This window comes from Pipistrellus kuhlii, unplaced genomic scaffold (genome assembly GCF_014108245.1).
Source record: "Pipistrellus kuhlii isolate mPipKuh1 unplaced genomic scaffold, mPipKuh1.p scaffold_m20_p_1, whole genome shotgun sequence".
Taxonomy (NCBI): domain Eukaryota; kingdom Metazoa; phylum Chordata; class Mammalia; order Chiroptera; family Vespertilionidae; genus Pipistrellus; species Pipistrellus kuhlii.
The window spans coordinates 67,130,847-67,202,935 of NW_023425404.1; the positions used below are offsets into that span (position 1 = coordinate 67,130,847).

The following is a 72,089-nucleotide window of genomic DNA, read 5'->3' on the forward strand; positions in this document are numbered from 1 at the left end:
TAACAATAAAATGTTGATGCCTATCTGAAGACATTTTCTTTCAGAATCTTCATTTAAGATATCAGAAACTCCTTGTGTTTTACAATCATGAGGTTTATAAAAATTTATTCTGTCATCACAATGAAAGAATGAAACATACAAAAAGATCTTTGAAAAATTTTGTTGCATGGATGTAGAAATAGTCTAATCTGAAATATTCCCTCAATTTCTAAATAGTGTTTCCTAAAATTTTAAAATATTCTTTATTTTTTCCCATAGAGTGACCCTATTAAAAGAGACCAGCTGCAGTAGCCACAGGCAGTTTGGTTTGCCTGACTTGGTTGTTATTCATGACATTTGTAGGCTATTTTCTATAACCTAACAAGACCCTGCAGGAGTCAATATCAGACCCGAGTCCATCTGAAAGTTTCTTTAACTCCTGGTTTGAAAAACAAAATGACACATTGAGCTCTTACTTTTTATCCACTTCAACTTCAAACTCAGACCCATAAGATCTGGGTTGATTGAGTCTCATTAGTCCTACTGTTTTTTCTAGGTCATTTGTTTTGCCTACTCTATCTGATAAGACAAGGAGTTTAGATGGAGGGGGATTAATAAACCAAGATGAGGAAAACAAAATCTTGCTTTGCAGCATATGTGTTACACATAACAATCCCTGAGGTAGACTGTCTCCTATGAAATTGGCATAGTTATTAAACTTTTTACCATTGGGTTACTTATAATCTGAGGCAGAATTAAAGATTAGTTATGGGCATTTGGTCATTAAATGTCACAACACACCTCAAGCATACTTGTGTATAATTGACAAACAATTGGATAACTGTCTTAATTCCCAAAAGAAACCTTACTTAAAACTTAAAGATTACCTGTTGTGAAAGAAAGCTTGCATATAATTTTGAATGGACTTTTATATTATTAATATTTTAAATTTATGATGTAATACTACTTCAATTATTTCCTAATCATTTTCACAATTTGAGAAAAGACACAGAAAAAGGTAAACTACATTTCATAAAAATAGATACTATTGAAAAGTTTAGTAAAATGACTACTTAATCTTTAGATTATTGAAGGATACAAACTACTTTTATCTTAGACATGAATCTCAGTGGGGAAATGATCAACAAGAAGAAATAAAATTTTTGTTGTTTATAGTTAAACATATGGGTTATTGTATCATTCAAATAATCTGCATGTAATCTTTGGTGGTTAGTTTTTAATGAAGTGATTAAGTTTGTCTATCTAGACATGTTCAATAATTTTGTCACATTGATAATTAAGATCTCTGTATCAAATAGGAAATATAATATTTGCTTATAGTTATCAGAAATATTGGAAATGAGATTTAAGGGTAAAAAAATTATGTGCAAAAAGTTTACAATATCTATTCAAGCTTCTATACAAACTTATTATTTTCAAGTTCACTGAATTGAGAAAATTAGTTTAAAAACAGAGTTGAAGCTGATATTTATGTAGGATTAAAAAGACTTTTGTTGAAGGTAAACTTTTAAAAGTATTTTTGGTGGGGTAAACCAACTGTAATCATAATTAACATCAACAAAAAATTTGCTGACTGGAAGAACTGTGTAAAATTATATTTATCGCCGAAACTGGTTTGGCTCAGTGGCTAGAGCATTGGCCTGTATACTGAAAGGTCCCAGGTTCAATTCTGGTCAAGGGCAAGTACCTTACTTGCAGGCACATCCCTAGTTGGAAGTGTGCAAGAAGCATCTGATTGATGTTTCTCTCTCATCGATATTTCTGACTCTCTATCCCTCTCCTTTCCTTTCTGTAAAAAATCAATAAAATATTTTAAAAAATAAAATTATATTTGTCTATCAGAACAGTAAAACTGGCTAAACAGTGGTTTTAAGAAGATGGGTAGAGGTCAGAATAGAAGGAGCCTATAGAGAAGGATGTCAATCAGGAGGGAGACTTGTGGAGTGTTTCACCTTGCTTGATGTGGGTGGTGGATACATAGGATTATGCATCTGTAAAAAAAGACACTAAGCTAAACACTGAAGACTTGTAGAACCTGATATGTTTTTAACTTATGCCTCATTAATTAAAAGGAAAGAATTTTTTTAAAAAAGGACAAAATGATGGAGCAACACTTCCATCATTAACACAGGATACTGTGCTCTCTGGGATTGTCTTATTTGCATTATGCTTGCTGTCCTTCAGCTGGCATGTCTGCGTTCCAGGCAGAAAGAAGGAAGAAGTAACAAACTGGGTGGGTATATGAATGTGTTGGTGAGTATCTTAGGGAAGAAAATCTTTTCCAGAATCCCCCAGCATGCTCCTGTTGAGGTTTCTTTAGCTGATCCTAGTCACATTGGCAAATCTTGCTGCAAGGATAAGTGGCAATCATATTTTTCATGAGATTCATTTCTCCCTGGATAGGGGAATGACCTTTGTTAGTAAGAAAGAACAGAATGCATATAATGCAGACAGGCAGTATACCTGCCAAACCAGAACTGTGTGATTTCATTAAAACTATGATAAGAACATATTGTCTGAGACAGTAATGGATTAATTGTATGGAATGATATATGCCATCTCATAATGAATTTGGATTAATTGTGCATTGAATATCTTGTTTTTACTCCTCACCCAAGGAAAGAAGATGTTTTTCCATTAAATTGATCGGGGTGACATTGGTCAACATGAACAAATAGGTTTCAGGTGTGAGTTTCTATGTTACAAGATCTGTATATTGCACCAGGTGCCCACTGCCCAAAGTCAAATCTTTTGTCACCAAATATTTGGACCATCCTCTTCCCCCAACCCTCTTTCTTTTCCTTTTTTTTTTAGAAGGAGTGGAAGGAAGGGAGGAAGCTGGAGAAAGGGGGAGAGAGGAGAGAGAAACATCTATGTGGCAGAGATACATTGATTGGTTGCCTCCCACATGCGCCCCAAGCTGGGGCAGGAATCGGACCTACAATCCAGGTAGATGATCCTGACTGGGAATCGAACCAATCAATAGCTTCTAGTGCTTAGACTGACGCTCTAACCATTGAACAATGCTGGCCAGGGCACATTTGAATGTCTTGAAATATCATTTTCTTGAAACTTGTTTATGATTCAATTTTTAATCCTACCAATTGGTTGTTCCTCTGCTAGTTTGACAAATGACATGTCTGTGTTTGTGACAGTTTTTTATTTATTTATTTTATAGTCTTTTGAGGGATAACCAGGCAATGGCAAAAGCTAAGGTGATACATGTATGGGTATTTAAGTACCAAATCATTTTTTCATGAAAAACTTTTCTAACATGTACAGTGATCCTATAAATTCATATGGTTGAAGTACTTTACTTCATTTTAAAAATGCTTGAATTTTATTATTTGAATTAATGTACAGATATATAGACAGCATTCAAGGTTAAAATGGCAATGAAAGTGTCTCAAAACAGATGACATATAAGAATAGGTTCCAGATTTATTCTTCCATATCATCTGCCAGTCTGGCAGCATAATTCCCAATCCTCTCGACAGAGAATTTTTCATTTGAAGCCAGCTTCTGTTATGTGATCTTTTCCCACTGGCAGCCGATGTGTTAAAAATGTGCTCTCTGGGAGATGGACCAGAGGCAGGTGCACAGGTTTTGATGTGGAAGGTTGGGCAGGTGTTACCAGAATGGCATGTATTCTCCTCAGAGGGGCCCATGGAAATTAGATGTTGATCAGAAAGACAATGATCAAATTATTCTAACATGCATATAATTATTTCTTATTGTGACCTTGCTGTGATTTGCATACCAGAAAATACATTTAAGCCATGCTGACCATCTGAACTATGATGTTTCTGAATCTGTAGAAACATGAAATTATTTTTCTAATCATTTGCTGTACTTAAGCAGTTAGTGAGAGAATAAATTAGCTGTATCATTTTAAAGGAAAACACAATAGTAGCTAAAGTCACTTGTAATTTTCTGCCAAATAAAATACCATTGTCTAGGCATTTTGCAACATGGGTTCAGCTCTCCCTTTCATCATTTTCACAGTCTATGTGATTTCCTCTTCCAAGCACATGTCCTCTGTGCAGAACTTACTCAGCTTATCCCAATTTCATATTTCATCTTTCTTAAGGTGATAAAGTTTTTCAGCTTTTATGATTCATTTGGATATCTACTAAGTCTGCTGCTTGCATGTTGCATAGATTATGTGGTACACATTTTAAACTCAATAAAGGAATTTGCCTTACTATTAGGTAAATTAGCCATTTTTTGGTTTGCTTTCCTTCTTATATTCTTCAGAATATATCAGGCTTTGTTTAGAATTCAAACTGGGATAAACCCTTTTATCAAAAATTATTATGATTTTACATGTGTTTTCATTAACATTTGCAAAAATAATTATAACAAGCCCCATATTATTTGGTATGTCATAATTAAAATTATAGTCAAATCATTGACAACAAGTTTCAGTAACTCTTCATGAACAAGTTATTGACAAAAGTCCTGGTTAGAATGCAAAGCACTTTGTTATTTCGATTTGTATCTTCTATAATTGAAACTGTGTAGCCTTGAGTGAAAGCCTAGGCAGGCCAGGTTATGGTAAGCTTGGCTTCCTCCATTGCCTGAAGCAACCCTAGCCTGTTCTCTTTAGCTCTGTGGCTGCTGCCATTTTTCTTGGGATTTATCTTCTATAATTGAAACTTTGTATCCTTGAGTGGAAGCCTAGGCCAGCCAGAGTGTGTGGAAAGCTTGGCTTCCATTGCCAGGGAAACCCAAGCTTCTCTCAACTGCTCTCTCTGGCTGCAGCCATCTTGGCTGGGTTAATTTACATACTCTCTCTGATTGATTGGTGGGCATGGCTTTAGCAGAGTGATGGTTAATTTGCATATTACTCTTTTATAAAGTAGAATGAGGAAAATATGACTTTTTTTCATTGTGTATTCTGATTGGTCAACAAAATGAGAATACTTAAAACTCTTTCAAACAGAATGTTTTAAGAGCCAGTAGTGAGCATTTCTATGAATTGAAATTCATGATATTACTAATTTACAAATAGATGATCTATTACTTCATAGACCCCCCCATAGTTTTACTTTCTGAGATTTTATTTACCTGTGATTAACTGTTGTCCAAAAATATTAATTGGAAATGGCTGCATTAAACAATTCTTAAGTTTTAAATTGCATGCTGTTGTGAGTTGCATAATGAAATTGTACGCCATCTGCTCCATCCCACTGGGGACATGAATCATCCCTTTGTCCAAGGTATCCACGTTGTATATGCTACCCACTTGTTAGTTACTTAATAGTCAACTTGGTTAGCAGATTGACTGTTGTGATATCACGGTATTTTGTTCAAGTAAACTTTATTTTATTTATTGATGGCCCAAAACCATTTACATAACTTTTATTGCAGTATATTGCTATAATTTTCCTATTGTATTATTAGTCACTAGAGGCCCGGTGCATGGAATTCTGCACTGGGGGGGAGGGCAGGGTCCCTCAGCCTGGCCTGTTACCTTCGCAGTCCAAGATACCTCCAGGGATGTAGCAGTGTGCCAAGTGTCAGGTGGCCAGGGAGGAGCTTGAGTCAAGGCTGAGCGCTGCTTGCACTCATTCTGGGCCACTGCGCCTGCTGCCGCGGTGTCCAGAGAGGCTCCAGCCATGGCAATTGCACTTGCCAGTTGTGAATCCAGCTTCTGGCTGAGCTGTGTCCCCCTGTGGGAGCACGCTGACCAGTAGGGGGCAGCTCCTGCATTGAGCATCTTCCTCCTGGTGGTCAGTGCACATCATAGTGACTGGTTCTCCCAGTAATTCTGCTGTAATAGTCGCTTAGGCTTTTATTATATAGGTTAGAGTCCTGGTGCATGAATTTTTGCACCAATGGGTCCCTTGGGCTGGCCTACAGGATCAGGACAAAATAGGATCTCCAACATCTCCTGAGGAGTCCCAGATTGTGAGGGTACAGGGACCCCACCAGTGCACGATCGAGGCTGGGGAGGGACATGGGAGGGGAGGTTGGCCAGCCAAGGAATGACCACAGGAGGGCTCCAGGGTGTGTCAGGTTCATCTTACTCAATCCCGATCGGCCAGACCCCAGCAGCATGCTAACCTAGTGGTCAGAGCATCTGCCCCCTGGTAGTCAGTGCATGTAATAGAGACTGGTTGACTGGTTGACTGTCTGCCCCCTGGTCATCAGTACATCTCATGGCAAGTGGTTAAGTAGCCTAAGCATATCATTAGTATATTACGCTTTGATTGGTTGAACGGCTGACCGGTCGACCAGACACTTAGCATATTAAGTTTTTATTATATAGGATTTTTGTTAATCTACTGTACCTAACTTAAACATTAATCTTTATAATTGGCATCTATATAAGCATAGAATCAACTATTGTATGAATGTAAGTTATTGTAGTATCCATGGTTTCAGGCACCCACTGGGGATCTTTGAATGTATCCCCAGTGAATAAGAAGTACTACTATATAAGAAGTCAAATAATAATTGTATCAAAAAGAATTAAAACAGGAAGGGAATTGTAGTATTCAGCTTCTATTATAACAGCTCCCAAATATCCCCATCTCTCGGACTCATGCTTTTATGTCATTTCCCCTTGAGTGTGTACTAGACCTAATGATTTGCTTCTGGTAAAAAGTATGTGATAAAAGTGATTGGGATATCATTTCTAAGATTAGATTATTAAGATTGTTTTCTCTCCTGCTTCCTCCCATCTCTTGCTCTCTTGCTCTCTCTGATGATAGGTAGTTACCATGTTGTGAGTGTTCCCATGGAGAGGTCCAAATGGCAGGTACCAAATGGTCCTCATGCTAATGGCAATGAGGAATGAAAGCTCTCAGCAAGAGAAACTAAAACAGGCACATAGGACCCAATTCCGTTGTTTGTAGATAAGGAAATAGTTTATTTGGGATTTTTACTTATTTTGTTTAATTGCCTCAGTCAAGGTTTGCAATTAACTTGTGTTAATTTCAAGTTTATATCAGTCTTTTGATATATTGGAGTACTTTAATAGATTTTAAAATTATTCTATATTTGACAACTTTTTCTTATTTTTGACTAATAAACAACTATAATACTAATAGCAGCATCAAAAGAATACTTTTTTAGCCTCTAGATTTTTTAAGAATACTTTTTTAGCCTCTAGGTTTTATTGTGCAGACTATCCTTTGTTGTGTTTTATTTTATCTATCAGACTGAGTCCTTTGTCTAGAGTCTGGGGAGTTTTGATTGACATAAGACTGGGCCCATGGGGACCTGCAATCTGGAGCAAGATTTGAGAGATGAGATAGTGAATTGCTGGTAAAACACAGTAATTCCAGGGAATTCACTCAAAAGCTTTATAATTTATGGGTCCTCATGCCTTTACATATTTAATGCATGTGCCTTTAGCAGTCTTGTGAAGATCTGAAATATATTCCCAGTAGATGTAATGAGCAGAGGAGAAAATGTTGCCAAACCAACATGAGATTCCTGGGTGGACACTGGACTGGGTACCGACACCCCCCCAAGGAAACTGAGGATGCAGATGAAAGACAACCAACTGCTTTGATGGAGGAGCCAGCAGAGTGCTGCTCCACAACATCCAGAGTTGGGGGGAAAGGGGTATATGATGGCTTAAAGTGGAGTATATACGAGTCCTGTGGGAGAGAGAGCCAGTGTGAAATTGCCTTGAGTCATTTCTAATAGAGTTACCAGATGGCCAAAGACCTTGGCAGAAAGTAGTAGGATTTGAGATTCCTGAACTAAAGGAATTGCTAGATGAGTTCACTAGGGACCTATTCAAAGGAGGAAACATTTCCACAAGAATAAGAAGGCTGCCTGGCTCAGTGGTCCAGCACTGACCTATGAACCAGGAGGTTATAGTTCAATTCCTGGTCAGGGCACATGCCCAGGTTGCAGGCTTGATCCCCCATGTGGGGTGTGCAGGAAGCAGCTAATCAATAATTCTCTATCATCATTGATGTTTCTATTTCCCTTTCCCTCTCTGAAATCATTAAAACATATATATATATATATATGTGTGTGTGTGTGTGTGTGTGTATATGTATATGTGTGTGTGTGTATATGTGTATATATATATATATATATATATATATATATATATATATATATATATATATATATTTTTTTTTTTTAAAGAAGGCTGTCTTTAAATACCTACTGAAAGATATGGTTTCTTCTGAGAAGAATGCAAAGGTGATTTATTTCCCAGGTTCTTCTCCAGATGGATTAGAAGAATGAAGCCACGGACAAAAGGTAGTATATGAAGAGGACATTTATTGTAACAAGTATAGACTCCCATGCAGGGAGGGGGTCCAAAAGGGGGTAGCCCACTAAACTAATTTTTTCTAAGGTTTGTAAAGGCTGCAGTTCTTTGTCACTTGATGCTCCCTTGTTACTGTAGCAACTTCAAAGCTCAAACCTCACTTGGGGTCCCCACCCTTTCTTCACCTTCAGTTTTGGAATTCTCTATCTCTCATGGAAACCTGTTTTCCTCTTTGTCCCTTTGATAGCATTTCTCTATCCCCTGTGGCTCTTTTCTCTGTCTCCCGTGAATAGGTGTCTTCCTCTCCCCTTACCCTGTGGCACCTTTGTTCTCTCCGAATGTATGCCTTTTGGCAGCTCCATAGCCCTCACCTTTGTACCCCCTCCCCACCATGGAGCCTCTTTATTTCTAAGACTCCTTAAACCTGATTATTTTGTGCCTAAAAACTCCTTTCAGTACTACCATATGGAACCAGCTTAGAAAATTTTGGCACAAGTGAGACTTTAATATCCCCTTTTCCTTTCCCTGCCCCCAAATGCCAGCACTGGAAAGAGTTACAAGCTGGGAGAAACAAACAAGAAATAGGAAAAGCAAATTATATACCCCTTTTTTTCACAACAGGCTTTCAGCCTGAACCAGGACCAAGCAGAGGAAAAGAAACAGTATAATATTTGGTCACGTTTTGTGTTTTAATTATTTCATGAGGCTAAACATTCTAATTTTTAACAGATTATTTCTGACTTAATGTGATAATAGAATTCTCTGTTACCTAAAAGTGAACAGAAAATTTGTGGGCTTGACAGAATTGAAATCTAGTGGCAGCGTAAGAATATTGCCACTGAATAAAATGTAATAAGATGGCAGAAGAAAATCAAATTGTATTTTGATGACAATCCATCTATCAGGTTTATTAAACATACAACATACATGCTCTCCTACTGTCTTTCTATACTACACAGTAGAAAAATTCATCACAACTCTTATTACTGATTAACTTGTCTGCCAAACTTAGAAAACAAATGATAAGATAAAAAATAAACAACAACAAAAATCCCAAAACATTCTAAAGAAAAGCCAGTAATAAGGAAATAGATAGTTTTCTATAAGGAATCAAGCTTGCTTGAAAACAGGAAGGAAACTATAATCTTCAGACATTTGTAGGTGGGGGGAAAAAAATTTCTTCTATTTGCAAGAATGCAACACAAAAGGAATTTTGAAACCATTGGCTAAAATATTTTTGTTTGTTGTGTAAACACTTCCTAAAACACAGCCTTAGCCTTAAGCATTCCTCTAGCAATTGTTCTATACCCTTCTTTATGATGCTCAATTCAGCATGCATTCATCATTTGATATAGCATTTAAGTTGTAGGGATAGATATATCAGAGTGATTTTCTTGGAAAGTTTTATGATCCATATCAAACTTACTTTGAGTTTCAATACTACTACAACAACAAATAAGAAAATGGAAAAAATCAATGATGCAAAATCTTCAACATTGTAAGTATATTATTACATGATTAAATCATTCTGAATACTTGGAAATAGCACAATGCGTTACAAACAAAAAGGACTCTTCAGTGCTTTTAACCTACCATTTTGAGATAAATTACTCCATGCATTTATTTGTTGATATACTTACGATAATGTTCTATTAAAGGAAATGATGACCTTGAGAGAAGAATAATCTGTTGAAGGTTGAATTCTTCAGAATTAGACAGGCTGAGATGGGCTGGGGGAAGGTAGGGTGAGAATTAATGTAAGAACGTCCAAACCTGTAGAGAGTTTTTATGAGTTCATTTGAGCCAAACTGATGACAATTCCTGGGAAGCAAGATTTCAAATACTCTGGAAAATTACAGTTTTGCAGTTTCTTTTATGCATTTGAAATCAAGGAGGGAATATAAGGAAGATCATATGGAGGTGGGAAAAGCAAGTTAGGAATTGTATTAGGAGATGACTAACAAGATTATATGTGCTCTCTAGGTGACCACTATGTCTATTTTAAAGGCAAAGATAAACCTTTTACCACAAATGATAAATCCCTGGATTGTTACTACCCACCATGACCTGCTCAGTTAGGAATGTATGACTAGATTAACCTGTAAGGTTACTTTCCATAGAACCCCTTTATTTATCCACAAAAGGGAAGGGAAGAAGCAGCGTTAGGCAGAGGTAGAAATCAAATTGCAACACTGTCCTTACAGAGTCAACTCTGGAGGGAACTCTGGAGCATGTATTGACCATCAGATTGACTCCAATTAGGCCAACTGGCAAATGGCTTATCTCCTTTTTGCTTATTCAGCAAATATGGGCTGCTTCAGGAAGGGTGTGACCTTTGTAGGCAGTTCTCTGCAGTCCTAACTGACTGACCCTAAAATCACCAACAGCTAACAGGTTATATGCTGACCACCATCTTTGCAGCTGGTCAGCAAGTCCTTTCTTGATGAGGAGTGGGCAGTGCACCTACTGTATTATCTGCTATAAATTTGGTATGCAGGAAACTTCACTGGCATAGACATGTGTTTATTGAACATATTTCTGTGCATTTAGCACTCAATAATTAGCATGTTCCATGAAAATAAAGTCTTATTACTTAAAATTAGTAGTTCTGCACGTAAATCTGTGCACCAGTAGCTCTCTGCAGGGCCTAGCCACTCCAGGTCCCCAGTGGCTCTCCATGGCCTAGAGGCCCATCCATGGCCAGGTGCTGATTGCTTGCCTCGTTGCCATGGTGACGAAGCAAGCATTATGCTAGGCTGCTCATGCTGCCTGTTCTCAGCAGGTGTGCTCCTGTGTCTTGGGGACTAGAGCAGGGCTGAGAGACTTAATTTGCATATTACCCTTTTATTAGATAGGATTCCATTTCAGTATTATTTTAAAAATGTGTGGTTTAATTAATCTCCTCTAACTCCCGAAGCTTAAGGTGTTCATAATTTCATGATATATTTGCTCAACGAAAAACTATTGTAAAGGTAAGAACATTTTGAAAAATATTTAATATTTAAAATATGGATGGTCACTACAGGCCATCATTATCATAGAACATAACATGTACATTCTAAAAATTATTATTTTATGCAAAATAGCACAATAAAAACTACATGTGTCATGGAAAAAATGGAGTTAGGGACACAACATTCAAAAAAACTTCATCAGTGACATATTAATATGGTCTTGAGTGTTTGTGTTCCTCCAAAGTTCATGTGTTATAATCCCCACCCAAAATGATGGTATGGGAGGGATTAGTGCCATTGAAAAGAGTTCTGGGAAAGCTGCCTCATCCTGAATCTTCCTCAGTGCAGTCTGCACCTGGAAGAAGACCTTCACAAGAACCTGACCATGCTGGCCCTGGGCCTTAGTCTGCCAGCCTCCAGAACTGTGAGCAATTTCTGCTTGTAATAAGCTGTCCAGTCCATGGCATTTTGTTATAGCAGCCTGAATAAACTAAGACAGATACATACACACATGAAGGTGAACCATAGTAAAAACATTAGTGTTACATATGTTGCATGATTAGGAAATGCAAAAATATACTACAATGAATATGGCACTTTACCTCAAATGAGACCTGGTTTGCTGTGAATGTGGTCATATAAAGAGTGGCAGTTTGTGAGTTACAGATCAGTAGTGGAAGAGGTGATCAGAGATCAGATAGAAAGTCATAATACATACACACACGCGCACACACACACACACACACGGTGTGTTTGGGATGGAAGATGTTATTCCTGTGTGACTAGGTTCAGCTTATTTCACTTTTATCCATTCACCTACTATTTCTCCTGAACTAAATTATGTATAAGCAATTCAAACTGTGTTTTATGCTCAAATTTTTCCCAAGTATTGGAATACATTTGCATTTCTAAAGCATGCATTATAGCAGAACAGACTGTACTTTTAAGGCATGTAATTTCCTCTGTTCTGTAATGGAAAAACATAGCAAATAATGTGCTAGGTGTCTTCATTTAACACTCATTTAATCATCTCATTCTATTTTCTGGACAGCCTTGAATGGTAAATGTTATTGTCTTCATTTTCATAGATGGAAATAAATGGAGAGAGGTTAAGGGATTTTCTGAAAGCACTACAATCTATCAGTGTTGGTGGGCAGAAATAAACTCACATCTGTCAAATTATAAAACTCAGGTTCATTTGTCCAGGTTATACAAAGTCTCCATTATTTAAACAAAGAGAATTGTAGGGCAAAAGTGGTAAGATTTTTTATTTTCTATTTGTATGGATCTACATTTTAGTGCAATAGGTAACTGTATTTTTATACACTATAAACATTAGCATATTGTTATAATTTTATGTTCTTTATGTTAATTTGACTATTTCCAAAGAGGCTGCTATTTCCCCCAAATAACATTAAATATTTTTCTGCTGAAAATGCTTTTCCTTACATACTCAATTTACATAATTCTTGAAAGCAAATGAAATTATGGGCGATTTTTTGGATTGTAAAAACAAGAAGATTCTTGTATCACATATAGACATTTTGCTCAATTTTGAGACATTATAAATAAGTTTTATGTTATATTGAAAAAACACTGAAAGAGGACACTTTAAAACTCATTAGTACAGTTCAAATGATTTGCAAATTTCTTATTTGTTACTTCTCATAATCTAGTCAATGAAATATATAACACCACTGTTTTATAGCAAGCATCATTTCTTATGTGCCTTATGTGCATGATTTTAAGAAATCCTAAAGCACTACTTTATATTTCATTTGATTCCATAAGTGATTGTTGAGGCCATAGTTGTATGCACTGTTGTGCTGCAGTGCCAGGTCACAACCTCGGAAACATTATTTTCATCCATATGTCAAAGTGCTTTCATATGCTGCTTCCACAGTGCCCTACTCCTTCCCCATAGGGCACGCATATAATTGGACAAAGTTTGGGGTCATTTAGAGTATATAGTACCAAGAGTACAGCTGAGACTTCTTGTTTCAAAAATAATTTAAAATAAGTGACAACTATACTACCCTAATTGATATGTTCATCTTAACAAATAAATGTATGTTTATTTCCTTAAAATAGTCTCTGTATAGGATTAATCTAGTAAGTGGCTATAAGAATTTAATATCTTTATGTGTAAAGTGGAGGCCTGGTGCACGAAATTCATGCATGAAGGGGGAGGGTGTCCCTCAGCCCAGCCTGCACCCTCTCCAATCTAGTATCCCTCAAGGGATTGAGCCTAAAGGGCAGTCAGACATCCCTCTCACAATCCAGGACTGCTGGTTTCCAACTGCTCGCCTGCCTGCCTGATTGCCCCTAACCGCTTCTTCCTGCCAGCCTGATCACCCCCTAACTACACCCCTGTAAGCCTTATTGACATCTAACTGCTCCCCTACCAGCCTAATTGCCCCTAACTGCCCTCCCCTGCTGGCCTGGTCACCCCTAACTGTCCTCCTCTGCCAGCCTGGTGGCCCATAACAGTCCACCCCTGCTGGCCTGTTAACCCCTAATTGCCCTCCCCTGCTGGCCTGATCACCCACAACTGCCCTCCCCTGCAAGCCATCTTGTGGTGGCCATCTTGTGTCCACATGGGGGCAGCCATCTTGTGTGTTGGAGTGGAGTAATGGTTAATTTTCATATTACTCTTTTATTAGATAGGATACTTCAGATATTTCTCTCTTTACCTCTTTTACTGTGTTTGTTTTTTCATTAAAGTACATATGTGTAATACATAACCATTATATATATATATATATATATATATATATATATACACACACACTGTTTTGAAACTGTTTTTCATCTGCAATACATTATGATAATCTTTTATGTCAATATATTTTCATGTTTAACATTGTTTCTATTGTTATTATATTGCTGGATATTATTCTACTACAGTTGTCCCATGAAAAATGAATTTGAACTATGCAGACATGTCCACTTATACCTAGATATTTTCCTATGAATATGTAACAGTATTATATATAAATATACTAGAGGCCCAGTGCAAGAATTCGTGCACAGGTGGGGACCCTCTGGGTGGTTTGCAGGGATCAAGCTGAAACCCGCAGTCCAATGCCACCTGTAGCTCCTACCTGCTGCTCCCACTCATCCCAGCCCCACTGTGCCTGCTGAGGGCTTGCACCCAATCAGTTCCGATCAGGAGAGGCTTGTGTTGCTGCAACAGCACTCGCCAGACATAAGCCCTGCATTTGGCACCCTCCCAAGGGGAGTGGCCTGCATGATGGGGCTGAAATTGGCTTTCTGCCATCCTCCAAGGGGTCCCGGATTGTGAGAGGATGCAGGATAGGCTGAGGGACTACACTGGTGAACAATAAGGCCTGGGAGAGACCACGGGAGGGTTCTAGGGCACATCTGGCCCATCTCTTTCAGTCTTGATTGGCTGGACCCCAGCAGCAAGCTAATCTATCTGTTGGAGCATCTGCCCTCTGGTGGTCAGTGCATGTCATAGCGACTAGTCAGCCAATTGACTGTCTGTCCCCTGGTGGTCAGTGCATGTCATACTGAGTGATTGAGCAGTCTTAGCATATCATTAGCATATTATGCTTTAATTGGTTGTTTGGTTGTTCTACTGTTTGGTCTATTTGTTTGGTTGTTCTACTGTTCGGTCTATATTATCCTTTTATTATATAGGATTTTTTCCACACTTTCTTAATAATATCTTCTTTTCTCTAACTTATGTTATTATAATAATACAGTGTATAATACATATACAGTGGGTGTTCAGTGAATAGTAGGTTATTAGTAATTAAATTTTTAGGGAGTGGAAAGTTGCACGATGATTTTTTACTGCACAATGAAGGTGTTGCTGCCCCTAGGCCCTCATTGTTCAAAGGTCAAGTGTATAAGAAACACGATAATTTTTAAGCAAGTCTGTATTTTGACAGCACCTCTATTACATAATTGTTTTAAATATTTTGGACAATACTATGCAGACAACTATCAGTATAAATATTTGCACAAATGAACTCATACTTTTTTAAAGCTAAATACAAAGAATGGAATTGTTATGTCAAAGTACTTTCCTACTTTCTATCATTTCAGTCACTGGGCTTTTATTAGATAGGATTTTGCCTATTTTACCTTAAAATTTCACCTATTTTTCCTATTGTTCTCTTTCCAAATTGTTTGTTTTTCTAAAGCAGTCTATTTGAATTTGCCTATTATAAACATTTAATGTAAATGGAATAATGTAATCTGTTGTCTTTGAAATTGCCTTTTTTCACTTAGCCTATTCATATGTAATTACAACATATGGATCATAGACCTATTTTTAAAGTTCATCCATGTTGTAAAATGACCACTGATTTATTTCTTTATATTATAAATAATATTCCACTGTTGGCAATTTAATTTCTTCCCCCCTTTTTAGTTATTATGAACAGTGCTGCTATAATCATGATATAACCATTTAGGTAAAGTTTTTGCATGGAAATTATTCCCTCCTCCCCCTTGATATATATCTAAGAGTGGAATTGTTGGATTATATCTATGTGGGTTGTTTTTTTTTTGGGGGGGAGGGAATAATTTCTACTCTGTATCAAGTAGAATCATTTTAATTTTGATTTGTGTATCAAGTAGAATCATTTTAACTTTGATTTGTATTTCCCCACTAACTAATGATATCAGGCATCATCTCATGTGGTTGTGAGGGAACTTGTAAATCTCTTATGAAGCAATGTCTATTAAAATATTTTGCCCATTTTTAAATTGTTTACTTGTCTTTTTACATTGGGTTATGAACATTAGAAATCTCTTATCAAATGTGTTATTTGGAAATATTCTCTGCCCCTCAGTGGGTTGTCTTTTCCCTTTTTATAACAGTGTCCTTTGAAGCACAAAGTTTAGTTCTGGTGAAGTCTTATTTATCTATTTTGTTCTTCTGTTGCTTGGTGTCATATTTAAGACACCTTTACCTAACCAGGTCAGAAACACTTGCCCCTATCTTTTTGTAGAAAATTTGTTTGTTTTTATCATTTGGTTTGTTTATTTATTGACAGTATCATAGATGTCCTGCATTTTCTCCCCCATGGCCTCCTTCTACCTAGTCCCTGCCCCACCCCATAGGTTATGGGTTAAGGCATATATGTTCTTTGGTTTATACTAGTATTTCTAGCTCTTAAGTCTATGATCCATTTTGAGTTAATTTTTTATATGTGAAGTAGGAATCCAACTTTCTTTATTTGACTGTGCATATTCAGGTGTCTCAGCACCAGTTGTTGAAGAGACTTTTCTTTCTTGATTAAATTTTCTGGCAGAAGAAAGAGAGACATGGATGTGAGAGAGCTATGTTAACTGGTTGTCTGCTGTGCACTCCCAACCTGGACAGGAAATCTGCAACCCAGGAATGTGCCCTTGACTGGAATCAAACCTGAGACCCTCTCATTCATGAGCCAGTGCTCTAACCACTGAATCATGATCGCCAGGGATCTTTGTTCTGTTTTATTAAGATTGTTTTGCATATTCTGGGTTCCTTGCATTTACATATGAATTTGAGAATCAACTTGTCAATACCTATAAAAAAAAAAAATCAGTGGCATTTTGAAAGGGGCTGTGCTGAATCTGTGACCCAATTTGAATTTATTGCTATCTTAACAATATTATGTCTTCTCATCCATGACTATGTATTATAAAAGATATAAACAAGAATTTTTTACTATAACATGGTAAGTGCCAGAAAAAAAAGGTTTAATATCATATAAATGTCAAATTTGATAATTTAAATATACTTTGACATACCGTATTTTTTGGACCATAAGACGCACTTTTTTTCCTCCAGAAGTTGGGGGGGGGGGGGAAGTCCCTGCGTCTTATGGTCCAAATATAGCCTATACATATATTAGGTCTAGTAATAATTAATGTCGTTTTCTAATACTTTTTTAAATTGAATTTATTTAAACAGTACAACAAAATTTAATCAACAATATAGTTGCCGTTGTTTTCTACTACTTGTGCCCAACGCTCAGGAAGCATTTTAATCCCTCTGTTGTAAAATTCTTGTGATTTTGATGCAAAAAATTCGGTCAATGCATTTTTGAGGCATTCTTCATTATTAAATTTTTTTCCAAGAAGAAAGTTTGGCAAAGAACGAAACAAATGGTAATCAGAAGGGGCAATATCAGGAGAATATGCAGGTTGAGGGAGAACTTCCCATTCCAACTGGCACAGTTTTTCAGCAGTGATTCTTGCAGTATGTGGTCCTGTGTTATTGTGGTGAAGAATTACGCCCTTCCGATTAATTAGCGCGAGTTCTTTTTCTCTTAAAGCTTGGGCTAACCTTTCCAGTTGGGCACTATACACTGCACTTGTAATGGTTTGGTTAGATGGTAAAAGTTCATAATGAAGAATTCCTTTAAAATTCCACCAAACACACAACATCACTTTTTTCGCATGCAAGTCAGGTTTTGGCGTGGGCTGCGGAGCCTCATTTTTGTCCAACCATTGAGGCCGCCTTTTCAAATTAACATACAGCACCCATTCATCTCCGGTAACAATTTGCTCTAAAAACGGCAAACGGTTTTGACGAGAGAGGAGCGAACTGCAAATTGTGACTCTTTGATTACGGTTGTTGTCTGTCAACTCATGAGGAACCCATTTTCCAAACTTTTGGACTTTGCCAAGTGCACGCAATTGATTGGAAATTGTTTTTTGTGAACAATTTAAAGTTGTCTCAAGCTCTTGTTGGGTAATTTGAGGATTTTGCACCAAAAGAGCTTGAAGAGCTTCTTGATCAAAATTGGACACAAGGCCTCGACCACTCTTGTCATCTAACGAAAAATTTCCCTCGCGAAATTTCTCAAACCAACGCTGGCATTTTCTGGCGCTAACTGCATCTTGACCAAGAGCACTACAGATGTTTTTTGCAGCCTCACTTGCTTTTCTTCCTAATTGGAACTCGTAAAGCATGCAGTGCCGAATATGCTCTTCATCCGCCATCTTCTTAGCCCTAGTTTTGCAACAAAAACCAAACCAAACACAAACTTTTTCAAGCAAAACTTGTTAATTGCAGTTCACACGTTCTGTAGATACCACGTGTTTGAAGGTTATGTCAATACAAGTCAACGCCAAGCAAGATTTTAAACGAATGTTTAAAAACGACATTAATTATTACTAGACCCGATACTTTAAAAAAAAAAGTTTTTTTACTTGCCAGGCTCTGTGTGGTCTCTGTGTGCTTGCCTGGCTCTAAAATGGTTCTAAATGCTGCTGTTTACTTTACAGGGTTGATTACATGTGTTTATGACTGTGATGTTGGGTTTTAATGCACATAAAATATTTTAGGACACTATTTGTTTCAGAATCTTTTTTTCTTCATTTCCCTTCTCTAAAAACTGGTGTGTCTTATGGTCCGGTGCGTCTTATGGTCCGAAAAATACGGTAATTCTACTCAAAATTTTACTTAAATCATTTCAGTAGTTGGAAAATCCTCTTACTAGGCAGTGATTTTAATATTTAATAAAAGTTTGAAAATAATAAAAAATGTAAAACGAGAGACATAAGGGGAGAGTTATCAGTTACCAGAACTGGGTACAAGGTACAGAAAGCAAATTGTATAATGGCTTAGGAATTAGGTATATTAGAAGAATAGTAAGGAGACTGCAGAAAGTATTCCTAAGACTTTAAGACTTGATAAAAGTTTTTTAATATAATTTATCTTTATTGTTGAAAGTATTACTAATGTTCCCCCTTTTCCCCTTATTGACCCTCACATTCCCATTTCTGTTCCCTCCTCAGGCTTTCACTCCACTATTGTCTGTGTCCATGGGTTATGCATATATGCATGTACTATATGTTATTTGGCTGATCTCTCTCCCCCTCCCACTTCCCTCTGAGAACTCTCAGTCTGTTTCATGCCTTAATGTTTCTGGATCTATTTTGTTTGTCAGATTATTTTGTTCATTAGATTCCATATATAAGTAAGATCATGTGATACTTGTTTTTCTCTGACTGGCTTATTTCACTTAGCATAATAATCTTCAGGTCCCTCCATGCTGTTTCAAAGGATAAGAATGCCTTCTTTTTTACGACTGCATAGTATTCCATGGTATAAATGTACCATAGCTCTTTTATCCATTCATCTACTTATGGGCACTTGGGGCTGTTTCCAGATCTTAACTATTGTAAATAATGCTGCTGTGAATATATGGGTTCATATATTCTTTCTGATTGGTGTTTCAGGCTTCTTAGAATATATGCCTAGAAGTAGGATCACTGGATCAAGTAGCAGTTCCATTTTTAAATTTTTGAGGAAACTCTATACTGTTTTCCACGGTGGCTGTACAATTCTGCATTCCCACCAGCATTCTCTCTGATTATTAGTGACTTTGAGCATTTTTTCATTTGTCTCTTGCCCATCTATATGTCTCCTTAGGTCCTGTGCTCAGGTTTTGATTAAATTGTTTGATTTCCTTTTGTTGAGTTGTATGAGTTCCTTATATGACTTGGAAATTAATCCTTTATCAGATGTATCATTGACAATTATGTTCTCCCATACAGTGAGTTCCTTTTTCATTCTGATGATAGTTTCTTTTGCTGAGCAGAAGCTTTTTATTTTGATAAAAGTTATACTTTCAGTTCAGAAAAGAATAAGTTACATAATAAATTCATACAAATAAATTGCTATCCTCCTGCAAAAGAAGAACATAGTCCTTGGAATTTTTTGAAGTGAGTAATAAAGCAAACTCAAAATCCAATAAGAGAACACTGAGGAAGAATAGCCCAGGAATTAAAATTCATTTAAATCATAATAATTTCTTTGAAAAATATTTAGTTACTTGGGTGGTGAGCACACAATGCCACATACAGATGATGGATTATGGAAACTTAATTTGTGTAACTAAAGTAAGATATTTCCCTGTCTGCTCTTTAAGTTCCATTTAAAAAGATAAAAATTCTGTAACTCGTACTTCTTTGTCATACATAATAAAAGAAATAAGTATAGAGAGTATATGGAATTAGATCATCATTCAGTTGCTGTAAGACCGGGATCTGGCCCAGAATAATTTTAGAAAATATTCTCTACATTTATCTATTTAATCATGTATAGGAAAATCAAACAGATTCCAAACAGAAAAGTTAATGTGGAAACATTCTGAACACAATCCTAAAAGCATAATGCAAATTTTCATTTCATATAGTGAAATTAAATGAAAATATTTGTCTCAAATTAGCCCAGGATCTAGTTTTTCAACATAGAATTTCAGGCTTTCTTATTTATTTGTATATCTTTAAATATCTTTTAAGTGTTTGTGCCATCTTTCATAGCCATACCATGTCCGCATCAAGCCCATCCTTTGGGACTGCTGATGTGCATCCTGTTATGCATTTAAACAATGGCCAAAGTGTAGGGAAGCAAAGCATAAACAAGCTTATAAGACTCATCTTATCAGGGCTCCTTCATCAAAACAATTTTTGATTGGAAAGAGTTCTATTTTTTAATCAATGGAAATTTTTTTCATTTACTCTACATTTTATGGGTATGAATTTTTAATCTGACTTTCACATTAAGGCTGCAATATATAGATCACCTGTAAAGATGAACTTCGGTAATTCATTTTCTTTTTTCTTTTTCTTTTTTGGAACAGTCATAAAAACTATCAAACTTGACTGAACTCAAAATAACAGTCACTTGTCTGGTAATCTGTAGTCAAATTTATATGATGTTTAGGTTTTTTTAAAAACCAATTGCCCATTTAATTCAAGAATCTGGTTTTTTATTTCATTACTAATAATGCTAAGAAACTGAATGAAAATAGACTTTCAGATCCAAAGTGGAGTAAGTAGATGTAGTTTTTTCTGTGTCTCCTTAGGCATTTAAATTTAAATTTCATCAATATTTTCTATTATAATAGTTGTTAGTGTATGATTAAGGTCCCTTCATTTTTCCCATTTAGGACAACTAAGCAAAATAAATTCTTTTAAAAGCATAAATAAGTCTTCAATTTTCTTTAAAGTATTTCTGAGTATTTTTAATTAAAGAATCATGATTCATTTAGAACTATTCAGTGATTAAATAATTGGAATTGAAAATTTTAATTTTCAGCAACTAGAAAACTGCTAATTTCAGACATAGAATATGCGAGGCAATGTAATAAACCTTCACCCCACAAGTTAATAATTAATGATAACATCTTTAGTAGTAGCCCGTATCTTTCATGGTCTGGTCAAATTAAGGTCATAACTAAACTATTTTATAGGTCTAAAGACTGTCATGCTACTTCTACATCAGTGTTTTTGCATATTCAGATCTTTCTGTCTTGATTGACCAAGCAATGCCTTTTATTTCAATTTATTATCTTTTTCCTATCTGGATCATATCAATTTTAATGAAAAAGATTATCATTCAACAAATACTTTAAAAATTGTAAGGGTGACCAGATATTCTAGTATGGCTTGTACAATCTCTTCTTGTCCAGTTATTAATTATTAATAATACCTCCTTTTCCTTTCAAAAGTGTTTCATTTATATGACAAGTTACATAGCAACAAAATTATTTATGATTATTGCAGAGCTAACAATATATACATATTGTCGATGTTATATTTAAAGTGTATCTGGAATCCAGGCTCTTCTTGCTATCTCTATTGCCATCATTCTAGATCAGCTACCAGATTCCTGAAACAATTTCTATCTGCACTTTCACCATTCACATTTTTTGTCTACAAAATGGACACAGAATCTTCTCAAAGCAAAGCAAATACTTGTCTGTAGTGTTTCCATTTTTCTTACTATAAAATCTAAACTTCTTGTCTTACTTTAAGTCCCTAACTAATGTGAAAGTTTATTATTGGATTATTATTTATTTGTGTTACAACTGTAAATCTACTTTTGCCCACTCCTGTATTTAAATACTGAACATTATTTATACACTGTAAGGTAGATCTGTTGGCATTACCTTGCTTATAATAAATGTAATAATGGTGATAGTTCATGATAGCCACTGGCTATTATTATCTAAACTTTTCTGTTTTTAAAAATATTGTTATAAAGAGTCCATTAAAATATATTTTTAAATATCTTAATTGACTTTTAGAGAGAGGGGAAATAAGGAGGAAAGAAAAAGAGAAACATTGATGTGAGAGCAGGACATCCATTGGCTGCCTCCTGCATGCTTCCTACCAGGAATCCAACCAGCAACCTTTCAGTGCACAGGACAATACCCAGACAACTGAGCCACACTGACCAGGGAAGTAATTCATTAAAATATTTTAATGTAAAATGTGTGATAACTAGAATATGAAACTGAATATACACATAGCCACCTTTGAAGTTTGTGCTCCTTGTAACTTCAAGTATTTTTTTAATTTACTTTTTAATGAGGTAACATTGAAATTTACATAAGTTTCATATGTACAATTCTGCAGTACATCATATGTACTACACTGAGTAGCCAGATTATGATCTCTCAATACATAATAATCTGGCCACTAAGAGGCCCGGTGCATGAATTCATGCATGGGTAGAGTCTGGCAAGCCTGGCCAGGGGGAAAGTACATAGGCAGTTGTCCGGCCTTACTGCCAGTTGAACTCCTGGTTAAAGGGGCAATTTGCATATTAGCATTTTATTATATAGGATATACACTGAGTGTCCAGATTATTATGCATTCAGAGATCATAATAATCTGGCCACTCAGTGTATATTTTATTGTGTGTTTGTCACTTCGAGTGCTAAGAATAATTCATTGTCACTTATTTATTTGTTGTCACAAATGTGTAGGAATCTAGACATTCAGCACTGAAGTATTATCTTCTGAGAACTGTCATAGACATCCCCCCAATCCCTATCTCAGCTCTAATAAATGCATCCTGTGGAATGATAGACATACCATAACACATTCTTGGTATTGCAGGAGGTATTTTAAAATACAAATATTAAAACAGCACAGAGTTAAGGAGCCATGGGTCAGATTGTTGGACCTCAAAGGGAGGGTGGGGATAAAAAGGAGAGATCAACCAACAGACTTATGTGCACACATATGAGCCTAACCAGTGGTCAAGGACAATAAGGGGGTGGGGGCATGACTGGGAGGGTGGGGGACCGGAATGGGGGGTTGAGGACAAATATGTAATACTTTAATCAATAAAGAAATTAATTTACAAAAACCCACAAAAGTTCATTTTCAATTATAAGAGTGACTAAGGGACCAGTGCACGAATTTGTGCAACTTGAAAGGAATTGTGGGCTGCGAGGCTGCAGTGGGCACAGGGGCAGTTCTCAACCCATCCTCTGCACCCCACCCAGCCACTCCTGCCACAGTCCCTGGTCCCCTGTTTGCTGGCAGCCCTGATCCCACCATGGAAAGTCTCACACAATAATGATGCTGGCCCTGCTTGCACCAGGGATGGCATGGAGCGACTGGGGCCAGTGCCAGTGTGTGAGCAGGGCTGATGTGAGCAGGTGTGAACAGGGCTGGTGCTATTATTAGGTGCAAGTGGTGGCTGCCAGTCCCGATCGCCCCTCAGAAGCAGGGGTAGATGGATAAACCCTGAGGGGTGATCACCGCTTGCACCCACTAACCGTGTCAAGCGATCAAGACCAGCGCTGGGTGCCGACAGTAGGTGCAAGCACCCAGTGGGACCATGGCATGTGGAAGCAAATACTTTTCAGTAACCACCAGAGGCTCGCCCCGATGACAGCAACTGGCACCTGCCTTGGTCTGGTTCCCCTTCTCACCTGTTCCACTATCCCACCGTGGGTGATGTCCTCCATGTTCTGTGCTCTGCCACCTGTTGCTGATGCCCACCATGTTCCGTGCATGGCCCCTCCTGGTTAGTGCATGTTATTGTGACTGGTTGTTTGGTTGTTCAGCCATTTGGTCAATTCACATGTTAGGGTTTTATATATATAGATGAAACAACAAAATGTTGAATTGCCCTAGGTGGTTTGGCTCAGTGGATAGAGCATTGGCCTGTGGACCAAAGGGTTCTGGGTTTGATTCTGGTCAAGGGCACATGCCTTGGTAGCAGGCTTCTCCCCAGGCCAGGTCCTGGTCAGGATGCATGTAGGGGGCAACCAATCAATGTGTTTCTCTCATATCAATATTTCTCTTTGTCTCTCCCTCTCTTCTACTCTCTCTAAAAATCAATAGAAAAATATCCTCAGGTGAAAATTAAAAAATTTTTGAGTTTATATGTGAGCTTTTGTGAATATGGAAGAAAAAAGTCTCTTTCTCACTTGGCCTTCTGCCTCACTCTGGGCACTTGTATTCTTACAGTTTCTTAAATACACCTTGATCTTTTTGGTGTTGGGCCTTAATACCTATGGTTCCTTCTTCCTGTAGAGATCTTCCCCTATGTTTTCATATGCCTGATGTATCATCCTTATGGTTTTTGTTGGTATTGCCACTTGAGAGGTCTCTGATTATTAAAATATAAATAAATAAAATAAAACCAAATGGATGCCTTTATTATTCTCATTATTTTACTATATTCATTTCTTTTGTAATTTTATAATTTCGGGGAGGGGGGGGTGGTGGATTTTTTTTTGCTCATTTTCTTTCCAACTGTCACTTCCATGAGAGCAAATTGATCAATAGAGCATGTTCAGCAGTGAGCAAATGGTTAAGCACATTGTGGTCTTTCAAGCAACCAGCCAGTATATTTTGAAAACCTAATTTTCCTAACACGCTTTCAAATAATGGAGTATGGTAAGGAAGACAGCTTTAATCTTTACCCTCAATGCACATATCCCAGTGTAGTAAAGATAGATGCTACAAGGGACACACAGTTGAGTGCTGTATGAGAGAGAGGCCAGAGGAGAAGATTTGCTTCCACTTCAGTGCTCAGGAAAGCCTCAGTGAGAAAGTGTTTCGATGTGAGACAGACACAGTGAGTAAGAGAGGGAAGAACTTGTGCAAAGCCTCTAAAACCAGAAGTAGCTTAGCATATTAAAAGCAAAAACTAGGTGATTATGACTTCAATGTGATAACCAAGCAAATAATTCATTCAATCTTTCATATAATTCAATAGATGTTTCTAAAACACCTACTGTGTGCCACTGATGACTCTAAGCATTGGAGATACATCAGTGAACACAATCTCTACCTCTGTGAGCTTTAAAGTATTAAAGAAAGAAGAGTAAATTATGATATCTAATAGTAAAATAACTTGCATTTAAGAACATATATTTCTAGTGTCACTTTTGATACTCAAGAGTGAACTAGAAGTTAAATTGTAACACATTGAACAACCATGCCACTTAATACGATAAGCCTAGAATATGGATTGACTTGGCTCACTAGATTATCACCTTATTCTAAAGGAAAGAACAGGTTTTTACTGTATGCATGATAAGCATTTTCTGAATTGTCAAATCTAATTTTATGTTCCCTGGTTTGCTGAATTAAATTCTTTTTCCTAGTCTAGGGATTTGTCATTTAAATAAATTTAATGTAGTATACCATGCTGATTTCTGTTTGATTATTCAAGAGCTAAGAAACTAAAGACAATTCTAAGTTCATCCTTTTACACAGGAGTATAAAAATAATGGTGTTATCCAAAGAACAGATATACTTAAATGGCCTCCAAAAGCAGTGAGAGAATTTACCTTAGACCTCTCCTATGTATAGTTCTGTTTTTCTTTTCACTCGTGCCTTGTATCTTTAACCAAATATTATTTGAACATAACTGAAAACTCTATTTTTCTGTGAGAAAAATAAAACCTATTTTGTTTGTTTTTTGGAATGGGAAAATATCTGTAGCCAGTCCTGCAAAACATTAAAGCAGAAGTTATGACCTGATGGTCATAGCAATTTTTAGCCTGTACAATGTAAGCAATGCTTTGTTTTCTGTTGTTATGCTTTTATGGTAGCCATCTGTATTTTCTATTTCAGTCAAAACAATTATCTTACAGCAGAAAAAGCAGATGTTGTCCTATATTCAAAATGATATCTAAAGTCACATTTTTTTTAATAAAAATCTTATCTGGATTAAAATCAACCAGAAGAGTGAATCCACACACAATCCATAATATTCTGATTTAGCCCTCTCTTTCTAAAACTATGAGAATAAGATTGTGAGTGACATGCTTACCTAATATTTGAAATGTATGGCCCTGAAAAGACATAAGGCAGCCGAAACCGGTTTGGCTCAGTGGTAGAGAGTTGGCCTGCGGACTGAAGGGTCCCGGGTTCAATTCCGGTCAAGGGCATGTACCTTGGTTGCAGGCGCATCCCTGGTGGGGGGTGTGCAAGAGGCAGCTGATCGATGACTCTCTCATCGACATTTCTAGCTCTCTATCCCTCTCCCTCTCTGTGAAAAATCAATAAAATATATTTTTAAAAAATTAAAAAAAAAGACATAATGCAGTATTAATGTGTCTTCCAAAATTATAATTTGGGAGCAACCAAGATGGTGGTACAGGTAAAGACCTGAACTGGCTGCCTCACAAACCACTTTGAAACCACATCTAAAAGGCAAAGCAAATATCATCCAGTACCACAGGAAGGCTTGCTGAGTGGAATTTACACAACTAGAAGGAAAGAGAAAAGCACACTGACACTGGGAAGAGGTGCGGAAGTGAAGTGCAGAAGTACAGATGAAAGCAGAAAAAGGCTTAGCAACTGAGTACACTGTTGTCTTTCTCAATCAGGAGAGAAATACAAGCTCACATCTGCTCTGAACTCCAGTTCTGGGTGAGATTCTGGAGACCCATACTCACAGAGGCAGAAACTGGACTGTCTGGAATCAGGCTGGAACATGAGGGCAGCTTTCTCTCAGAGGTACTTGCAGTGATCATTGTTCCTGCACAGTGCCTCTGAACACAAAGACCCAGGGACTTCTTTGGGGCAGGGCTAATGGTCAGCCATTGCTGTTTGCTTCACCCTGGTGATTCTCTGAGATCCCGCCCCACCCAATTTACAATCCCACCCAAGCTGTGCACAGAGGCTTTTGCATATCAATGGCCTGGCCTTTTGCAATCTAAAACCTAACAAATTGCAGCTAGATCAGAATCCCCAGAGCCTTCAAAAGAAGGCTCAAGGCTGGACAAAGCTTGCATTGCTACACAGCTGGGCCTCATCTGGGCATCTCCAAACCTCCCAAAAAGAGGAGGAATCTGTAGCTCCTGCTGGGTGGCCTCAGGCAATGACTGACTTTGTGCAAAGATCCAAGAGCCAGTATACCTAGTAGTCAGAGTGAGACAATCCAGATTACAACACATCCATAAGGGACACACTCATGGGGAAAATTCAGTGAGCACCAAAGCCCCACTGAAGGAATTTTTGTCCCATAAGGGTGTCTCCAGAACAGAAGTTCTCCCATTGTAGGCACAATAGATCCTCACAGCCAATTGGCCTAGTGGTCAATTCTTCACATTGATACCAACAGCAACCAAGGCTCAAGGACAACAAGACTGTGCACACAGCCCACAAAGGGGTGCACCAAGAGTGTCTACCTCAGGTAACTGAGGAGGCTGAGCCACTGAGCATTATAGAACACCTAATGCACAAAGGCAGTCTCTCAACACAGGGAAGCAGCCAAAATGTGGAGACAAAGAAACATGTCACAAATGAAAGAAATGGAGGAAAGCAAACTACTGGATATAGAGTTCAAAACTATGGTTATAAGGTTACTCAATAATCTTCTAGAAACCTCTGAGAAATTTAATGAGACCCTCAAGGACATGAAAAAGGATGGACTAGAAATTAAGCACACACTGACTGAAAAAAAGAATAATATACAGAGATCCAACAGCAGACTAGAGGATCCTCAGAATAAAGTCAAAGATTTGAAATACAAAGAAGCAAAAAAACACCCAACTGGAAAAGCAAAAAGAAAAAATAATCCAAAACTATGAAGATAGTGTAAGGAGCCTCTAAGACAACTTCAAGCATACCAACATCTTCTAGGAGTTCCAGAAGAAGAGAGAGAGCAAGATAATAAAAACCTATTTGAAGAAATAATGATAGAAAACTTCTCCTACCTGCTGATAGAAATAGACTTACAAGTCCAAGAAGCACAGAGAACCCCAAACAAAAGAAATCTAAAGAACACAACAAGACATATTATAATTAAAATGCCAATGGCAAAAGATAAAGAGAGAATATTAAAAGCAGCAAGAGCAAAACAGTTACCTACAAGGGAGTACCCATATGACTGTCAGCTGATTTCTCAACAGAAACTATGTAGGCCAGAAATGAGTGGCAATAAATATTCAAAATGATGAATAGCAAGAAACTACAACCAAGATTACTTTACCCAGGAAAGCTATTATTTATAATTGAAGGTCAGATAAAAAGCTTCACAGAAAAAGAAATAGATTTCTGGGAGTTCATCACTGCCAATTCTATTGATTTTTTTCTTTTCTTTCTGGAGGACACAAACTAATATACTCTCTAAGAATGTCATTGATAAAGTGTAAGTTATGTATAGGCCATGTTGAAGATGGTTATGGGATATACTTATTATGGGAGTCTAGGCTACAATAACATAAATCTAAATTGTATAATTATTTTAAAACAATATTTTATTGATAGTTCTAATAAGAATTCAACTTGATTATATATATCTTTTGGGTTTAATCCTAATTCATTTAGAGACCCAGTTTGACAGAGGCTGCTGTTCTCACTTTGAGGGATTCTAAAGTTAACCTGGGTATTGCCAGGTCAGGCAGCCAGAGGCATAAAGTATGAAGGTTCAAGCATAGATCCTCATGACCACAGCAGGAGAGACATTTCTCTCCTATGAAATCTGAGCAGTGAGAGATTTCTCTGTTTTGCAGTTGGAATAGTTCTAGGGATGAGATGATGTAGAAGTTAAGCCTGATAATGAAATAAAATTTTTGCTTGATTGAAAAGAGAAAAGTATTCACAAAAAGAGACAGATACAAGGCAGGAAATCTGAACTTTAAAATTTTGAAATTAAATTATGGTCGAATCAAAATAATATTGCTTCCCTTATGAGATCTGCTCAGCACTATTTCATAACATTTAATATATTGTAAAAAAAAACATGTGAATCTTATGGATACTGATTTTCATCTCAAAAATAATCTCTCTCTCATCTCTCTCACTTTTCATTCTCTGATGCATTAGAATGCCAAATCATTGAGCATAGAACTTTTCACATTTTACATTCTGTTAAGTCTTCTGTTGCTAGTGCAATGTCTCTAACATAGATGTTGTGGGGAAAAAAAATTATTGAGGGTGTCCTGATGTCTCATTATCCACCAACACATACACGTAAAATTCTGTTCCAGCTGATGCCTGCTACTTGAAATATATTAATAGATAGGCATTACCTCAAATTCTTCTACTCATAGATGAAACATTTTTAGCATAAATTAATAAAAGTCTAAATGATTTTTATCAACTCTTCCTTTAAGAAGGTTTTGAAAAGGAGTTTATTTGGAGGGTTTTTGTATGCGGAGAAAGATGCAAAAGAATTAAATAATGGAAGTTGGGGCTTAGAAGCTTTTGCCTGCCTCTGTTCAAACTCTAAGTCTTGGCTGAAAGACTTTATGATATTGCATTGAATCAGTTCTTTGCCAGAATATAGAACTTAGCTTCCTCATTACTAAGTATGGAATAGAACTGTCCAGCCATGTGTATGTTATAGTATCATATATCCTGCTAGTCGTATGTCCTGTAGAATGTTATATTTATTAAGGGATGGCACTGGGATATATTATAAGTTCCCAATGAAATTTAGAAATATACAAGGAAACTCAGAGCACAGAGGAAATAGACAGTAGTAGCAAATTTAAAAAGTCCCCTTTATTAGGAAACATGCTACATGAGAGAACATCTTAGTAGATAAGTATCTGATAATAAGTTCAAAAAAATTCCAAAGGCATACTAGGACTATCAAGTTTCTATTTGACTAATTTTTAAAGAAAGGGAAAGTGAGTTGATTCCAATCCACTTTTGAATAATGTTTGTAATACCTTTTTTCTTGGAAATTTTAGAGCTATGTTTTTCCAGAAGAAAACAACAGGTTATTAGTGAATTTTCTTATACTATTGGCCTCAAGTTGTTCTCTGTCGGCTGTCTCAGAGACATGCTGTCCTTCATTTATGCAGATGGCACAGATGACCCACTATCGGTAGGATTTTGCATCAATTAATGGTACATAATTGAGTAATAACAGATTGGGGTTAGGGGTGCAGTCTGTGATAGAGAACAGAGTTTTCTCAGTCAGAAGTATACTGCCCATATGGAAATTAAATTTGTGACCTTGACTTCAAAACCACCAGAATTTATTTGAGTTAACTATCTCTGTCACACAATGTCCTATTAATAACTAATTTCCTGTCGTTATCACCCCATGATATCTGTTAATGTCATAAATCTCTAAGTTTTACTATTCACATAATACTGAGTCTAGGATGACATTTCTGATGATACTTTTTTTTTTTATGTTGTACAGGTTTTGTATTTTCCTGGAATTACTTTAAACTTTTAATGTTATAATTATTAAATGCTAGATGCTGGTGCACAGGTTCATGCACCAGTGGGATCCCTTGGATTGGCCTATGGGGATTGGGCCAAAACCGGTTCTTTGACATCCCCCGAGGGATCCCAGAATGTGAGAGGGCAGTGCTTGGGTGATGCACCACGGAATCACGCTCCCTCTTCTCTGGTTCCACGTGCATCACTCAAGAACCTCAGCTGTCAATTTACCACAGTTTGCCAGCTCCCGCATTGAGTGTCTGCCCCCTGGTGGTCAGTGCGCATCATAGCTACCACCAGTAGGATGGTCGAATGGTCAGACTGTTACTTAGGCTTTTATAGACACTTAGATAGATAGATAATTTTAAATTTATAATTTAAACATATTCTTAAAAGACAATTACAGGAAATATTTCTAAATTCTAATTCATAAGGTGTAATGAAAAATTGTTATGAATAAAATAATAGCTATCACATTGTTGGGTTTTAAGGAGATATAACACACCCTCACTTTCCTCACTGAAGTTCAGGAACCAGTTGAGAGATATGACACAGGAGTCAGTATTAATCTTTCCACAGGGGGTGACTAGGGCAGAATGCCATTTTATTCTATAGGGTAATATTATACAAAAGAGAAAATCTAAGAAAGGCTAAGAAGCTGAGTTTCTTCATTCACCCATACTCAGCAAAGTGAGGGATGAGGAAAGAATTCACATTTTCTCTAACTGGATTCCCTTCACAAAGAAACTCAGAAAATGGAGGGTCTCTGTCTCCAAACACCAGTTACATTCTCTTAGCAGATGTGCAGCGTGTTTAATAATATGCTGAGCAGTTAGCCCCAGGTGCTTCAATTCATCTTCAGGTGAGTCACGAGGCAGGTCTTATCTCCACGAACAGCCCAGGGATCGAAGGCCTGAAGAAGGCAGTTAACTTTCTCAAATAGGTGACACAACATAATTCTGAATTCAATGCTCTCTGATTCCAAACACTATGTTCTTTGTTTCTATCATATTATGTAAATAAGTTATTATTATAAATAATAGCAGCAGCCAAATGTCAGGGTTATAAGGGGAAATCATCCTTCTTGAATGATTGTGTAACTTCAGATGTGCAGAAATATGTTTTAAGCAGCATATAGGTTCTATAAATAAAATCTCCAGTTCCCTTTTCCTACCACCACTTCCTTTCAACCTATCTCATGTAAAAGATCCAGAGTCAGGTCTAGGAAGCTCATGTTAGAGAAAATAGGTCTATTTCTTTCACCACTCAGTACTACTTATTCTACATGCATTGTGCAGTCATGCCCTGATTAACAATGAACACTATAAATGGTGATAGCCCCTTAAAATTATATATAATGAAGCTGAAAAATTCCTATTGCCTAGTATGTGGTAGCTGTCCTAAAGAAATAGTGAAATGCAATATTCACATGTTTGTGCTGATGCTGGTGTAAACAAAACTACTGCACTGTCAGTAATATAAAAGTATAGTATATACAATTATAGTAGTAGGCTTTACTACCTAGGAGTTTATGTAAGTACACTCTATTATATTCATGTAATGACAAAATCTCCTAATGTTGTATTTCTAAGACCATATCCCCTGCCTATCTATCATCTATGTATCTATCATCTATTTATCTATCATCATCATTTTTGTCATTGTTTATTATCTAGATTTAGCATTTAAACACATCTTGACAAGACCTTAACTTTTTGTTGTTGTTGTTGTTATTATTCTTCACCTGAGGATATTTATTCCATTGATTAAATAGAGTTGAAGGAAGATGGGTGTGTGTGTGAGAGAGAGAAAAGCATCGATGTGAGAGAGAGAATGCCACATTGATCGTTTGCCTCCCACATGTGCTCCAAAGGGAACCTGCAACCCAGGTAAATGCTCTTGACCAGGAATCGGACCATGACCTTTTGGTGCACAGGCTAATGCTCTATCCACTGAGAAAACTGGCCAGGGTGAGCTAAGCGTTTTGATCAATTAACTCTAGTCAATACTTGTGATGTTATTGGTACTCATTTTGACTAATCTGAGCAATCTTGAGTTTCTTAGATAACTTTGGTCTAAAAAGTCTATCTTTAGGTAATCCTGACATTGGTTTTTCAATTAAAATTGTGTATTTTTATAAGAAATCCCTTATGGTCACTGATCTAAAGTTTCCTAATGATAAAAATTAACTTGAACATACCATGCAACTCATAAATCCATTCTGAAAATAATGTTTACTTCACATATTCCTGAAATTTCTCAGCTGTTCTCCAGTCGTAAATATTCTTCCCCTTTTGTAGGTTCATAAAACTTCTATTCTTTATTGAAGTCTCAAATAGTAAGCTACTCAGTAAAAATGTCTAACTCCTTTTTCCATTTCATATTATATTTCTTCCATCATCAGTACTTCTATGTACTTTTCACTTCTATTTTTTATTGTGTACTAAAATGAAAAGATTACATCTCAATTATTTCTCTGTTCTCCACACATATTTATTCTGGTATATTGTTTGATATAAAGTAAACATAAGACATATTTATAGAGTTGATACTATAATAAACTTATTCAAGTCTACCATTTGTATAAGCATGATTGCACTATTTAATATTCCAAATATATTATTAAAAATAAAAATGCTACACACAAAGTCATCTGGTTTTGCTGTAATATTTCACAGTAGATGAATATATTTCTTAAATTATAATTGCTTTCTCTTTTTATTCTGTCACAGACACAATAATTATGTGTTTGAAGAAAGCTTTTGATTTTTAATAATTGTGTGTACTCTGGAATTCCACATCAGCTAAGTAATATTTGGTCAAGATTATTCAGTAGATGTGTACTTCACATCTGTACTGTTTTATTGTCATCTTTTTAGTCCCTCGGCATTAATATTTTCTTCCTATGGAAAATGAACTAAGTCATGTAGGTGTCTTTCTATCTCAAGGTTTGTATTAATACTACTCAACAAGCTACCCCATATTTTACTGTTTCCTCAATACTTTATTTTCATGTGCATAGCCATTTATTATTTTTCTCTATGGATTTTAATCCTCTTATAACCTACTTATTTCTAGATTTGGCATTCATTGCCTAAATATAATTTGTGTTCTTTTATCATTATCCCTGTAAATAATATTTCAATACAGTTTATTATGCATTATTTGAATATAGCCTATTAATGTTACATGCTATCGTTATGATATTCTAATGAGGAAAAATGCAGTACAGTGTAGATATAATTAACTCATGTATTGTTATTGACTTCTAGGAAAACCTTGCAAGACATTGATCAGTATTTGAAAGGTGTAGTTTAGAGCAAATTATGGGTTACATTTCATTATTTAGAAAAATTCTTATTGTATCTTGGTAGTTGATTTTACCCCAAAACAAGATGTTATAAATTTCTGTTGTCTACTCAAACACTGGCAATCTAGTCAGAAACCATTCATGTTAAAAGTTATTGTTAATTGAGTTCTTTCTATTCTTCATGTATAACCACAAGGTAATTCTTTATAATCACAAACTCCAGAGGATTAAAATATATATCTAAGTTATTAAGGTGGAATTGTATTTTGAAAGACTCTTCAAAAGGTAATAGACCATTAAATAAGTAACAACTTGAAATATTTATTTGCCACTTCAATATATATTTGCATGCATGTGTGCTTATATGTGTGTATATATGTATATAATTTTACTATATATGACATATATGTGCACAATACTACAATACATCAGCAGTGCATAGTAGCTTTAAGTGGGTTCTCTCATATTAGACCTCTTATATTTCTCTTTGTTCCATCACATATAAAATTTCTAAACTTGAGCAAATGTTTTCATATTTCTCTATGCCATTTTCTTCATCCTTAAAATGCAGAAAATATCTTCCACTTTTATAAATATTATATGAGATAATACTAGTAAAGCAAATCTTCATATACTATTAGATAATGCTATAGGCAAATGGGACATGAAGATTAAAGCATGAAATTTATCTTCCATCACTTAAATTTATATCTTCTTGTATAAACTGAAAAGGAAAAAGTTAGAGATATATGTTGGAGATATATATAATTGGTATATGACAATATTTAAACCTCGTTTCATGTACTAGCTGCTATAATCTTTCTCCCAACTTAATACTTTATTTTTCTCAAAAGTGCATTTTAACAAAGCAATATAAATTATTCAAGTACTCAAAAGTTAAAAGTTTGAAGACTACCAACATCACTGGCTGAAGTGTAAGAAATGTTCACATCAAAGTTTTGTGTTGTTTACATGTTAGGTACTTTGGCTTTTAATATATTATCATGCTTTATGCCAATATGGTACTTAATAAAGAAATTAATTAATGTCGGTGGATTAAGGACCAAATCCCTGGCAAACTCCTCAAAGAGAGAGCTTGATAGAGAAGGAGAGAGCCACAGGAATATGTGTTTTGTTCTATTGACTATCTCATTAAGCCAGATGTGGAAAGAGGAGGGGGAAAAATGAGAACACAATATTGTGCCCAAGCCTGGCCCACCCTGTCAGTGTCAAAATCTAGAAGAAGAAAAAAAATAATGAAATGAGAGTTGTTCTGAAAGAAGAGGATTGGTAATTCCCAGTTCATTTTTCTGACAATTTCAACAAATACTGCTTTCCTCAGTATTTTTCAAATAAATTTTTATTGATTTCAGAGAGGAAGGGAGAGGGGGAAATAGAAAAATCAATGATGAGAGAAAGTAACCGCCTTCTGCATGATCCCTATCCAGTCTGCAAAACAAGCATGTGCCTTGACATGGAATCGAAATTGTGACCTTCTGGTTCATAGGTCTATGCTCAACCACTGAGTATCACCAGACAGGCAAGCTACTCGGTATTGAATGAATCCTTTACTAATAGGATTAGGGAATTTGTATGCAATTACCACTATTTTACTGCTTAAGAAATATAAAGAAAGCATGGCAACTTTCTGCCATTTTAACTCCCTATAAATTTTGTGCTTTTGAGCATGGATTGCTTCTCCTCAGAGGAATATGACATAGGACAGTCTCATAGTATTTCTCATTGGCTTCTGGCCTTTTCTGCATATCCCTTTTATGAAATTCAAAGACCTCTGTGTCAAGGAGGTACTTATTGTTTAGTGGAACTTTGGTTAATTGTAGAAAGTACTTTACCTATGGGTTTGTTTATACCTACCATTCAAGATTTAGGTCTGTGCTTCTAATTATATCGATCAATGATAGATTTATTTGCTACTGACAAATTTAGGGTGAATAAGAAAGTCCAATTTTATTTTATACTAGAGGCCCAGAGCATGAAATTTGTGCACTTTTAAGGGGGTTCCTCAGCCCAGCCTGTGTGCTCTCACAGCCCAGGAACTCTTGCAGTCTGGGACCCTCACTTCTTACTGCTGCCTGCAGTGGAGGCAGAAGAGGCTTCAGTCACCTCTGCTACACTCGCCAGCCTTGAGCCAGGTTTCTCACTGAGCAGTGCTCCCCCTGTGGGAGCACACTGACCACCAGGGGAAACTCCTGCATTGAGCATCTATCCTCCGGTGGTCAGTGTGTGTCATAGCAACCAGCTGTTCCACCAGTCATCAAGCCATTCGGTCGATTTGCATATTAGGGTTTTATTATATAGGATTTTATAATATATCACAGTGGAAAAGAACTCTGAGGAACCTAAAATAGCACACTAGAAGAGATGATTCTTTTCTTCTCAGTCCCATCGCTTGGTGATGTCAGTGAATTCCTTTGAGTTTAGGAATTAAAGCATCCTACCATCTTCTGTTTTCAAGTAGAGTTTTGATTATTTTTTAAATAATTGTCTGATGATGTTAATATATAACTTTATGGTTTCTGAAATATATCTTGAGAATTTAGTAATCTAGAGCCATTGTCAAATGAGCAATGAGAAGTCAGACACAAGAAGATAATTTCCTAGATCATTGGGAGAAAATTTAATCATCAGCTGAAGATGTAGCTGAAGGCATATTTCCAGGAATCTCAATACAGAGTGTCCAAAAGGTATTCCATGTAAGCTTAGTTCAGGACCTTTCCAGTAAAGTGACATCCCTCTATTTAATAATCACAGACTCTCTATGGTCTCATGGTAACAGAAAGAAAATAAATCATGTCTTAAATGCAGGAGTGTTGATTCCCACTGACATTAAAAGAAAAGTTGATGTGACATCTCAAATGTTTAAAAAAATATAATGTCTATGTCCTATAAAAAGGAAGCCAAAAAGTAGATTTTCATTTTAAAGCAAAAGAATTGCAAATATAAAAACTATATCATTATGTGACAAAATGATAGAGTTCTAGTTCTTGTTTTAAAAGACAAATGTAAATGTGTTACTTATGTATCCCTTTTTTTAGGTCAGACTAAGGTGGATGATACTTGGTTTGAGGTACAAATAATGCTGCTGTAAAACATCTCTGTGGAATTATAAGGAGCACTTTAAGTGTATTAGAAGAGGCAGATATGTAGAATATTGTGATGATTGTTCTCTAGTTTGTGCATATGCAATTCATTGATATGGCCCCAATTCTAGGATAATGCTGGAGTAGTGAGCATATTAACAGAATAATAAAAGATGTTGGGGATTAGATAACAGACTTAATGGAAACATTGCCAAAGGCATGAGGACACAAACAGTTGTGACAGAACAGCCTGATCTTATTTTTAATTAGCATAATTTATTCTAAATTTGTGTAGATGCTGAGTAGAAATTGATGAACTTCTTCTGTGTTGGGTGCAGAAATTATTTTTGTAGGTAATTCTAAACTCCTGAGTGGGTTTCCTATTAGATTTGTTTGAGGGAAAATGACAAAATCCTAGATATTTGATTGGAACTAACATAATGAAAAAGTCATTTATGAATAGGTCGTACAAATGTGACAAGTTCCAAATTATAATAAGCATTTCTACCTTTTCTCAGTGCTCACTCATTCAGGATTATCTTTCTATTCATTATATGTTACCTCAGTTACCAAGGGGAAGAGACATTACTAATTGGCCTTGCTCTGCACATAATACAATTTTACATTGTAGAAATTATTGTTGTGCCCTAGTTGAGAACTTTTAACATGAACTAGCTATTAGATGTGGTAGAAGATGAACTCTCTTATGGTTTGCTTACTGGTACAAGTTTTAAGTTGGTTCCTGCTTGTTTATGTCTACTTTTCCACATATTTTTGCAGAATCAAAACACAAAAATCTTTAGGTCAAAATCTCAGTTACAATTCCCTGTTTTCAATAACTTGTTATATAAATTTGACAATTCATTTATTTCTGACTCTCTTTCTCATCTTAGAAGAGGAAATAACTGTGACTCACTCTATTCTTATTGACATTTTAAAGAATTAATGACTATATAAAACACTTCCCAAATATAATGCAATAGATGTTCTTTAGAAGTTTTAAAAAAATTTTTTCATAATACAATTTATAGTGCCTATTTGTATTTGTTAGGAATGTTTCCTTATTTTTAATGTATTTTAAAGAAAATGAAATTGTTTATAGGGCAAAAATAAATATCATTATCAAAGAAATAGTTAAAAGCTTCCAGCTACAGTTTTAATTTTTATCCCTTTGTGTATAGACTGTGTGCAATACTCCATACTTTTATTTATTAATTTTCATAACATTGACACATAAATGAAAGAAGTTAGAACTCATATTGTGTGCATATTTGACAAGGTCTAACAGAATTGTTTGCAAAATTTTATTGAAATCCCTGATTTCATTTATCTTTGTTAGCACAAGCCTCAGAAATCAGTGGTATGGAATTCTTGTATAATTTAACTCAAAGAGAATTAAGTGTGCAGGTGTTCAGAGAATAGCCTATTTTTCTAAGTAAATAAAATCTTTTGGCAGAAAATATGTTATTTTTATTACCTTATGAAAGAATATTCAATTGGGTTGATTTATTTCTAAAAGAAAAAGCAAAAAATATATTGCAAAGAAGGAAATGAAAAGCCAAGGAACAAAAAAATGCAATTATTTGCTAGTAATCTAATGAACTTGAATTAGTAAACAAGCTAAAATTGCTTGAACAGTTACAATAGGCATTTTTCTAGCTGTTCCAAGGTTGCTGTCTTAAACAATGGCATGTGCACCCTGAACTTCATTTCAAAGATTTTAATCTCTGGTCATTCTCCTTGCTGTGCACAGCAAATCCATAACACAATATTCACAATTTGGAGTGTGGAGGGAAACTTAGAAAAGATAGCCCTTGTAAACACTTGAAGTGTTCCTTCCTTTCCACTTGTTAGGCTGGGCCTCATGTAAACTTTCCTAGACAAATGAGTTTCAAGTGCATTTTGAAAGGTCTATACAGAAAGAAATTTAGTACTTTCCATTTTCATGGCTTGCAGTCCTGATGGAATTTTTTTTTTCTTTTCTTTTTGCCAACCTAAATGCCTTATACAACATTTCAAGCTCACTTATTCTTGTTCTGCCCTCTGTGGCATTAGAGTACCGATCAGCACCTTCTATGTAATAATCCTTCATGTAATTGAAAACCAACTTGTTTCCCCAGCCTATTTTCCAACTTAAATAATATTAGTTCCCTTAACCTTTCCTCTGAGATTCTATTTTCCAAGCTATTAATCATGTTTATTGCTTGTCCTTAAACCTTCTTTGAGTTTTCCAAGGTCTTTTTAACTTAGTGAGTCCAGGCCTGTGCACAGCACTGTTATTATGCTAGAATTACTTCTCACATTGTATGTATTGTTCTTCTGCTTTTAAGTCCAGATAATTAAAATTTCTAATTCACTTCTAAAATGAGACTCTTACACTGTTGTAGTCATTATTGTTGTTGCCTTATTTCCCCAAATCCATTCTCTCCCATACAATGATCAAAGAGTTTACTTCTAAATAAACCACATTTGTTTAATCCTGAAACTTCCTGGTTTCTGAAAAACAAAACAAAACAAAAACACCTCACCTAACTTAGTATTTATTTTTCAAATTATAATGTGTTTGAGAGTTTAAAATATACATATGATTTTATATCAAAAGGACACTGGTATCAGATTCCCAAAGTAGGTAGAAGTTGTACTCACCTGCTCCCAGTGCCAAACTGCACTTACAGCTAAATTATAGAGCAATCAATCTAAATAACCAACTGAAGGCTAGCTGAACTGAAATACAACCAAGGACTCACAGAGGAAGCCACATAGAGAATGTTTAAAAGTGAGGAGGTGGGAAAATGGCTGGCACCCACACCTACCTGCAAATAGTTTTCTCATACAGTGGGATTCATTTTCATTTTGATGTTGGTTTCTTTAGCTGTAAAGCTTCTTAGTTTGATATAGTCCCATTTGTTTATTGTTTCCTTTATTTCTCTTGTCCCAGGCCAGTAGTCGGAAAACTAATTAGTCAGGAGAGCTAAATATCAATAGTACAACTATTGAAATTTCTTTTGAGAGCCAAAATTTTTAAATTTAAACATCTTCTAATGCCACTTCTTCAAAATAGACTTGCCCAGGCCTTGGTATTTTGTGGAAGAGCCACACTCAAGGGGCCAAAGAGCCGCATGTGACTTGCAAGCCATGGTTGATGTATCTGCGAAAATTTCTGCTATGTGATATGTCTGATATTTTTCTGTCTACTTTTTACTAGGACTTTTATGGTTTCACAGCTAACATTTAAGTCTTTTATCCACTTCAGTTTATTTTTGTGTATTGAATAATTTGGTGGTCAAGTTTCTTTTTTTTTTTTTGGATGTACCTATCTAATTTTTCCAACACCATTTATTGAAGAAACTATCTTTATTTTATGTTCTTGCCTCCTTTGTAAAATATTAATTGAGCATAATGGTGTGGGTTCATTTCTGGGACAAACTGACAAATCCCAGAGGGAAGGAGGAAAGGGGAAGCAAGAAGAGATGAATCAAAGAGCTCATATGCACATATACATTGCCCATGAATAAAAACCATGGGGTGATGAAGGGTGGACATCTGTAATACTCTCAACAATAAAGGTTAAAAGAAAGTCTGACTTATTTAAGGAGTTTGTGTTTTTTAATGAGCCACAGTGCTCAATGGAAATGCTTAGTTTCATGCAAGGCATGTGATTCACTATCATTTACTTTTGGTTTGTTTCTATAGTTTGAAAAATAAAATTTAATGAAAGTATATAAAATATTTAAAAATCCACTTGTTAACTTATAACAGGGAATTCAACCTTGAACAGGAAATTGGAGGGAAATAGCATTCTTCTTGAGCTCTGTGTTCCCAGACAGAAAGATGTCACTGAGATTAAGCCATAGATGATACCTGAGATCCAGGCTTAATGTTTGTAGGAGGATTGTGGTCTCTTCTAGGCGACTATAGCATCATAAATAAAGCATTTTAGAACTGGGGGGGGGGGGGGGGGCGGGGGCGCGTATATTTATATATTTTGAGAGGCAGCAATTATACAAATGTGACAAAATGCTAATAATTTATAAAACTATGTAAAGATTATATGGAAATGCTGCAACTTTCCTGAAACTTTTACTTTGAAAAACTTTTAAAAAATGTATTAAAAATTAATCAGGGAATAAACAGCAATAAGATCAAAGAAGAAATCAAAAGTTACCTAGAGAGAAATGAAAATGAAAACATAACTATAACCTATTAGACATGGCAAAAGCAATCCTGAGAGGGAAGTTCATGGCAGTATAGGCCTACTTCAAGAAGCAAGAAAAATCTCACACAATCTAACCCTGTACCTAAAAGAACTAGAAAATGGAACAAAAAATAAAGCACAGAGTAAGTAGAATGAAGGAAATAATAAAGATTAGAGAGGAAATAAATAATAGATGAAAAAAAAAAAAAAAAACTACAAAAGATCAGTGAAACCAGGAGCTGGTTCTTTTAAAAGATTGATGAACCTTAAACTAGACTAATAAAAAAACGAGGACCCAAGTAAGTAAAATCAGAAATGAAAGAGGAGAGCAACAACTGGCACCACAGAAATACAAAGGATTTAAAGAAAATACTATGAACAACTATATGCTAACAAATTGGTCAACCTGTGTGAAGTGGATAAATTTCTAAAAACATACAATCTTCTATAACTGAATCAGGAAGAATCAGATAATCTGAATAGTCCAATTATAGCTAATGAAATCAAAGCAGTAATAAACAAACAAACAAACAAACAAACAACAACAAACAAACTCCCAGCACACCAAAGTCCTGGATCAAATGGCTTCACAGGGTATTTTACCAAACTTTCAAAGAACTAACACCTATCCTTCCCAAACTATTCTAAAAAATTCAAGAGTAGGACAGACTCCCAAGTTTTTAAGAGGACAGCATTACCTTAATTCCAAAACCAGATAAAGATACTACAAAGAATATAAATTATCTATATAGGTCAATATCCCTAATAAATATAGATGTGAAAATCCTCAACAAAATATTAGCTAACGGGATCCAGCAATATATTAAAAAGATCATACACCATGATTACATAGAATTTATTCCAGGGATGCAAGGTTAGTACAGTATTCATAATTAATAAGTGGGATACATCAAATAAATAAAATGAAGGATAAAAACTATACAATCATATCAATAAATGCTGAAAAGTATTTGACAAAATCCAGCACCCATTTATAATAAAAACTCTGAGAACATTGGGAATAGAGGAATCATACTTTAACATAATAAAGGTCATATATGACAAACCCATACCCAACATTATATTCAATGGGCAAAAACTAAAAGCATTTCCTTTACTGTCAAGAAGAAGAAAGGGATGTCTGCTTTCACCATTCTTATTCTACATAATAGTGGAAGTACTAGCCACAGAAATCAGACAATTAGAAGAAATAAATGGCATCCAAATTGAAAAAGAGGAAGTAAAACTAGCATTAACAGCAGATGACATGATATTGTACATAGAATATTTAAAGATTCCATCAAAATCTACTAGATCTAATAAACTCAGCAAAATGGCAGAATACAAAATTAATATTCAGAAATCGGTGGCATTTTTATACATCAATAATTAACTGTCAGAAAAGGAAACTAAAAAAATAATCCAATTCACTATTTCAACAACAACAAAAAATAAAGTAGCTAGAAGTAAATTTAACCAAGGAGGTAAAAGTCCTATACTCAGAAAATTGTAAAATACTTTAAAAAACATTGAGGAAGATACAAAAAAGTGGAACCATATACTATGTTTGTGGCTAGGAAAACATAACATCATTAAAATGTTCATAGTACCCAAAGCAATCTACAAATTCAACATAATTGCTACTAAAATACAAATGGCATATCTCACAGATCTAGAAAAAATATTCCAAAATATTTGGAACTGCAAAGACCCTGAATATTTTCAGCCATCTTAAGAAAGAACAAAGTTAGATGCACTGGAAGTGCTAGCTATAGTGATCAGACAAGAAGAAGAAATAAAAGCCATCCAAATTGGAAAAGAAGTAAAACTGTCATTATTTGCATTTGACATGATATTGTACATAGAAAACCCTAAAGACTCCATCAAAAAATAATAGAACTTAATAAATAAAAACCCACTGCATGAGAGCACATATTTGCCAATGTTACATTTGATAAGGGCCTAATCTCCAAAATTTACAGAGAACTCATACAACTTAGCAAAAGGAAGATAAACAATCCAATAAAAAAAAAAAATGGGCAAAAGACGTAAATAGAGTTTTTGAAAGAGGCCATACAGAAGGTTAAGAGACATATGAAAACGTGTTCTAAGTCACTAATTATCCAAGAGATGCAAATCAAAACAACAATGAGGTTCCATCTTGTACCTGTTAGAATGACTCTCATCCACAAATCAACAAACAACAAGTGCTGGAGAGGATGTGGAGAAAAAGGAACACTTATCGTATTTTTCGGACCATAAGACGCACCAGACCATAAGACACACCAGTTTTTAGAGAAGGGAAATGAAGAAAAAAAGATTCTGAAACAAATAGTGTCCTAAAATATTTTATGTGCATTAAAACCCAACATCACGGTCATAAACACATGTAATCAACCCTGTAAAGTAAACAGCAGCATTTAGAACCATTTTAGAGCAGGGCAAGCACACAGAGACCACACAGAGCCGGGCAAGTAAAAAAAAATTTTTTTTTAAAGTATATGTGTAGGCTATATTTGGACCATAAGACGCAGGGACTTTTTCCCCCCACTTCTGGGGGAAAAAAAGTGCGTCTTATGGTCCGAAAAATACGGTATGCACTGCTGGTGGTAGTGCAGTCTGGTGCAGCCACTGTGGAGAACAGTATGGAGATTCCTGAAAAAATAAAAATGGAACTCCCACTTGATCCAGTAATTCCACTTCTGGTAACATATCCCAAGAAACCAGAAATACCAATTAGAAAGGACATATGCACCCCTATGTTCATAGAAGCACAATTTATTACGTAGGTGTACTGGTTAATAATATGTATTTTTTTCAATAGATGTAATTACAAATATGTTGATACATATGTGTTTTGATATTTTGTTGTATTTACAGCAAGCTTCAAAACTTGATGTGTCAAATTTGCTGATGGTGTTAACATCATAGATATTTTATACTTATAAATGTCGAATTTCATGCCAAAAAAAGCAGTTGTGGGAAATTATAATTCATTTATTTTGAAGAAAAGTGCTGTTGAATACTTTGGGTAGCTTATGGTGAAGAGACATATGAAAACATGCTCCATCTCAAAATACTTGTGAATGTTGATTTAAACACTTTAAAAGTGATGAGTTTGATGTAGAAGACAAAGAATGTTCAGGTTAACCGAAAAGTTTGAATACCAACAATTACAAACATTATTGGATGAAAATTCATGTCAAACTTGCACAAAGATTAAACGTGGTTCAGCAAACAATTTCCAATCATTTACAAACAATGGGGAAGATTTGAAAGGAAGAAAAATGGGTGCCCCATCAACTGAACAGAAAACAAATGGAAAACCAAAAAAATCATCAGTAAAATGTTGCTTCAAAGGCAGGAAAGTCTTTTTTGCATTGAATTGGAACTGGCAATGAAAAATGTATTTATTTTGAGATTCCCAAATGTACAAAATCATGGATTAGTCCAAGTCAACCATCAACATCAACTGCAATACCAAATCTCTTTGGAAAGAAGACAACATTCTGCATTTGGTGGGATCAGGACGGTGTTGTGTATTTATGAGCTTCTAAACCCAGGTGGAGAAAGATAAATATTACATGATCTCACTCATATGTGGGATATAATCAATAACATAAACTGATGAACAAATATAGATCTAGAGACTAAGAAACACTGATCAGACCATCTACCTTCAGGCAGAAGGCATGCAGGGGTGGTTCTGGGTGGGGGGATAGGAGGTTAACTAAAGGACTTGTTTGCATGCATATTAGTATAACCAATGGACACAGACACTGGGGTGGTGGGGGCTTATCTTAGGGGGTAAAGTGGCAGGGGTTCAATCGGGAAAAAGGAGACATATCTAATACTTTAATCAATTAAAAAATGGGGGGGGGGGAAGCTGTGGTAAATTGGTACATTAACCCAATGGAATACCACTCAGCCATTAAAAAGTGAAGGATATGTTACCCTTTGCACAAAATCATGGATGAAAATGATTTACAAACAATGGAGAAGATTTGAAAGGAAGAAAAATGGGTTCCTACTTGAACTTAATAAATTCAAGTAGGAAAAAAAAAGGAAGAAAAATAATTTCATATATTTTGCACAAAATCATGGATTTTGTGCAAAGGGTAAGATGTGTAAATAAACCTAGTGATTATTATTCTAAGTGAAATAAGAATATCAGAGAAAGGAAAATATATGATCTCACTTTAATATGGAAACTAATGAAAAAATAAGCTGATGATGAAATAGAAACAGAGGATGGGGAAAATGGGGGCCTGGGTGAATGAAAGTGAAGGGGTTAAGCAAACACACACATTATAACAGGCGCAGACAACCATGTGGTATTATTCATAGGGAAAGGGGATGGGGTAGAGGTGGGCAAAATGGGGGGAATGGGGACAGAAAGAAACTTTGCTTGGGACACTGGGTGCACAATGTGGTGTGCAGATGGTGTTTTGTTGAGTTGTAGACTTGAAGCCTAAATGATTTTGTCAACCAATGTCACCTTAATAAATTCAAGTAGGAAAAAACAAACAAACAAACAAAAAAACCCCCAGAACTTGCCACCTCTAATTATTTTAATGGAAACAAGAGTATACAAAACATACCTACACACACACAAAAACACTCACACAAACTGATTTGCTTGGAGGAAAAATAAATTATCAACTGGTAAAAACAGGTGTTAAAATGATGAGTTATAGCTCCTTCCTTATCTTAGACAAAAAATATACTGAGAATCTGATTCCTTAAGTTAAATCTATTTTCCTAGAAAAGAAATGTAGATTAATCAAAGGCCTGATTAGTGTTCCTCACTTGTTTTACCTATTCTGAATAGTAAAAACATTTGGAATTTTTCTGAGTCTCTTTCCAATTCTGCTGAATCTTCACAATTCTTGCCCTGGCCTTGGATTACAAATTGATCCCATTATTATGTGCCTGTTGTTTAGAATCTTTTGTCTTAAATTCTTTCCAAGAATCTATAAGGTATATGAAATTCTTAAAGCCTACATACAAATTTGTGAAATTGTATGCTAACTAATTCATGGCATAATTCTTATGTTTATTTAATCTTCGCAATATTTTTATATGAACCCCTTAGGTATAAAATATAAACTCATGAATACTCACAATAAGCCACAATTAATTACTGTTATTATCATGTCTGTTTTACTAGGACATGAAGTGGTCTTGACTGTATAAAGGTAATAAACAAGTACTGGATGACAAGTACCATTCCAGGTACTAAGTCATCCAGTAGGACAGAAGTGGTATTTAAAATGCAATTGATGTTAGAAGGAAAACATGACTGATCCAAAATCAGACATTCAATACATTGCTTGTTAATTCTCTTTGGGGGAAAAAAAAATGGAAGTCTTCACCAATGTTTTTCTGCTACAATAATTTGTTCATTTAAAAAAATATATATAGTTTATTAATTTTTTACAGAGAGGAAGGGAGAGGGATAGAGAGTCAAAACATGGATGAGAGAGAGACATCGATCAGCTGCCTCCTGCACACCACCCACTGGGGATGTGTCCACAACCATGCCCTTGACCGGAATCGAACCCTGGACCTTTCAGTGTGCAGGCCGACGCTCTCTCCACTGAGCCAAACCGGTTTCGACAAATTTGTTCATTTTTTAACAATTTATTGTATCATTAGTTCACAAAATGTGGCCACATTGTGTTTACATTCCTTTTTAATTGCTCCAAAAATAATGATGTATTCGATAGGTTTAACCTCTATTTAAAAATAATATGAATTGACACATTACACTACTCAACTACATATCATTTTGCCAAATAAAATTGTAAAATAAATACTCATGATGCATTATAATTTTAGTTGTCAAAAACATTAAAATGAATTTTCTTTAGCTGAATTTTTAATAAAAATTATCTTACGCTGAATTTTAATAAACCATTTTATAATAAAGAACTCCTGAGTATTCTAATACTTAGAGTCCCCAAACTGTCTACCTTGTTTTTATCAAAGATTGCATTTCTCTACTTTCCATTTCAAATCTAAGACCAGGCTAAATCAGTTCTGGCATCAATATTTATGATTGCACTCTTCATGGCCAGATACATTGGAAGTATGTATATAAGGGAAAAGTATAACCTTTTACTTAATCTTTTAATTTAGACTGTTAATGTAGAGATTGCTTCAGGATTTGATGTGCATTGGCAGACCAATAGTGAAGATTTAGTAAATAATGTGGTCACAGCAGCAGCTGGGTTTTAGGTCTGCCAACAATCAACCTAGAGCTTTGTATGCAGCTGGGGCAGGTGTTAGTGATGGAAAGCCTTTTATTATATTACAATAGTTCTAGCAACTAGACCTATGTTCCTGCCATTCCAGTCCTGGTTCCCACTTTGTTTTCTCTAGTTTTCCAGCAAGTTTTTTTAAAAGTTTTATATCACCCCCAACAGCTTTACTACCATCTCTCTCTCCAGGCCAAATGAGAAGTAATGCACAAAACTATAGTAGTACATTTTGTGGTATACATTAGAAGCATAACCATAATTTAAACATCCTGCCAGTAGTTCTTTTAATAACAAAGTGACCCCAGCCATAACTGCAAACTCTACTCTGTTTTGTAATAAAAGGGATATATTCTTTTTTCCAAACACTAAATCAATAAAATTGATGGAGAGCCTGTATATAAGACATTTTTATAATAACCATTTAGAAGTAGTTTTCCTGTCTTTAAGGAGCTTAAAGACATTCGGGGAAGCGGGCTATAAACTATGAAATAAAACTAACAATGGATGCTAGCAGTTGACCAGTGTAAATTAATGGTTATAGATACCAAGCGCTATAGAAGTTTCAAGGTGAGAGAAAGTATACAGAACATTCACATAAATAGACTGTGGAGTTGGTAAGGCATAAAGATAATTAGAATTCAGATAAAACATAGTGTAGAATTTACATCCATTCCAGTTTATACAGCACATGGCCTGTGTATGACAACAGCAGGAGATAATATGAGGAAAGTAATGAAGCGGTGGTGGTGATAGGGAAACAATAATTATAGTAACCATAAAAATGATATTAATAGTTGAAATGTGGGAACTAACTTTGAGTTAAGCACTATAATCCTCAGAACACTCATCTAGCAGGCAGGATGATTTTCTAAATCTTCAGTAGAAGGAAATGGAGGTGTAGAAAGAGTCAATATTTGCATAAGGGCAGGTTTCCTTAGTGGTGAAGCCAGGGCTTGACTGTAGAGTTCTCTGATAGTAAAGCCTTTGCATTTAGTAAGGGTTCACCTGATCCTCTGAGGACCAACCTAAGCCATGGGGCCTGAGGACACAGCTAGGACAAAAGGAAATTCTTTAAGAGGATTAAATTGTCAGATGGATATATAGGCATGCAGATATATGTCTCAGAGATATATGGGGAGAGACAGAAGTCATTTGGAGAAGTATGGACTCCCACCTCCACTTCTGCCACTTGGGCTTTCGAGCTCATTCTGGCCAACTTGTTTTCCCCAAATACGGCAGACACCTTAGGGCCACTCTAGGAGTTGTTCCAGCTGTCTTATATGTACATGTTATTCTTTCTTCCCCTGGGTGTAAACATGGTTCTCTTTCATCTCTTTCAAAGTTTTATTCAAATGGCATTTCTCAAGGGAGCCTCTGACATTTCTATTAAATTGTAACCAGTGGTAAAGCTGAGATTTCATCCTAGGTACTGAAACATCAGAGCTCATGTATTCTAACTAAACTACCTAGTAGGGCAGCATTGATATTTAAAATGCAAGTGAAGGCACACCTAAGTGGTCCTCCATCAGCTACCCAGTACATTGCTTGTTAATTCTCATTGCACTTCTTATTAATTCCCTAGGCATTTCTGATTTCACATCTGTCATTACAATCTTCTCTTTTGTCCATAGCATTTTCACCTTTTAATATCTATATATATATAAGCCTAAGCAATCCGTATGACCAGACAACTGGCTGGTAGCTATGGTGCACACTGACCACCAGGGGCAGCAGTCCCTCTTCCTTGCCAGCCAACCTCCCATGAGTTTCTCTCCCAGGACTGGGCTTGACAGGCCCGATCGCACCAATCACTGGCCAGGCTGAGGGGCACCACCCATGAACAAATTCGTGCACTGGGCCTCTAGTATTCTACAAGTTAGTTACTTATAATGTGTATTTCTCATTGTCTCTCATCTCTAAAATATACACTCCATGAGGGCAAAGAGTCTTTTCTGTTTTATTCACTGATATATCAAAAAAAAAAAAAAAAAAAACAACCAAAAAACTGGAAGATACTCAAAGGTATAAAGTTGCTCAATATTTTTCAGTGAACGATTATAATACTAAAATTTATTATACAGATAGCAAATACTCATTCTTTAAATATTAGAAAACATAGTGAAACATTCACAGCAACCATAACCTCATGAACAATACATATAATTAACATCTTACCTAATAAGAGACAAACATGTAAATTTATTGTACCTCTGCTATGCTTGCAGCCAATCAGAGTGAGTATGCAAAGTAGAAGGTCAAAGATGGCAGCCACCCAGCAGCCTCAGGCGCCTACTATGAGAGGGAGGGCAGGGGGTAAAGGAATCTATAGGAGCAGAGTACCCCAGCGAAGACAAGACTGCAGACTCCAGAGTCTGTAGCAAAGATGAAGATGGCAGACTCTGGCCAGAGCATAGGTCTGGGTCCCAGGTGCCGGAGGAAAACCGGTGCTGGAAGCCAAGGGAGGGAAGGCCTATTGGACGAAATTCTTTGTGCAACTGGCCTCTAGTTTATATTATAATTGTATGTATACTATATTTTTTTAATTTTAATTGATCTTAGAGAGAGGAAGGGTGAAAGAGATACATTGATGTGAGAGAGAAACATCAATCAGTAGCCTACTGCACATACCCAAACTGGGAATCAAACTGGCAACCTTTGTATTTGCCCTGACTGAGAATCTATCCTGCCAGCTTTTTGAATAAAGGATGATGCTCCAACTAACTGAGCCACAGTGGCCAGGATTGCATTAATATATTTTTAGGATGATTTCCCCCCAAAATTTATTCATTTCAAAAACATAAAAGACCAAAAATAACTTATTGTTAATCGATATTATTTTTAGACTCTTTCATTTGGAAGAAATATTTATTAATGTGCCTTTTAATTATTCAAAGGTCAACATGACTTTTTTTTTTTTTTACAATTTAAATGTATTTAAAATATTTTTGTCTTTAATTTTGAATGCAGAGTACAATTAGAGATATGATGATCAGTAAGCTTTTGCATTGAACATGAAAGCAGTGTTTAAAAATATTATCTAAATGTTTATAATCCCAATGTGATTTCAAAGTAAAAGCTTTAATTAAAATGAGTCAGAAAAAAGAGAATGTAAACATGATACCACTACTGAAAAACTCTAAATGTCCAGATGGGTTAATTACTCAAACAAAAGCTTTTTGATATTTCCATTGTAATATTTATTTACCTTTAATATACATTCATCACCTAAACATTTATTATTTCTACATCTCTTGTCTTGTATATTATTTCTCTAAATTATTCTCTGTATTGAAGGGCGTGATATATCTGATATAGCTTAAAATTGAATATGTGACTTCAAAATATATGAGAGCATTTACAATTTAAACTAAAATAGTAATAAAACATAATAAATAACATTTTATAAAATGGAAATATTACAAACATTGGTGCTATGATTAAATGAAAAGGATGCTTCTAGATATGAAGCATTAGATATTGTTTTAGATTATATGATCAGGTAAAGAAAGCCTTTCTAAATAGGCAAAATTTGAGCAGAGAACTGAAAGATGAGAAAAAATATTCAAACAGTCTAAAGAAGAGACTTCTAAATCAACAAGTCTTTAAATGAAGAGCCTGAGGGAGAAAACCCAGTCTGAAAATATACAACTGGAACTCTTTGAACAAAAAAGAGCAATGTAAGTTGAAGTTGGAGAGGTAGATGAGTGCAAGATTCAGAATCTGTAGTAATGACTTTCAATGTCACTCTGTGAAATTAGAAGTCCTTTTATGATTTTAATCTGAGGTGTTATATTATCTAATTTAGGATTTCAAAATTTTAATTTAACTGTTGCATATTATCAGACTGGGGAATGGCTAGAACTGGTTATACAAAGGTAGAAGTTATATATTATAATTAACGATACTGTATTATATACCTGAAAGTTATAAAGAGAGTAGATCTTACATGTTCTCACTACACACACAGAAATGATAATTATGTGGTTATGTGAGATGATGGATGTATTGACTAACCTTATTGTAGTATTACTTTGCAATTTATATAGGTATCAAATCATCATGTTAATACTTTAAACTTATACAGTTTAATATTATAAATTATCCTATATAATAATGAGCTAATATACAAATGGTCATCATGCCCTCACGCCAGGGCCAAGGGACCTAAGGCCACGCCCCCCGCCTCCCACCACAGCGCTGGGGCCAGGGGACCTGAGGCCAAACTGGGGGACCTGAGCTTGTGTCCCCAACCCAGTGGGACTTGATGGGGGACCTGAGGCTGTGCCCCTTGCACTGTGGGGCTTGTCAGGGGTGGGGCCAGCTGGGCCTGGGTCTCTTGCAATTTCAAGGAGTGGGTAGGAATTGACTCTGGTTTCTGCAGCACACTCCGGACTCTGATAGGAGGGAGATTTTCATATACATACAGTTTCTAGTTTTCTTTCATCTCTGACACTTCTGTTATAGAGAAAGGGCAAATAGCAATATTAAAATATTTTCTCTAATTTAATTACCTTTTAATGTGCTTAAATGTTGTGCACTGGGCCAGTAGTATCTTAATAAAGCTTGTGGGATGGGGGTGGTGTAATTAGAAGCAGTAATCAATGGGACTTGAATAATACAATCAGATGTCTAACCAAGATTGTTAATATTGAAGCCAACGTTGAAAAATTAGCATAGTTTAAACGATTTGGAAATAAGTATATTTTCATACTTATTATTTTTACATTATGTGAAAACATAATGTTGGCAATTGTGTATAACAAATAGTTGCACTCTTTTAGCATTCTTTAGATCAACTCTTTTTATTTTATTTTTAAAATATATTTTTATTGATTTTAGAGAGGAAGGGGGAGGTAGAGAGAGATAGAAACATCAGTGATGAAAGAAAATCATGGATTGGCTGCCTCCTGCTCAAGACTACAACCCAGGCATGTGCTCTGACCAGGAATGGAATTGTTATCTCCTGGCTCATAGGTCAAAATTCAACCACGGAGTCAACCCAGCCAGGCAAAGCAACTGTTTTCAGATAATCAAATATTATTATTTTTTAAATGACTTCATCATTTGTGCATAAATTAGTTCATTTTTTATTGTGCAAAATATTGTCTTCCAATAAACTCTTCCATAAAAGTTTATAATGTTTAATTATTAAATAGTTAAAATATATTTTCAAATTCCTTGGCACATAATAAATCAACTTAATCAGGTAAAGAGTCATTAGCATGTGGCTTTTCACAGTGGTTGAGTTGATGTTGAAAAATAACTCAAATTATTTTTTTTTTGTAGGTGACTTAGTTTCTTCCTAGACCTGTGTAGGTTTTCTTTTTTTTGACCCTTGAAGTTTAGTAACTTCACAAAGAGAAATCTTAATGTACTCTTACATATTAAAAATTTATTGTCAATGAGCTGTTTTCTTTGGTAGGCCAGAGAAGAGTTTTGCTGTAGTTCAAACTTGACTAAACTGAATAATGGCAGCTATTTAAATAAGTAATACAAGTGTTTTGTATGAATGCTAGACATTTTTACCAGCAGGAAAAGAACACTTCTAATTGTACATATTTCTAATTTAAAAATTAAATTTATAAATAAGTATAAAACAAAATATTTCACAACCTATTAAAAGTAAACAATAACATTGTTCAAATTACTCTATGAGTAAATACAGTTCAAATGAGTGAGCAAAGCATTGAGCCCTTAAGAAGTTAAAAGTGATTGTGTGTGTAACTATTCAAATGATTTTTGATGGTGGTTTTATAATATGTTGCATTTTTTTCAATTTAAAATAAATATGCATTTTATTTTCTAACTAGAGGCCCAGTGTACAAATTCATACATTTTGGGGATCCCTCAGCCTGGCAGGTGATCAAGGCTGATCAGGGCCAGGGGAGGATGGCCAGTGTGGGGAGGGGCCATGGGAAGTTGTCTAGCCCAGGGGAGGGGCCACAGCCAGCAGGGAAGAGGGGCTGTGAAAGGTTGGCTATAGGAACACACTGACCACAGGGAGCAGCTCCTGAATTGACCATCTGCCCCCTGGTGGTCAGTGTGTGTCATAGCAGCTGGAGCTGGTCAACTGGTTGTTTCATCGTTCCGTCATTGGGCTGCTTAGGCATACACACACACACACACACACACACACACACACACACACACTTTAGAAACAATAAAGCTCATGTTCAGGAATATCACAAAATTGTCTTTGAGATAGTACAGTTATTTATACTTTTTGGCAACAGTTTGCCTGTTCAAATAAGTTTTGTGACTTCTATGAAGTTAAGCACCGGCTCACAAATGCTAAATCATAGTCATAAAAATTAAGCAATTAGTCAAAAAGAAACGAAATAAACTAGTGCTTTCCAATTCCCTTTTTGTTATGTTTCCATGGAAATCAGTGGTTCAATTTATTTGAATATTTAAAAATAAATTAGAATCAGTCATCTGATGCTTAAAACTTTTATTGGATATCAATTCTATGCTAATTATAGAAAAAAACCAGTACTTTTCCCCTTGTTTTAATGTTTTTGAGAAGAAAAATCTAATTAGCTAGTTGCTAGACTTGATTGAAAGGTAGGACATTAAAAATCCTTTTGGGTGGTCTTCATTGGAACTTTGGTCGTAAATTCACTTGACCAACAAATATTAAGAAATAGAAATTCTTTTCAAAATATCCATTTGTAGTTATGAATACACTATTGCTATTATGATTGCTTACAAAATGTTTGACTAAAATATCTGTAATAGAGCTCCATATGTACTATGTTCATTTGTACAGGGAGGAATTTTCTTCTGCTAAGGTTTCAGGTATATGCTTTTGTGTATTTGCTAAATTATACCAGTTGGGATTTTATTCAGCTATGGTGAGAGAAACAAAAAATACTTGTGATTAAGAGGAAATAAAAGGCCACAGGTAGATTCCATTCCAGATGTCGAGTAGTTTTCTGTGATAGTGGTTTATCAGACTTGTTTTTTTGTATGCTCTGGTATGCATATATTTAATTTCTAGAGCCCATTCATGATCCAGGGTGGTGTCTCCAGCTCTGACATTATATATGAATTTCATGAGCAAGAAACATAACACTTATGTTTACCTCCACTGGCCTGAGTATAGTCACTTTTCTATATCCTATCTAATAAAAGAGTAATATGTAAATTGACCATCACTCCAACACACACGATGGCTTCCCCCATGTGGTCAAAGATGGCTGCCCCCATGTGGATACAAGATGACCACCACAAGATGGCCATTAGGGGAGGGCAGCTGGGATGGGCCAGGCCTGCAAGGGAGGGCAATTAGGGCAATCAAGCCTGAAGGGAAGGGCAGTTGCAGGGGGCAGGGGGGACCCAGGCCTGCAGGGGAGGGCACCACCTGCAGGGGAGGCAGTTAGGGGTGACCAGGCCTGCAGGAGAGAGAAATTGGGGAATGGGGACCAGGCCTGCAGGGGAGGTCAATTAGAGGGGACCAGGCCTGCAGGAGAGGCATTTAAGGGTGACCATCCCTGCAGGGGAGGGAATTTGGAATGACCAGGCCTGCTGGGGAGGGCAATTAGGGGCAATCAGGCAGGCAGGGGAGCAATTTTTAGGTATCAATCAGGCTGGCAGGGGATTGGTTAGGGGGTGATCAGGCTGGCATTCAGAAATGGTTAGGGGCAATCAGGAAGGCAGGCAGGTGAGCAGTTGGGAGCAAGCAGTCCTGGATTGTGAGAGGAATGTTAAACTTCCCCTACCTGGATCGGGCATAAACGGGCAGTCAGACATCCCTTGAAGGGTCCCAGATTGGATAGGGTGCAGGCTGGGCTGAAGGACACACACCCTCTTTGCACAAATTTCATGCACCATGCCTCTAGTCTAGTTATAAAGCACAGAAATAAATGTAATCTTTAGGCTGAATGAAATGTATTCTACCAAAAATATTGAGTCATATTTCTATGGAATCTGAGAAATTGATATTGGGGAGCAAAATTATTTGGCAAAGACCTTTTTTAGATGCATATGAAATTTTTTACTACCTTATTTCTATTTCTATACATAGAACATTTCTCCAATATATAAAGTATATATAAAGTATAACATAGGAAATAATCAATATTATTGTAATAACCATGTATGGTGCCAGGTGAGTACTGAAATAATAGGAGGAACACTTTATAAAATATATTATTATCTAATTAGTATGATGTATATTTGAAATTAATACAAAATAACATTGATTGTAAACTGTAATTTAAAAAATCTATAAGAAAGTTCATCCTGGTTTTTCCCTATGCTCCTACAACTTATTTCTTTTTTCTTTTTCTTTTTTACAACTGCATAGGATTTCACTGTGTAAAAGTACCATAGTTTTTGTTTTTTATTTTATTTTATTTAAAGTATTACATATCTTTCCTTTTTCCCCAGTTGATCCCCCTGGCCACTCCCACTCCTGAGGGCAAACCACCACCACCCCAGTATCTGTGTCCATTGGTTATGCTAATATACATGCATACAAGTCCTTGGTTGATATCTAAACTCAACCCACCCCATCCCTGCCTTCTCTCTGAGGTTGGATGGTCTATTCAGTCCTACCTTGTCTCTGGATCTATTTTTGTTAATCAGTTTATGTTTTTCATTATATCACACATATGAGTGAGATCATGTGATATTTATCTTTCTCCAATTGCTTATTTCATTTCAGATAATGCTTTCCAGTTTGATCCATGTTGTTACAAATATAAAGTTGTTTATTTTTTATAGCAGTATAGTATTTCATTGTGTAGATGTACAACTGTTTTGTAATCCACTCATCTACTGATGGGCCTTTAGACTATTTCCAACTCTTAGCTATTATAAATTGTGCTGCTATTAACATAGGGGTACATATGTCCTTTCTGACTGGTATTTCTGGTTTCTATGGATATATTCCCAAAAGTGGGATTACTGAGTGAAATGGGAGTTCCATTTTTAACTTTTTGAGGAAATTCTATATTGTTCTCCACAATGGCTGCACCAGTCTGCATTCCCATCAACTGTGCATGAGGGTTCCTTTTTCTCTGCATCCTCACCAGCACTTGTTGTTTCTTGATTTGTTGATGACAGCCATTCTGACAGGTATGAGATGGTACTGCATAGTTGCTTTGATTTGCATTTCTTGGAGGATTAGTGACTTCAAGCGTGTTTTCAAATGTCTCTCAACCTTCTTTATCTTCTTTTTCAAAAAGGTCTACTCAGGTCCTTTGCCATTTTTTGATTGGATTGTTTATCTTCCTTTTGTTAAGTTGTATGAGTTCCCTGTAAATTTTGGAGGTTAAACCCTTATTTGAAATAGCATTGACAAATATGTACTCCCATGCAGTGGACTTTCTTATTGTTTTGTTGATGATTTCTTTTGCTGTACAGAAGCTATTTATTTTTATGTAGTCCCATTTATTTATTTTCTCCTTAGTTTCCATTGCCTTAGGAGTAGTATCGGTCAAGATATCGCTATCACATATGTTAGAAATTTTTCTGCCTATGGAGTCTGCAAAGATTTTTATGGTTTCCCATCTTACATTTAAGTCCTTTAATCATTTTGGGTTTGTTTTTGTGTATGGGGTAAATTGGTGATCTAGTTTCTTCTTCTTCTTCTTCTTTTTTTTTTTTTTTTCTTGTATCTGACCACTTTTCCCAGCTCCAATTTTCCTAGTCCAAGAGACTGACTTGACTCCATTATATTAGTATGCTCTTGCCTTATTTGTCAAGTATTAATTGAACATAATGGCTAGGTTCTATTTCTGGGTTCTCTTGCTCTGTTCCATTGGTCTATATGTCTGTTCTTGTGCAAATACCAGGCAGTTTTGAGAACCATGACTTTGTAATATAGCTTAATGTATGGTATTCTGAATCCCTTACCTTCGTTCTTCTTTCTCAGTATTTCTGTGACTATTTGGGGTCTTTTTTAATTTCAGATGAATTTTTGAAGAGTTTGTTCGAGGTCTGTGAAATATGCCATTGGTATTTTAATGGGGATTGCATTGAATATGTAGATTGCTTTGGGTAGTAAGGATATTTTAATGATGTTTATTCTACCAATCTATGAATATGGTATGTTTTTCCATTGGTTTATGACTTCCTCTATTTTTTTTTTCTCAATACTCCATAGTTTTCTGAGTAGAGGTCTTTTATCTCCTTAGCTAAGTTTATTCCTAGGTATCTTAATTTATTTGGTGCAGTGGTAAATTAGATTTTTTTTTGTTGTTTTAGTTTCTATTTCAGTGAGTTCATTATCCTAATATATAAAGAGCCAGGATCTGTCATAACCTAAACAACCAAATGGACCATCAAACAGGAGTCTGAATGGGGTGACCAGGCTGGTGCTGGGGGTCAATGAGAGACTAACAAATGACTGAGCCCTGGGCCTTGGCCGGGGTATGGCAGAATACTGGGTTTCCCACAATCAGAATGTGGCTAGCTTTCAAACCCAGGGCCCAGAGTTTCCTGTCACCACGTAGGTGGGCACTTGGTGGGAGGCAAGCTGCAGTAGGAGGGAGACAGGGTGTCAGTCTGGGTTCCGCCTCCTGCCGGTGTGGTGAGAGTCAGTCTGGGGAAACTTTCTCAGACTTGCTTGGTGCTGGGACTGGATGCATCTGAGCTCACAGCATGCTTCACAGAGGTTCCTGCTGGCCAAGGGTACAGAGCTGGAGAGTGCAGGTGTGTGGGTGGGTGTATGCATGAGCACATGAGCATGGACCCGAGTGACATACACACCACACACACACACACACACACACACACACACACACACACATGCCCACACAGGGCCCATGGCTGCCCCTCCCATGCCTTCCTGAACTTCACCCTCCAGCCCAGATCCCCTGGTCCCACACCCAGTGGCCTGTCCTCACCTAAGGTCACTCAATAACACAGCATGAGGGTTTAGGAGTCACGACTGGGAGCGATGGCATGGTCTCCCCACCACCCGCTGTCCCTGCCCATCCACCCAGAGAAAGGGACAGAGAAGGACACCAAGGGTTCGGGGATGCAGAGAGAGGTGACAAGGCCAAGCTGCCCCACCCTGCCCTGCAGCCCACCCACAGCTGGCCCGACCTCATGTGCCCCACCCCAGCACCAGAGCACTGAGACCATCTGGTGCACTCCCCACCCCCACCCCTGCCTGGGATGGTCCCCACTGCACACCCACATCCTTGGGAAACTTTGCTTTTCCAGCTCTGTCCCTGCAGGAGAGCCATAGGGGCACCAAAACCCTTTCCATCCTTCAAAAGTGCTCTGGAAAGCTCACAAGCAGCTCTGCTGTAAAGGGGTTGCTCAAGTTCAGCAAGAGTTTGCAATTTGCCGAAGGCACATTGAACAGTTTTCTCTTAACCCATTTATGGGAGTGTAATCGGATTTAAAACCTATGGACTAAACAAAGAGAAGCACTTTCTAGAAAATCAGTTTGGAAATGTGGGTCAAAATTCAAGTGAATTACAATAGCTTTGGACCAGGAGTTCCATGGCTGTGAATGTGTCCTAAGTAAACAGTCATATAAACAATTATGTTCACTGTAGTTGTTGATGACAGGGAAAACCGGAAACAACCTGCCCCACAATAAATGATTAGTGAAGTAAATCATTGTAACGTCAAACAGTCAGGGACAACTCTGTAGCCATTAACAACTATGTCTGTACATCCAGTTCCTTGACATGAAAAGGCCATAGGCAAATATTGAGTGGAGGGCAGGGGAAGCTCAGAAGAGGGCATGTGTATTTATATGTATGTATATTTTATATGTCAGGAAAATAATCGTTTTAAAAATAGTGATTCTTCTTGAGCACTGAAATCGGGAGTGTTAGCAAATTGTGTTTCAGGGGTGACTGGTGTCCCACACACACAGACAGCCTTGCCTGTGGGACGGCCTGAACCTTTGCTCACCTGCCCCTCTCTGCTGTGGCAACGGCCCAATCAGACGTTCCCTTTTACAGGGCTGGTTTCCTTTTCTCCTTTGCCCACCCCACGCCTTTCCAGCATAAGAATATTAACCAAGCAATCCTAACAACAAGTTTGTTGCCACTGCAACTTATGCCCTTTTATGGAAATGTTGTTGCTTTCAAGCCTGACAGTTTGTGTTTCAAAACTTTTATTTTCTGCAACTTGACCATTTTTTATTCTCTTAAAATATTCTGGAGTATTTTTAATACATATATAAAAGAGAATAATATGACAAATACTTATCCTACCTAATAAAAGAGTAATATGCTAATTAGACTGGACAGTTTCCAGATATCCTTCCAGAAAAAGTCACAGTGGTGGGGGCTAAGGCAGAGGCAGTTAGGAGTGACCAGGCCAGCAGGGGAGAGCAGTTAGGGACAACCAGGCTGGCAAGGGAGGGCAGTTAATGGCAAATAGCCTGACAGGCAGGGCAGTCGGTGTGACAAGGCAGGCAGATAGGTGAGTGGTTAGGAGCCAGCAGTCCTGGATTATGAGAAGGATGTCCCAGAGAGGCCATCCCCAACCCCATACACAAATTTTGTGCAGCAGGCCACTAGTTGGTGGATAAAAAAGCCATAGATTTCTGAGTGTTAACTTTGTATCCTGATACATTGCCAAATTCATTTATTAATTGTAGTAGTTTTTTTATGGAATCTTTAGGGTTTTCTATGTACAATATCATGTCATCTGTGAATAATGACAGTTTTACTTCTTTTCCAATTTGGGTGCCTTTTATTTATTCTTCTTATCTGATCACTATGGCAAACACTTCCAGTATTATATTGAACAGGAGTGGTGAGAGTGGGCATCCTGTCTTTTTCTATTCTTAGGGGAAATGGTTTTAGTTTTTGCCCATTGAGTATGATGTTAACTGTAGGTTTGTAATATAAGGCTTTTATTATGTTGAGATGTGATTGCTCTATTCCCACTTTGCTGAGATTTTTTATCAGGAAAGAATGGTGGATTTTGTCAAATGCTTTTCTGCATTGATTGATATGATTATGTGATTTTTGTCTCTCAATTTGTTTATGTGATGTATCACATTTATTGATTTGCAGATATTGTGACATTCTTGAATCCCAAGAATAAATCTCACTTGGTCATGGTGTATGATCTTTATGATGTAACTAGAGGCCTGGTGCATGAATTTGTGCACCTTGTGGGGTCCCTCTGCCTGGCCTGTGGGATTGGGCCAGAACCGACTCCCTAACATCCCCCGAGAAGTCCCAGATTGTGTGAGGTCACAGACCAGGCTGAGGGACCCCACTGGTGCATGATCAGGGACAGGGAGGGACGTAAGAGATTGGCCAGCCAGGGAGGGACCATGGGAAGGCACTAGGGTTGCCAGCCTGTCTCGCTCAGACCTAATTGGCTGGAGTCTAGCAGCAAGCTAACCTAAAGGTCAGAATGTCTGCACCCTGTAATCAGTGAACTTCATAGCAACTGGTCAACCAGTCAACTGTCTGGCCACTGGTGGTTAGTGCATGTCACTGTGAGCAGTTTAGTGGCCTTAGCATATCATTAGCATATTAGGCTTTGATTGGTTGAACAGACGACCAGATGACTGGACACAGCATATTAGGCTTTTATTATATAGGATGCTGGATCTCATTTGCTAGAATTTTGTTGAGGATTTTAGCATCTATGTTCATCAGGGATATTGGCCTGTAGATCTCTTTCTTTGTGATATTTTTATCTGGTTCTGAGATTATGGTAATGCTGGCTTCACAGAAAGAGCTTGGAAGTGTGCCTTCCTCTTGAATTTTTTTCAGCTGTCTGAGGAGGATAGGTTTTGGTTCTTTGAATTACCAGGGTTTTTGTTTGCTGGAGGATTTTTGATTACTGCTTCAAATTCACCAGCATTTATTCACCTATTTAGGGTTTTTAATTCTTCCTGATTGAGTTTTTGAAGCTTTTATTTTTCTAAGAATATGTCCATTTTGTCTAAGTTGTCTAGTTTGTTGGAATAGAGTTGTTCATTATATTTTTTTACAATCTTTCATATTTCTGTGGGGTCTGTTGTCAATTACCTCTTTCATTTCTGATTTTGTTTATTTGGGTCCTCTCTCTTTGCTTTTTGATGAGCCTGACTGGAGGTTCATCAATCTTGCTTATCCTTTAAAAAACAAGTTGTTGGTTTTGTTGATCTTTTGTATTGTTTTTTCTTAATTTGTTTGTTTGTTTGTTTTTTCTCTATGTTGTTTATTTCCCTGTCAAGACTGCTTTTGCTGTGTCCCATAGATTTCAGATTGTTTTGTTCTTATTGTCATTTGTTACCAGGATGCTTTTTATTTCTTCTTTGATCTCTTTGATAACCCAGTCATTGTTTAATAGCATGCTATTTAGCATGAATGTGTTTGATTTTTTAATTGTTTTTATTATATTTGATTTCTAATTTTATACCTTTGTGATCTGAGAAGATGCTTACTATGATTTGTATCTTCTTGAATTGGAAGAGACTTTGCCTGTGTCCTAATATGTGGCCTATCTTTGAAAATGTCCTGTGTGCACTTGAGAAGAATATATATTCTGTAGCTTTTATAGTTCTGAATATGTCAATTAATTCCACCTGATCTAGTGAGTCATTTAGGATTAATGTTTCTTTGCTGGTTTTTTGATTAGAGGATTTATCCAGTGTTGTCAGTGGGGGTATTAAAGACTCCTACTTTTGTTGTCAATTTCTCCCTTGATATCTTCCAGGAGGTTTTTTATGTATTTGGGTGGTCCTCTATTGGGTGCATATGTTTATCAGAGTTATATCTTCTTGTTGAATTGCTCTCTTTAGTATTATGAAGTGACCTTCTTTATCTCTTGTTATGGCCGTCACTTTGAGGTCTATTTTGTCAGATATAAATACTGGTACCCCAGCTTTTTTTTTCATTTCCATTCACCTGAAAAAATTTTCCCCTCCCTTCACTATTAGTCTCTGTGTGCCCTTTGTTCTGAGGTGGTTCTCTTGTAAATAGCAGATATATGCTTCATGTTTTCTTATCCATTCAGCTCATTTGTTTTTTATTGGAGTGTTTAGTTCATTTACTTTTAAGGTTATTACTGATAGATACTTGCTTGTTATCATTTTTATTCTTTGTGCCATTTTTATTCTTCTTCCCTTCCTATTTCTTCTTTTTACAGCAGTCTCTTTACTATTGCATTTCTGGTTTGGTGCTAATAAAATCCCTTAGACTTTTTTTTTGTCTGTGAAGCTCCTGATTTCACATTCAATTTTGAATGATAGCCTTCCTGCTTATAGTATTGTTGGATTCAGTCCCTTGTTTTGCATCACTTTGTATGTTTTAAAATTCCCTTCCCTTCTGGCCTGATATGATTCTGTTGAGAAATCAATTGACAGTCTAATGTGAGATCCATAATAGGTAACTTTTTGTCTCTCTTTGGCAGCCTTTAAGATTCTTACTTTGCCATTGTTGTTTGCCAATCCTGATGTATCTTGGTGTTGGTCTTTTTGGATTCATTTTGTTTGAGATTCCTTCTGCTTCTTGGACTTGTGTAAGTTTCTTCTTCCAAGTATCAGGGAACTTTTCTGCCACTATTTCTTCAAACAGGTTTTATAATCCTTTCTCAGTTTCTTCTCCTTCTGGCATCCCTATTATGTATATATTGTTTTGTTTCATGTTATCCCAAAGGTCCCTTAGGCTCTCCTCTTATATTTTAAGATTTTTTTTCCAGACCCTGCTCTGGTTGGGTGATTATCTCACCAGCTGTGTTTAATTCTCTAATTCTGGATGGATGTATTCAATTCAGCTGTTTATTTTTTGCCATGAGAAGGTGCAGGACCCATCTGCCTATTCGGCCACCATTCTCCTACATCTTATTTTCAACACAGCTGAGTAATCTTATTAAAACATAAGGTGAATTATATAATTTCTCTTCAGTAAACTTCCAGTGGCTCCCGTCTCACTCAGAATAAAATATATTTTTTATCATGACTCTTAAGGCTCTCCATGGTATTGGCCCTCACTATTTCACTGACCTCATAGCAATGAATACCCACTCAGCATTTTGTTTAACTACCTTGAATCCTTTCTATCTTCCAAATAAAACAAGAATGTTTCCAAATTAGGGAATGTTTTTACTTTGAAAGACATTTTCCTTGATTCTCAAGTCATTCTCTATCATTTACTGTTTCATTTTCCCTAACAGAAATATCGCCTACTAAAACAGGTATTTTTACCTACTCCCACTAAAATGTAAACTCTGCAAGAGTATGGAGTTCTGTTTAGTGTTATTTTGTGTCTACTATAATTATTCTGCTCCTTTAAATAATTGCCATCCTTCTATCTATCCTCTTAATCAGATGTGAATATTATTTCTTAAAAATAACATTTTAATTACTGAGAAGTATTTTTCTTCAACCATGGAACTTTAATTTACTTCCCCTCTCAAAAGAGAGATATCATCTTTATAATAATTTTACCTTTCTCCAATTCACTAGTTTTCCTCTCCTTATTCCATGATACCTTTAGAATAAATTTACTTAACCTCCTCTCTCTCTCCACCATCATTTTCTAGGGTTCTTTTTTCTTCTCTTATTATTAGTATCTAATAGAAATCTTCCTAATATATGACTCCTCTAATTGAGAAAACTTTCTTTAATATTGCATATTTCTACAGATATTATCATTATAAATTAAAAACTTATATATATATATATATATATATATATATATATATATATATATATATATATCAAGATTAACTTCTTACCACTATTTCCTATACTGAGGTCTCTGTTTCAATTTCTTCATTATTTCCGGTGAATTTTTTTCCTCAAGTAGGAGAGAAATATGGCTTTTCAATTAAAAAAAAAAAAAGCCTCATATGTCTTTTTCCCCCCATGACAGGTATTGTTGAAGTGAAGTCTTTTTCTCTCATTTTTCTGGAGATCTTAATTCATTTTTTTCTCTTTATGTTTTCAAATGAGTTTAACTTTAGTTTGTTTGTTTTTAAAATATTTTTTAAATAACATCTTGAGTTTAACACCTATGTTTTTAAATATCAGTAAGGTTATACTGAAAATCTATACTCAAGAGGGAAATGGATGTAAGATACCTTTGAAGAAGATTTCTATGAGGAAAGAAAATAATTGTAGAAAGCAAAATGAAAGTATCTATGAAAATATTGTGGAGAAATAAATCACCAGGTGTAGATGGAATACTAATATGATTGTTTCAAGTGACACAGACAGAATCTGTAAAAATCATAATAAGAATATGTCAAGTCCTAGCTGTTTGGCTCAGTAGATAGTCAGTTTATGGGCTGAAAGTCCAGGGTTTGATTCCAACCAAGGGCACATGCCCTGGTTATAGGCTCGATCCCTAGTAGGGGGGTGTGCAGGAGGCAGCCGATCAATGATTCTCTCTCATTATTGATGTTTCTATCTCTCTCTCCCTCTCCCTTCCTCTTTGAAAAAAAATATTAAAAAAGAATATGTCAACAAATATGGAAAATAAAACAATGGCCTACAGATTGAAACATTCAATATTTATATCCTAATGTTTAAGAAAGGAGATGTTAAAGAGTGCAGTAATAATAGTACTAAATTCCCACCCAAGAAAGTAATTCTTTCCCTAGCTGGTTTGGCTCAGTGGATAGAGCATTGACCTGCAGACTGAAGGGTCCCAAGTTTAATTCCAGCCAAGGGCACATGCCTGGGTTGTGGGCTTGATCCCTAGTAGGGGACTTGCTGGAGACAGCCAATCAATGATTCTCATTGATCTTTCTCCCTCTCCCTCTCCCTTCCTCTCTGAAATCAATATATATATATATATAATTTTTATTATTATTATTATTTTTAAAGAAAGTTATTCTTAAGATGATGCAACAAAAGCTTTTCCTTATGTGGAGCAAGAAGTGCTGGATGTCCAAACAGGATTCAGAAAAAAAAGAGGCACTCAAGGTCTAATTGTGAACATTAATTGGACCCTGGAGCACTTCAGAGAATTTCAGAAGAAAGTTTGTCTTTGTCTTATAGACTACAGAAAGGTCTTTGAGTATGTGGATTGTGAAATGCTATAGTTTGTTCTAAAAGGAATGGGCTACCTCAGCACTTGATTGTTTTGATATATAACCTCTATTGTGGATAGAAAGCCAATATAAAAACAGGATATGGAGAGACAGAATGGTTTTATATAAACAAATTGTTCAACAAGGTGCATTCTACCTCCCTATTTGTTTAATTCGTATGCAAAACATATTACATAAATAACTGGGATAGAGTCAGAGGAAAGAGGGGCAAAAGTTGGTGGGAGAAATTGCAGTAACTTAACATATGCATATGACATTATCTTATTGGCATAAAATAACAATGCTTTGAAATGACTTCTGATTTAAGTGACAGAGGAAGTGCCAAAGCAAGACTGCATTTGACCATAATGAAGAAAAAAAATTCATGATTACAGAAGAAATACACAACTTCAGCATAGACAATGAAGACATTGTAATTATTTTATTAACAATTCAAATGGGAACTTTAGCCAAGAAAACAAACAAACAAACAAACAAAAAAAAACCCTGAGACTTAGAAGAGCAGCAATGGAAGAATTAGGAAAGATCACCAAGAGCAAAAATGTGTCATGAAAGACCTAAAGTTAAGATTGTCTACAACCTTGTAATCCCAGTTACTATGTATGGATGTAAAAAGAGGCATGTTGAAGAGGCTGATAATAAAAAAAAGATACAGTATTGGAGGAGAACTCTACAGCTACCCTAGATCACAATAAATAAATAAATAAACAAATAAATAAATAAATAAATAAAGATAAATAAATTTACAAGTGAGTCCTAGAGCATATTAAGCCTGAAAACATCCCTGGAGTTAAAAATGACAGAACTGAAGCTGTCCTAGTTCAGGCACATCATGAGAAGGCAGGGTTCTTTAGGAAAGACAATAATTCTAGGCAAAATGAAGGGCAGCAGGAAAGAAAAAGACCAACTATGAGATGGATTGATTCCATAATAGAAGCAATAGGCATGAGTCTCCAGAAGCTGAGCAGGGCTGGTGAGGACAGGACATAGTGGACATCACTCATTCATTGGGTCTCCAAGAGTCAGAGCCAATGGCATGTAACAATGGCATGTAACACACACAAGGATGAAATCTTCCATTTGGTGAAAGGCAAAAAAGATAATGGATCCAATCTAGGCAGTTAAAAAAAAGTCTGTTCATTGTGATGTCTCCAGACCCTTTTCAATATCGAGGACATGAATATAACCTCCTGTGGAAGTACTCTTTAGACTCAGACCTTTGACTGCTAAACTCTACCTGGAATCTTCCTACCTTCCCTAATCTCCCACCCCATTTTGCTCCTGCTTTCTATTTTTTTTTTTCCAAAACAACTGAGGAGGGAGTCCTTTGAAGTAGCAGAGTATTGTCACTTCACGTTATTTTCCAGTTTAAGCAGAATCCTGGGTAAGCAGAGAGAAGTAGATTGTAGGTGGGATCGGAGGGTAATGAAGGTGTACTCAGGTTGCTATAGTCCCAGAATCCCCAACAAAAAAGATCTGTTGTTATCAGCACAATATTGGGGTTAAATAAACTGTGGTTTTTCTCTTCACGTGGATTTGCAAACAAAACACAAAATTATAACGTGTTTATATAGATAATGTTTCATTTCGAGGGATTAAATTATTATATGTGAAAATAAGTTCTATAAAATAAACATTTCCTTGGAATAATGAAACTGATTAAAATTTAGTTCATAGTGAAGATAAGAACAAAAATAGATTTAATTGTTAAACCTGGAGAGGATACACTAATGTTATAAATCACAATGACTTACAACTGAACTTTTGAGCAAAGAAAGGTTAACTTAATTATTATATCTGGCAAAGTGTTTGTTGTTGTTGTTGTTGTTTTTACATCTGAAACAAAAGCTTGCTAGGAAATCTAATGAAATGAAATTCATGGACTTCAGAAAAAAAAAATGGCAGCATAAGAATAGACTTATAAAGATACTTTTAAAATCAGACCTAACTGATCAAAGAAAAAAATGCCTAAAATTATTTTAGCATCACTGAAACTAAAAATTCTTTCTATGATATTGAATCTCATGAAATTGCTTATAGTTAACAATTTTAGACTTTAAAAACTGTCAGTTTTAACCTATATAGCAAAAGGTTAGTATGCAAATTGTCCCCTCTACCAGGAGTTCAACTGGAAGTTGGACCAGGAGTGGGGCTGGCTGGCCAATCACCTGCAGCCCCTCCTCCAGGCTGGCCCTATCCCTGATTGGCCCCCCACACTCCGATCAGGGGCAGAGCTGGTCAGACCCCACTTGTGCATGAATTCATACACAAATTTATGAACAGGGCCTCTAGTATGGTTACTAAATGTAAACATCCTGAGGGGAAATTTTGCAGACACACTATAGTTTCACATATTATGGTAGAAGCACAAAACTCAAAGAGAATTATGTATTGTTGTAGGAAGTCAAAAAAGCTTAGTAAGTGCTATCAGGTTTTATAGAATAATTAACTTATGATTTCTTAATTTTGATTAACAGTCAGTTGGCTAGATTATTTGTTCAAAATACTTTGTTTTAGAAAGAGTATATAAGTGCTTTCTTTTCATAATTCCTGAATATCAGAGGATATATTTCTTATATTTTAGTCATAAATATGAGAGATATTGTTTTCCTTCAAAATTATGTAGATAACCTTTTTTTTTTATTTAGTAAGCGAGAATCAGAGTTGATGAACTAATTAATTGAGTGCTAGGAAAATTGTGACAAAGTGCTAATATCAATAGTCTAGTAGAATTCCCAAATGTGTTGGGGGAATCTAATATTTGTTTCTTTATGTGGAGGAATGAAAAATGAAATAATAGTTCTTACATTTAATATTTCATATAATAAACATTGAACAAACACTAGACTCTATATTAACTTAAGACCTATGTTATTTGCCCAACGTGAGAGATCTATATTAAACTCTGTTTAATATCTGTTGGATATTTTTATTTGTATGACAAGACTCAAACCTACTACAATATTCTCACTGAAATTGACATATTCCTCTGCAATCCCTTTATTTTTTTGTTCAAAGAATTGTATATTCTGATACTTTTACTTACAATTATATGTTGAGCATTTTACATGTTATTATAGTCCTCTAGAGCATATTTAATGGCAGTTTGATAATCTGTTAAAATAATGTACAATTTTTTTACTCAACCACCCTCTATCTATAAAGTTATGTTAAGATCTTTAATGTACTACGGTAGTAAGCAATTGAAGGCCAATTGAATTAGCTTAAGGGGATGATATAAGCTGCTTACAAGAATATTGAAGTGTTTCACAGAATGAAGAAAAAGCAATGCAGAAAGTGACTAGTATGTGCAATGGAATGCTCCCAATTATATTTTGTCTCTGTCTCTTATTTCTGTTTCCACATCTCTGCCTCTTTCTCCTCTCTCTGCAGACTAGCATTTTCTGCTCTTTAGTTCACCTGGAGGATAATAACCTGGCATTGTTTCTGAATATTTTCACTTCTTGCATTCAAGGTATCAACCCCAAAAACTAAAACAGAATTCCTATGTGAGAAAGGCAATATAATTAAACTAGTTTGGTCAAATGTCTACCCTATTCCAATTAATAGTAGCCAATGGATCAAGGTCCCACCTTTCTTCTTCCTATTCCCATCCACTTGCGCTCTCCTCTTTGGCAACCATCTCTATAGAATATTTCTATTTTGTTTTATTTTCTTAAGATTCCATTCATAAGCTTCTTTCTCTGTGTGACTTATTTCAGTTAGTTTAATACCCTCTAGGTCCATCCATGTTGTCACAAATGGCAAAATATTTCATTATTTTATTTTGCTGAAATATATTTTCATTGCATGCATATATTGCATATTTTTATCATCCATTCATCTATTGATGGAAATCTAGGTTGCCTCCATATCTTGTCTCTTACTAAAAATGCTGCAAAGAACATGGTATTATTTTTTTAAATTTGAATAAACACCCATATGTAGAATTGATGTTTATATGCTGCTCTTTTTTTTAGTTTTGTACTATTTTTTATAGTGGTTGCACTAACTTACAGTAGTGTTTGAAGGTTTTCTTCTTTTTTTTTTTTAGAAATTGTTTTTTTCTTTGATTAAGGTATTACATATGTGTCCTTATCCTCCCATTGTCCACCCCCCTGCTCATGCCCTCAACTCCTTGGTGTCTGTGTGCATTGGTTAGGCTTATATGCACGCATACACTTCCTATAGTTGATCTTTCCCCTTTACTTTTGCCCTCCCCTATCTTCCCTCTGAGGTTTGACAATCTGATCAATGCTTCTCTGTCTCTGGATCTGTTTTTGTTCATCAATTTATGTTTTTCATTATATCCTACAAATGAGTGAGATCATGTGATATTAGGGTTTTCTTTTCTTTACATCATCATCAGAATTTGTTATTTGCTGGTTTATTGATGATAGCCATTCTGACAGATGTGAGGTGATGATATCTCATTGTTGTTTTAATTTGTGTTTTCCTGATGATTAGTGATGTTGAGTATCTTTTCAAATCTCTTTTGGCTATCTGGATAAATACCTATTCAGGTTCTTCAGCCACTTTGAGTGTTTGTTTTTATGTTAAGTTGTATGAGTTCCTTATACATTTTAGATGTTAGCTCCTTAAAGTATGTATCACTAATAAGTATCTTCTTCCAATCAATAGGTTATCTTTTCATTCTGTTGGTTTCTTTCACTGAGCAAAAACCTTTTAGTTTGACAATCACATTTGGTTAATCCCCACCCTCATTGCCCATAGAGATATACAAAAATGTATTGTTAGGACTGATGTAAAAATTTTTCCTGGGACTTTAATGGTTTCAGTTGTTACATTTAAGTTTATTTTGTATATGGTGTGAGAAAGTGGTTCAATAATTTTTGCAAGGATCTGTTCAGATTTCTGAACAGCACTTATTGAAAAGATTGTCTTTTCTCAATTGCATATTATTGACTCATTTGTTGTGGATTAAATGACCATATAAGTGAAGATTTATTACTAAGCTCTCTATTATATTCCATTGATTTTTATATCTGTTTCTATGCTAGTATCACACTGCTTTATTTGCTATACCTTTATAGCGTAATTTGATATTTGGAATATGATTCCTCTCACTTTGTTCTTTCTCATGATTTATTTGGCTATTTGGGGATTTTGTGTTCCATATAAATTTTAGTTATTCTAATTCTGAGAAGAATTGTTATTTTATTTTGGATTGCTTGAATCTGTATATTGTTTTAGGTAGTAAGGATATTTTAACAACATTTATTCTTCCAACCTGTGAGTAATGTATATTTTTCTATTTATTTTTATCTTCTTCAGTTTCTTCTTTAATATCTTAAATTTTTCAGTACTTAGGTCTTGTACGTCTTTGGTTAAATTTATTCCTAAGGATTTTATGCTTTTTGATGAAAAAAGTTTTTTCTTTATCCTGTTGTACATTATGGGTGTATAGGAACATCATAATTTCTCTATATCAATTTTATATCCGGCAACTTTACTGAATTAATTTATTTGTCCTAATAGTTTTTTGGTGGAGCCTGTAGGGTTTTCTATATATATAGTATCATGTCAACTGCAAAAAATGAATACTTTCCTTTTCAAGTTTGAGTGCCTTTTATTTCTTTTTTTGTCTGATTTCTCTGGATAGTCTTACACTTTAAAAATGATATGTATTTTATCATATAAGTTATAGTTTTCAGTCATAATATTATATTTTCTTTCATTTATTTTATTTTTATCCTACTCAGTTTTCAAATATGTTAGGTTTCTGTCTAATCTGGATTTTCTTCCTCCAAGTTCATGTATTCTTCTTTTTTTAAAAAAATTCCCCATCAAATCACTTTCCTTCCCACTTGCAAAATGAATTCATTTTTTCCTCCTTATAATTGTTTAAAATACCATTTTATAATTTCACATTTTACTCCTTTAGTTCGTTTGTCCTATATTTTATTTTCCTAAATAAATATTGACCTTCCTGAAGCAATTATTGAAATCATCAGATATGATCCACTTATTTTAAACTTCGCCCAAATACATATTAAATGTAATAATAAGCTATTTGCAAACCTTTTATCTGGTCTTTATTGTATTCTGTTCTCCAAATTATATAATTCTGTCCTTGATTCTTACAATAATATTTGAGTTTTATTTAACTTTGAATCATTTGATTTCCACTCATTATCTATATTTTTCTCTGATTTCTTTTTGTGGTACCTCATTTTAATTATTAAAAATTCACTTAACTTATTCTTGGTAATTGAACTTCTTCCAATCTGATAATATGAGATGGCTCAAAATTATGAGTTTTTCTCTTTCAAATATTTTCCTCCCAATCTTTTTCTAGTAGTATGTAATCAAAGATTTTATTAAATTTACTTTATCTTTTAGTTCTCTTATTTCAATAAAGAATAATTTTAGATACAGGTATTTCTTTTAAAATGTATTTCTAATACTGATACTAATACACTGTTATTTTATTTACAACTCAGTCTCTTAGTACAAAATTTCAAAGGTGTGATATAGTAAAAAAATAAAATAAAAAATAAAAAAATAACATCTATGAATGTGTTTTAGTAAATTTTTAAAAGAGGTAACTTACAGTTGGGTTATTAATAATATATGGATGTCCCCAGTAATAATTAGATGACATT

General features: G+C 35.7%; 1 long non-coding RNA gene across 1 annotated transcript; it reads left to right on the forward strand.

The window, feature by feature from the left end:
* Positions 1-44,060: 44,060 nt before the first annotated feature.
* On the forward strand, positions 44,061-54,907 carry LOC118704731. The gene is made up of 3 exons (XR_004983510.2): positions 44,061-44,196; positions 44,230-44,233; positions 54,885-54,907. It is a non-coding gene; the product is annotated as an uncharacterized LOC118704731 (long non-coding RNA).
* Positions 54,908-72,089: the final 17,182 nt, after the last annotated feature.